General features: G+C 40.8%; 3 protein-coding genes across 10 annotated transcripts in view; all 3 read right to left on the bottom strand.

Annotated features, from left to right (window-relative positions):
• Window positions 1-21,936: 21,936 nt before the first annotated feature.
• Window positions 21,937-40,786, bottom strand: LOC111875365 (glutathione S-transferase C-terminal domain-containing protein homolog). Of its 7 annotated transcripts, none has more exons than XM_033755792.1 (4): window positions 40,721-40,786; window positions 40,326-40,421; window positions 38,985-39,125; window positions 21,937-24,549 (listed from the first exon to the last, which is right to left on the bottom strand). In XM_033755792.1, exon 4 carries the CDS (start codon window positions 24,222-24,224, stop codon window positions 22,452-22,454), a length of 1,773 nt encoding a protein of 590 aa, XP_033611683.1. In that variant the 5' UTR covers window positions 24,225-24,549; window positions 38,985-39,125; window positions 40,326-40,421; window positions 40,721-40,786; the 3' UTR covers window positions 21,937-22,451. The 7 variants fall into 7 exon arrangements, 6 of the variants coding, with proteins under 6 accessions (XP_033611683.1, XP_023727334.1, XP_023727336.1 ...); XR_002844714.1 differs by lacking the exon at window positions 21,937-24,549 and adding an exon at window positions 30,388-30,421; XM_023871566.2 differs by lacking the exons at window positions 38,985-39,125; window positions 40,326-40,421; window positions 40,721-40,786 and adding an exon at window positions 30,129-30,167.
• A 3,058-nt stretch (window positions 40,787-43,844) lies between these two features.
• On the bottom strand, window positions 43,845-57,397 carry LOC111875363 (probable cytochrome P450 6a14). 2 transcript variants are annotated; one of them, XM_023871562.2, is made up of 5 exons: window positions 55,759-57,397; window positions 53,745-54,715; window positions 52,247-52,468; window positions 45,999-46,250; window positions 43,845-44,256 (listed from the first exon to the last, which is right to left on the bottom strand). In XM_023871562.2, exons 2-5 carry the CDS (start codon window positions 54,673-54,675, stop codon window positions 44,084-44,086), a joined length of 1,578 nt encoding a protein of 525 aa, XP_023727330.1. In that variant the 5' UTR covers window positions 54,676-54,715; window positions 55,759-57,397; the 3' UTR covers window positions 43,845-44,083. The 2 variants fall into 2 exon arrangements, with proteins under 2 accessions (XP_023727330.1, XP_023727329.1); XM_023871561.2 differs by having other exon boundaries at window positions 55,805-57,397.
• A 2,709-nt stretch (window positions 57,398-60,106) lies between these two features.
• LOC111875364 (probable cytochrome P450 6a13) overlaps window positions 60,107-62,939 on the bottom strand; it is a 12,168-nt gene continuing 9,335 nt past the window's right edge. The window contains exons 5-6 of the mRNA XM_023871563.2: window positions 61,482-61,733; window positions 60,107-60,471 (exon numbers count right to left, since the gene is read on the bottom strand). Coding sequence (XP_023727331.1) covers window positions 60,299-60,471; window positions 61,482-61,733 — 425 coding nt within the window. The 3' untranslated portion in view covers window positions 60,107-60,298. The remainder of the gene's footprint in view (window positions 60,472-61,481; window positions 61,734-62,939) is intronic.

Raw genomic sequence — 62,939 nt, 5'->3', positions numbered from 1 at the left:
ACATGTAAAGACATGTTAAGAAAATTGAATTGTTAGTTTTATTTTTTTGAAACTCGCCTGAGAATTAACGGATTTTGGAAGGCATATTATAAATAGAATAGGGCAGTTTGTAGTTTATTTAATGGCGATATCCGTAACTCAGGCTGCAGACCATCGAATGTTGACAGTGGATAAGGAACTAGACAGGATTAAAGCATAATTGGTGATAATATCCCAGCAGTTTCCTGACTGAGGAAGATCACGGAACACCTCAGGCAGGGTAATCGGTGTCCTGGCCGAGATTCAAACTGGTCACCTCCAGAATAGAAGTCGGAAGGGTCACCGCTTTAATTTCTTAGGGTGGGGTGAGACTGAGTCCACTTGACACGTCGGGCACTAACTGGCCTTTGTGCCAGCCCCAGGTGATAGGTGATGAATGTAGAGCAGTCGGTGGAGTGAAGATTGACAGGGGGACCGAAGTGTTCGGAGGACACCTGCCCCAGTGCTACACTGTCCATCACAAATCCCACATGACCTGAACTAAGCTCGAACCCGGGGCGCAGCCGTGGGAACCCGGCGACTAACCGCCTGAGCTATGGCCAACTTTCTCGGTTTCTACGTAACAGTGCATCCAATGAAAGCACTCTGGTAGCTGTGTGTACCATCAGTTTTGAATTTTAAAACTGAAAGAAATGCATCAGTATTACACTGTAAGGCAAACAAAGACGTTGCTTGCCTAAGTTTCACGTAATGAAATCATTGAGACGGTGGAGATGGGGAAAGCATTTTCGACAAAAGTACAAGATGAAAGACAGGCAAACCTACCCTCACTAATCATTGGACCCTTACATATGCCTGCTTTTTCTTGGGCTACATAATGTCGTTTTACCAACTGTACGAATATCGCCGTTGAGTGGATGGCAGTCACGCTTCGATTTCGGGAGGTCCCAGGTTCAAATTTCGGCCATAAGGTAAGCTACTATGAATGAGGTCACTCGTGGTTCTCTTCAGTACTTCCAGGCAAATATAGGCATAATGGCTCGAACTGGGTCACTGCTGCTTCCTTCGAATCAGTACTATAAAAGATTCATGGCTAACCATGAATAACCGAAGCGCTTAAAGATCACAGCTTAAATCCTACACCTAAGCTCTCTGCAATACTGTCAAGAGAATGAGTATTCTTAGATATATCAGTATTTGTAAGCCCAAACATAAAAAGTGATGCCAGTTTATGCTGCGTGGGTTGAAACATTCGGTTAATGCGCTTGAGTTCACTGGTTATACGTAGTATATGGCTTGTATATAAAAACTTACGGTTTCAAAGTTTGAGACGCGTCATTAATTAAAACTGGAACTGTGTTTCCTATATATGCGCCCATAAAGCAAGATTTGTATAATTTGAGGGTTGCACTTAAATTCATGGCACATTTTAGTTCCGAATTGTATATACTTTAAATCTTCCTTCCCAGCAGTTTACGGCAGCCTCTTGAATCAGGTTCAGTATCTGAATGTAAACCTGGAAATATTATTCAACAGAAGAAATAATTCGTGATACAGACGGAGATAAAGGCACTTGAGAGTGTAATAAAAAAATAATGAACTGCTGAATTTTCGAAAGTTAGTGAAGTTTGGATTCTGTAAATATTATTCATATCAACGACACTAAACAAAAGAAAGAAATATGCGCGTTTGTTCGCATTGCCTCAATAAAAGTGAGCTAAATCCGTTCCACACACATTTTTTTATTTATTAATTAAAGACTGGGTAACCCAGAACTTGATTACAATGAGAACTAGTTGGATAACTGACGATTAATTTTCTTCTAAACCTAATATACTACATAAATTAAAACTAAGTCACTTCCACTGAATTACTTAGTACTTTAACATTTAACTAGTTCGAACGGTTTCCTCCGTTTGAGTCGTCTAATGATATTGTTCACGTTGAGAAGTCTGGACGCTTCAATGTTGACATGGTTTTGGAGTCTCTTTTCATGAGAGGTGGAGGACTTACCGATGATATCTGTAACCGTCTCGATCCGAAGGTCACGATGAAGGTCACTGTTACGAACGTACCCTGGTGCGCTGACAATACGCTTTAGCACTTTATTCTGATAGCGCTGAATCACTCGAATATTGGATTCACTGGCGCAGCCCCAGAGCTGGATACCATAACTCCAAACTGGACGTAGAGTTTGTTTGTATAATGTAAGTTTATTGTGGATTGGTAGCTCAGAATTGCGGTCAAGTAACCAGTACATTTTTCTGAACTTATTGTTGAGATCGTCACGTTTTTTTCTTGATGTGCTCTTTCCACCGTAACTTGGCGTCTAGAGTTATTCCAAGATATTTCACTGTGTTGGCGTATGGAACTTGAGTGCCATTGATGAAGATTGATTGTTGTGCAGTCCTCTTGTTTGTAAAGTCAATATGTACCGATTTGGATTCGTTGAGTTAAATTCGCCATTTTTTTTTGTCAAGAAGACGACTTTGATTACAGCTAATTGTAGATTTCTAGTTGAGCTTTGAACAGTCTCTCCTACTGCAATGACTGCTGTATCATCTGCAAACGTGGCTATAGTACTGTTCGATGTAGTTGGCACATCATTAATACGTAGGACTGGCCTCAGTACACTTCCCTGTGGGACACCAGCCTTGAGTTGAGCTTCCAACAGTCTCTCCTGCTGCCATGACTGCTGTATCATCTGCAAACGTGGCTATAGTACTGTTCGATGTAGTTGGCACATCATTAATATAAAGTAGGTATAGGACTGGCCCCAGTACACTTCCCTGTGGGACACCAGCCTTGATTATCTTCAGTTCTGCGTACGAGTCTTCGTGTTTGACGCAGAAATACCAATTGGTTAAATAAGATTTTAGGAATTGATAGAAATGATCGGGTAGAATTGATCTCAATTTGTGAAGTAGGCCTTTATGCCATACTCTATCAAAAGCTTGTTAAATGTCAAGAAAGACAGCAGAGCACACTCCTTTGTTTTCAAGCGTTTTTTCAATGACGTCAGTGATACGATGCACCTGGTCAATTGTCGAATGGGTTTTTCTAAAGCCAAACTGATGCGTTGGCACTAGGCGTTTCTCTTCAATGATGGGTTTAAGACGTTTAAGCATCAGTTTCTCAGATAGCTTAGACATAATCGGCAGTAATGAAACTGGTCGATATGATTCCACTTCACTTAGATTCTTACCAGGTTTAGGGATCATGATAACTTCAGCAGCTTTCCATGCATTTGGAACATGATTTAGTCGAATGCAAGCACTGATTAACGTGGTCAATTTGACCAAGGCTTTTCTTTTAATGTTCTTGAGAATTTCACCTGTGACAAGATCAAATCCAGGTGCTTTTTTCGGGTTGAGATCAGTTCTTATTTCTTCGGTAACTTCTTTAGGAGTAACCAGTGGAATCTTGTCCACATAATCATTCGAGTTGAGAACTGGTAATGTATCCGGTCCAAGATTTGGATGGAATCTTTTTTCAAGATGGTGTGCAAATATATTTGCTTTCTCAAAATTATTACGAGCCCATCTTCCATCCGTTTTCATGGGTGGTACTTGAGCTATTGGTCTTTTTTAAATATGTTGTAGCTTTCCAGAGTGAGTACTCAGTGCTACGATCTGGAGTGAGTTCTCTGAAGAACTTATTAATTGATGATTGTTTGATATTTTTTAATTCCTTGGATAATTGTTGGCTGGCTCTATTGAGAAGGATTTTATCATGTGGATTACTTGATTGTTGCCATTTCCTTCTGAGTCTGCGTTTTTCGGCTATGATGTTTTTGATTTCTTTCGGGAAGTTAAGACCTTTTAGTTTTGTTTTGATATCAGGTGTACTGTTCCATGCAGCTTCCTGAATGGCAGTCGTAAAAGCAATCAGTTCTTCTTCTAGTTACTACCANCTGTTTCGCTTACAAAGAAACAAAGCAAGTGCCTCCACTCACTAGGAGGGTCTCTTATTATGTTGCCTACTACTGGCTCGGCGACGCTAACGGACCTACGGGCCTTCCCAGCACCACACCCTAGATGACATCATTCCCCAAATCAATCCGGGGATCCACCACCCCTTCTCCATCTACAAAACTGCACATGTGAAATAATGCCGTGCTATTATCACGTAGGCACCTCCCCTCCAGGGTCTCACACATTCAAGTCCTCTAGTAAACGGTTACATAGTTGAGCGACAGTTTTAAGCGGTACTGATACATTAATATTACTCTCTAATAGGTAGTTATTTAGTCCCAGTCTGTGTGTTTGTTAGCTAGTACTGGGTTTTGATCTTTCATTATGATTTTATCGCTAATTGTCAGACATATTGGTGAGTGATCTGAATTCAGGTCAAAACCTTCCTCGATTCTAATATAGTTTGATGAGATACTTTTGACAACAAAGAAATCAATTAAATCTGGAGTTCTTTTTGGATCTGTGGGCCAATGCGTTGGTTTCCCAGTAGAGACAATCTCACATCCAGAGTTTGCAGCAGCCTTGTATAACTCACGGCCTTTGGTAGTTATGAGCCTTGAGCCCCAGTGGGTGTGTTTGGCATTGAAGTCACCTTCAGTAATGAAGCGACTAGTGTTTGGTACTCACTGGCGTAGATGTTATATCTTGGTGGGCAATAGATTGCACTTATTGGGAGTTTTTGTTTAATGTTTCGATTGTTACAATTGTGGCTTGGATGTCACGAGTTGCATACTCGTATTTCTCTTCTTCGTAATGTTTGATATTGTTTCTGATTATAATAGCGCTTCCTCCACGGGCCGTATTGGCAGGATGAGTAGTATGATAAGTTATGTAGTTTCTGAATCTAATAGAAGATTCTTTAATAAAATGAGTTTCTGATATAAGACATATGTCAATATTCTCTGTGCTCAGGATTACTTGTAGGTCGTGTTGGTGCTGTAGCAATCCGTTCGCATTCCATTCCATTATACGTAAGGAGTTAGCTATTAGTGAGTGGTGGTCATTTTAAGTCTACTCTCGATTTTATTGAGGCGCAGGTTTTGTTCTTTTAGCATTTGCATTATTTGTGCCAACACGTTACCTGTATCTGTGGCGTGTTTAGCTTCAGCAATGCTGTTAGATGCTACCTGACTATAGGTTTTCCCAACGTTGTTTTTTGGTTCATTGTTGGGAGCTATTCTTACTATTTGCTTATTTGTTTTAGTTTGTTGTTTGGGTTTATTCTTGTTATCTCTAAGTTTTTGGAGTTCTTTAATCACCTCACAACCTCGACAATTTGCTGGATGGTTCTTTCCGCAGTGACAGCATTTTGGTTATGCCAGTTGTGGTTTGTCACACTGTGATGTTAAGTGTGTTCCAGCGCATTTGACACATTTTGGTGCTTTATGACAATAATTGCGTGTATGACCAGGTGATTGGCATGTTTTACACTGTGGTATTAACTTAGTGCCTCTAATTGGCTCAACAGTAATAGCTGCCCTACAGATTCTTTTAATTTTGAATATTTTATTTATGTCTGTGTTCCGAAGAAATGAAATGATAAACATATCTAATGGCTCTTTAGTTTTCCACTTTAACTTTGGTGTGGCATTCAGTTCTTGAAAACCTTGTTCATTAAGGCTACACAGTATATTTACTGGTTGGTAAGAATGATGAAACCGAAGTGAAACGGAGTTCATGGAGGTAGGCCTAGGCTCACTGGGGCTGTAGTGCCAAGGAAAAAAAACAATCAGTAATCAATATTTGGTTATTTATAAGCAGGTTCTCGTAGTGGAACAAAATAAATTCATTTAGACTTCAAATCACTATACATATAATCCCACTGACTAACATAAGGATCAGGATGTCGTGACTGAATTAATCTGAAATCCATTTATTCAGTAATTGTGTTCATTAACTTTCGGTTACTACATGTTTGATATTGATACGAGAGAGGTCTAATTAAAAAACTTAAAACGTCAGAAGTAATTACCTCTCATTTACTTAATTGGTTAAGCGGTCTCCGTAGTCTAGAGGTAATGTTCCCACCTCATGACTCGTAGTACGCGGGTTCAAATACCCGGCGGAGGTCGTCGAATTTTTAAGGGCGGAAAAATTCAGGGAACAAGTCCTCCGGGAGGGACTTTAAGCCGTGGGTCCCGTGTCGTAGCTTTACGGCACGTAAAAGAACCTCATATCTCCAAAGGAGGTCACTGAGCCAAATTACGGACGTTTCCCGCCCAACAGCAGTCTCTAATACCTCTGGTAGATGGGGGAAGCATTATAGATACCTCTCAGCTAGTAGAGCCGGTCTCGCTGGCTGGGCGGGACTGATGGTAAGCACCAGTACCGGAGGATATAGAGACTGGTAGAAATCATAGAGGGAAGCACAATGGACCAATACAGGTCTAAGTGCATGGGGAAATCCACCCTCTCCAATAACTAACTAACTAACTAACTAACTACTTAATTGGTTTATCATGTCTTTACCATAATCTGCCTCCATTGTTCAACTACGTCTTTTCTCTTCACTATTTGCATCCTGTTGTGTTGAAGAATACCCATATGCGGACCGAAACATGCAGCAACTATCAAATAAAACCTATGTGAGCAGTTCGATTCATGTGTTTTCATTCTTGCTTTGACCGCCAAATACCATCAACCAAACACGTATGTCGTCCCAACAAAAAAGAGTCGTAGGCTATATAACGACGCTGTACCAACTGCAGTGGGATCATATTGAATGTTACAGAAGACAGACGTGTCTCTGCATTAAATTAATAAAATTATTGGAAATTATCTTCCGTTATGAATGCAAATTATCTATCTTCTGGGTCCATTGGTGAAAACAGCTACATCCTGAAACATCCAAATTGTGGTGCCCACATTAAGACATATAGCCTACAAACGGTATCAATGTCAGATCGAATATTAGCTTGGCATTATTTCGTCTTATTGGTCCAGCAATTTGTGACATTGGCAATGTTGTATTCCAGGCATGTCCACCTTCAAACAGGTTGTGATGACTTTTTAATGTCAAAACTGCCAGGGATCTACCAACCCCTCCTATCGTCGTACCTCGTTTTAAGCAAAAATATTCGTCAAAATAACACGACACATGATTTTTGTTGTAAAAGCAACTAGTAACTGGACTGTGTCTCTGATGTCTGTAGATTCATCCAGTTGGAAGGCGACAGCAACACAATTGGAAACATCTTTCAATAACTGTTCAGTTATGTTTCCACACATCATTTCTATTCGCCGCACAATGGTGTTTCTTGATAATTAAAGCTCTTGAATAGTAGCTATGATCTCCTTCTTATTTTACATTACAAGTGAATTTACATGCTTTTCACGTATAATTTCCATATAATCCTATGAGATCGACCAAAAATCGTCCCGCGATCGACGCGTTGCACATGCCTGTTGTATTCAGTTAAGTTAGGTTTGCGCAACGCACTACTGCGCATCCACTTACTCGTTCCTGAATTCCTGAAGGGTTGAGTCACATAACATTGGCTGGGTCAGGCACAGATACGTTACGTTAGGTCGACGTATCCATCAGGTCATGAAACAGAGCCTTGCAATTTTGAAGGCCTTACTGATCATTAATATTGTCCAAATTTATTTACATATCTACAAATATTTTCAAAGTTTTGAACAAATTCATGCTTTTCGCAGTTCAGAACTCTCAGATTTTCCGAGATTTCATCAATTGCGCAGACTTCGGAAGATTTATTTTTCAATAGGTCTCAAGTTATTAAAATTTAATAATTTCGTTATTCCAAACAAATATACTTCAACATCTCTTCAAATACGAGAGTTATTTAAATATTCTACAAGTTAAATGTATTCATAAGACATTTCGGTTTGTTTAAAAATTCGACATTCTGAAAAAGTTTCTTTTGTATTAATGAACATTCTGACACAGGTCGCTCGCCACATAAAAATGTAAAGCTATACTTATGACCGCCTGTGACAGACCGTGAAGGCCCATAGAGTTGTGAGACGTCGAGGCTCCCACATTTTTTAGACAATCGGCTCGCAGATGGCGGTGAGGTTGTCAGCTTTACGTGCCGGCCGGCCGCCCTTTAACCCCACGAAGATTCTTGGTACTCATTTCTGTTAGAGGCTGAGTCGACCCCAGGGCCATAGTGCGACTCGAAGTATTAGGTCAATTGAAAATATCCAATGACCTCATCGGGAATCGAACACGTGACCTCCGTCTTGTAGCATTGTGCCTCAACCAACTACGCTACCGCGTGCCCCCGCTTGCTGTGTAGCTCGCGAATATCACTTGGGTCGGGTCGTATCATCCGTACAATTTTGCTTGGCTAGGTTTGCTCTACGTAAGCCTGTATCAATTTCGGTTCAATTGCAGATATTCAGAACTGCTCACTATTGGACTGGTACACTCAAATTTCCCCCAGTCTTCATACAGTCCGAGTTTTCGAGATTCATCTATACGTCCAAATTTTAGATTTTTCGAAAGGTTTCTAACCCTGAAGAGATATTGTCGATTTTTTTTAATAATTCTTTAATCGAAATCAATTCTTAAATCCACTGACATGAGAAAATTTTAAGTTCACGCGACTGGGTCCTATTTCTCCTATAAATAATTTAAAATATTTAAATTCCCGTAATTTTCATAATCTTGTACAATTTACTGCAGTTCCAGAGAACATTCGCACGCGTTGTCACTTTACATGTAACGCGAGCACAGCGCTGGGACTCCGCCAAAACATTCCCCTGTTGCAGGTCTGGTCTTCATAACGAAGTTTTCGCTACAGCAATTCAGACTCGTTCACTGCTTGGCACAATAACACACATTTCGAACACTGTGCACATTCCTAGAGGCATGAGCAAGAGTTGCTGATGGTCGTCTGTACTTCTTATCACCTTCTCCCTCCCTTTCCATTTCCTAGAACAGTTTCATCATCATGAATAACAGTTCAACACCCACTATAAACCTCGTAGTTATAAATTAATACCTTCGTGTGGCGAAACATGGAATGCCTTGCACAACACAAATATGTTATTTATTAGAAATAATACACAGCCGTTGATATAGCATTGATTAAAACATTCGTTGTTCTCTTTCAAGCACAAACAGCATATATTTCAGGGAAAGTTATACCATAAGATTTGATTTCAGTTTAATGTGAACACGTCCTTCAATATACATTGTCTATCTATGACTCTGCAGTCCTTTGTTGGAATTTGGCCGATTATTCAGTTTCTTAATCCTATAGACTGTCGGTAGGACTCCTTGAACGGGAGATCAGCCCGTTTCAAGGCCGCTGTCTACACACAGAACAACACAAACGTAGAAGAACGCACACAGCCATCCACCCCTTAAGTGGGATTCGAAACCACAAGACCAACATTTGAGCAAGCGAAGACTGTTCATGCCTTAGACCGCGCGGCCACTGTGATCGGCATCTATTGCCAACATACACAAAATTAAGGTTATATCCCAGACTTTCAGTGAGGAAAATCAAGGAAAACCTCAGTCAGTATATCCTGTCCCCATCTGACATCCAGATCTCGGCGGAATTGCGAGTGAGGCAGTTTATCACTGTGATAACTCGAACATCGCTTAATATAATGAACTTTAAAGTCGTAGGTAAGCCGGTCACGGTAGCCGAGCGGTCTAAGGCATGTACTGTCTTCGCTCGCTTAGAAACCGGGATTGTGGGTTCGAATCCCAGTCAGGGCATGGATGTTTGTGTGCGTTTTTCTGTGTTTGTGTACAGGTAGAGGCTTTGCGTCGAGCTGATCTCCCGCACAAGGAGCCCTACCGAATGTGTAAGATCAAGAAATACCCAAGTTCACGGAGAAGTTCATGGAGGTAGGCCTAGCCCACTGGGGCTGTAGTGCCAAGGAAAAGAAATGTCGTAGGTAAATGTTGAAGATTTGAAAAGCTGAAGGTATATTTCACTTATTCAATCTTTTTTTGGTCAAAATAAACTTCTTGCATGCAAGAGGAGTGAGACGGTGTTCAGATCCACGAATGGGGTTTACTCCCCCGTGTTGTATGCAGTGGCTAATGAATGTCACTTAATTACATCTCATCAATTTCCTAGCTGTCCACAAGTCTTACGTGAGGGATGACAGCTGATGGATTTGCACTGTTGGTATTATGAAGAAGGGAGGACCGCCCGTAACGTGCAGAGTTGCGCGGTATCCCACGAACAATGTTAATTCACACTTAACACCTACCTCACTCCACGTAAGGGAACCTAATTAATGTCAAGTCACTAATTTGTCGACAACTTTTAGGAGAGTAAGGTGACTCAGGAAGAGACATAATTGTACTATTATTGTTATTGGCATTATTAGTCGCCACTATTACTGGAAGTATCATTATAGGCACCGTCATTATCATTATTTCCAAGGACTGAGAACGATTGCCTAATCCATCCTACTATTTTCTTCTTTTGTCAATCAATAGTTATTGCTGTTGTTATATTTTCTTATTTGTTTAGCTAGTACATTGCTGAGCATATATATTGACTTCATTAATTCGCTTAGTGGGGGGTGCAGTCCAGATGGGTCCACTCGGCACGGCGGCCACTGATTGGCCTATTATACCCAGCCCCGGGAGATTATGATGATGGAGAATTTGGTGGAATGAAGATTAGCAGGGGAAACCGAAGTATTCGGAGAACCCCCCCCCCAGGGCCACTGTCCACCACAAATCCCATTTGACCAGACCCAGGATTGAACCCGGGCGCCGCGGTGGGAAGCCAGCGACTAACTGCCTGAGCTATGGCGCGGCCTTATATAGTGACTTAGTCCAGAATTCATCGTGTTCTTCGGGATTTAGTTTTCGGTTGTTCCGGTGGCCTAGCCTTCTCGCTGTGTGGCAGGTATCAAACATGACAATTTTGTGAAATGGAGGCTGAATATTATCACTTTCACTTGCTTTCCTCTGTTCTCTTAAGTGTCTCTAAAAATACAAGTTGCTGAAATGAATATAGCGGCCTCGGTCTCCACATCTGCCTTAATGACTTAGCAAGGACAAAATTCTAGTTAAGTTGTTGGAATGTCCTAAGTGAGATTTCTGCTGAGTAGAACTGCTATATTAGTTAAGAGTAGTCTAACTTTCTCGGACTTGTAAGACAATAAAATTTGTTTTTCTATATAAGTATTTTCACCAAGCGAAGAAAAAGTATTTCAGTACTAGATGCAGGTGAGTAAGTAATTTCACCTTCGGCCACTTTGCCTCTAAGGGAAGAGCTCCCAGTACCCACTGGATTAAAGGCTGGTTGGTCCTAGAGCCAGTCTGAACATAGTAGAATAGCGAAATGTCTCTTGTCCTTCCCGGGAATTGAAACCTGATTCCTCATTCATCTAATTTATAGCCTGCTCCATATATCAACTACAACTAACCCAGATTCGCAATTCATTATTATTAACAAATCTAGAGTTGTCCCTGTGCTTAATTAACTAAGCATCACATCATGCACACGTTTGGGGAGCTGGGGTACAGCCCCACCATTCTGGGCCTTGCCATCAGATGGGGATGAGTGGTCAGCTTCACGCCCTGGCCGCTTTACCCCATGGGAAAGTTTCTCCTTACCCGTTGGATTAGAAACTTGGGAGACGCCAGAGTCGATCTGGATGCTGTGGAGTAGACAGAATTAACTTACCCCTTCGGTTATCGAATCCTGGCCATCCAACCCTTAGCCCGTCGCTATGCGGACTGAGCTATTCTGTCTCCAAAGATTGTGACGATATTGTTGTTATTTATTTGTTTGTTTGTTTTTGTCCGGTGTTTGTTTCGTTGTCTTTATATATTCGTGCTGACTCTGTAACTGGCTCCTGGATATTGACTTCGGCACTTAATTAAATAAAGAAATGGACTCTGTTTTTACTGGCTTGAAAGCGAGTTCTAGAGACTTGTGAGATATTGAAGACCTGAGACAGAACACAGGGCTCTAGACGGAGAATCAGTGCACCTGATGGTTTCTACTACCGCAGAAAAAACAGCGTTTGTGAGAATGATTTCCCTATGCGAAGATGATATTTTGTGGGTTATTTCGCGACGCTATCTGTAGCTAAACTATACAGCGTCGAATGGTAGGACGTTTGGCGAATGATTAAATTGGTAAGGGGTTGTAAGGCAAGCGGTAGCGTAGTTGGTTGAGGCACTATGTTACAAGCCGGAAGGTCGCAGATTCAAGTCTCGATGAGGTCATTGGATTTTTTTCAATTGACCTAATCCTTCCAGCAGCACTATGGCCCTGGGGTCGACTCAGCCTCTAACAGAAATGAGTACCAGGAATTAATTAAATAATTTTCCTGGGGAGTAAAGTGCGGCCGGCGCGCAAGGCTGACAACTTTACCTCCATCTTTGAGCCAATTGTCTAGATGGTCTAGATAATGTGAGACCCTCAACGTCTCACAACCCTATGGGCCTTCACGGCCTGTTTGTTACAGGGATAGCTTTACTTTTTTTTTTTAAGGACGCGGTCGTGGTCTAACCTGCGTGGCATCCAGGAATTCGCCTGGTTGGACTATGGAAAATCAAGAAATAACTCTGTCAGGACAGCCGTTGTCCCGGATAAGATTCTAATCAAGGACTGGCATTTATACAGAAGCGACTTGAAGCAGGGCGGACATTTTTGAAGCCCCGATCGCCGACTTTTCTTAACAACGTACTGCATCTGTCTTCAAGGTCCAATGACAAACAGATAAAACAAGCAGCGGAAAGGAGGCAACAAGCAGAGTTCTGTTTACTGTTGCTGCTTGCTAGCTATTAGGTTCCTTACTCTTCTATCCTGCTTCTTAAACATCGACGGACTTCAACTGGAATACAGAGTGTCATATACCAGAAAAGAGAGATGACAGAGTTGCTCATACCTACTTTTATTTTTTCAAAGTATTTCTCTGCAATAAAATTTTGCATGCTCACAGAAACTTTTCTGTGTGCCACTTGCGGCACGCGTGCCAATGTTTTACTGTGTCTGGGCTATGTATTGGGCATCCTAGCGTTTAGATTCGTCTCACCCTGCCCCTTATATACGCTTCCTAAACCCCCCCAGTAAGTTACTATTGATCTGCAGAAATAATTGATAAATTAAAATGGCTGCTGGGAGTAATTATAGAGGTATCGTGATAAAAGAGGCGAAAGTTGGGTTACAGTGATAATGTCTGGAGCAGCCATTTAATAATGAAATAATGTCTCAGGGGCACTGAAAATGATCTTCCAATGACCATTTTCTGTTATTGTAATGCTGAATTTAAGAGAATGAAATTTAAAGAAAACTTCGATCCACATCACTGCGCCGCTATTCTTGAAGCACCACCCTTGAACTGAACTGTTTGCATTGATATAGATGGAAAAACCATCGTCAGAGGGGGCGAGCGAAGCGTTATCTAAAATCAGCTATTAAAACTCCTATCCGTGTTCACATTCTGGGCGGCAAATAATATAAATTTGGAATACTCAGAAAGCTTTCAATTTCACTGTGGGTACGACAAATCCGCTCTGCAGGCGCTTATGTATTATATTATCTTAGGAGCTTGAGCCATTTGTTTGCAAAAAGAATAATATATTGTCCCGTGTTTGCTAGGCAATGCGACAAGAAATTGTGTGGGTTCTCGGATTTGAGCGAATATTCTTATTGGACAGTCACCTTTACACTCGGAAATACAATTATTCTCAACTTATAACATCGTCAGGCGTTTCCTTTTCAGTATTGCAGTTACCTGCACCGCTGATCTTGGTGAAGTGTCTTCTGCTCTGATCGGAGCTCAACTGTTCTTTGTCCTTTGTCAGATACGAACTCACTCCTGCTGAAGTCGGATAAGAATTCTGCTGGTTTCTTGCCGAAGTTGGACTGTTATAACTTGCACTAGGACTGAATAGGGAATACCTTGTCGAAGGGTTAATTTTTCCCGCTGCTATGCAAACGCTGCTTCAAACAATTCGTTGCTTGGATATTGCTAGCTGTTGTGTAGCAATGGATGCGTTCTGATTCCCAGCCGTTGTAGCAGGAACGTCGCTCGTTGCCAAGGAAATCAACTCTGATATCCTCAACAATTCGGGCTTTCTGGCGGCACGCCACAGTATTATGGACGGTCTGCATATGCTGCGCAGTCTATACAAATTAAATTACTTTGTAATAAATATATTTACATTTATTATTTTATTTATTTGTGCGAGAAAATTATATTTGTAGGCAGTGCTTGTATTACAATTATTTCTTTTGTTTATTTAATGATGCTGTCAGTCTGTCTCATTATATCGCGCCGAACGATAGGATGATCAAAGAAAAATGAAGTGAAAAGAATTTTGAAGGAAATGATCTTGGTCCAGTCGAAGTATTCTCTCTGTCCTTGTCTGGAGAAACTGAGGAGGACCATGAGAAACCTCAATCACCATAGCCAGTGTCCAGACCAAGATTCAAATCAAGAACCTCCAGAATGCAAGTCTAGAGTTTTGCCGCCGTTAAACCTGCTAGGTGGCGTAACCAAATTGTAGCCTTAAATTAATTAACATTAATACTATATTTATAAATAATTACCATTAGTAAGTATTGTGACGCGCGGCCTGAAAGCTGCAACCTGTCCATCTGCTGGAAGGAGCTTCGCGGAGCACCTTCGTGTAGTAACAAGAAATGCGCCGTTACTTTGAGTTTGGATGGAACCACTGAAGATGTTTCCATGGTAACGACTTCTAGACAGCCCTTTCCTGGACAACTGAAGTGTTGTTTTCGTGACAACGGATAGTTGAACATTTCGACTCACTGTCCCTTCTTCGGTATGCTAAGCAAATATAAAGCAGCAGAAGACCCTGCTCTCTAAGCGGTCCTTTCCATAGTAGCGTGGTGCAACAATAGAATTGTTGGAAGCGGTGTTTTCTATACACATACAGCGAGTGAGACTGTATTCTTAAAAGGGACCTGGCCCACATACAGCGAGTGAGACTGTATTCTTAAAAGGGACCTGGCCCACGTATTGCGAGTGAGACTTTATTCTTAAAAGGGACCCGGCCCACATACAGCGAGTGAGACTGTATTCTTAAAAGGGACCTGGCCCACGTATTGCGAGTGAGACTTTATTCTTAAAAGGGACCCGGCCCACATACAGCGAGTGAGACTGTATTCTTAAAAGGGAACCGGCCCACATACAGAGTGACTATTCTTAAAACGGACCCGGCCCACATACAGCGAGTGACTGTACTCTTAAAAGGGACCGGGCCCACATACAGCGAGTGAGACAGTATATGGTGTATGTTTTCAGCTTAGTTTAAAGCACCCTTATGCATAACATTGTCGGTATTTTGTTATATATGGCCATGATTGTGTATCTTCCATGTGCCGACTATGTCACTAGGCTCGACTTACGCTTCCTACGTTGACACAGGCAGCATCGGTTACCTGACTAATACGCTACTATGCAAAAAGCCGGAAGGCCGCGCGTTCGATTCCCGAAAACGTCAATGGATATTTCAATTGACCTAATCCTTCCAGCCGCACTGTGGCTTTGGAGTCGACTCAGCCTCAAACAGAAATGGGTACCACGAACCTTCCTGGGTGTAAAAGGCGGCCGGCGCGTAAGGCTGACAGCCTCGCGACCATCTATTAGAGGATTTTCTATAAAATGTGGGAGCCTCTACGTCCCACAAACCTATGGCCCTCCACGGCCTGTTAGAGGGATAGCTTTACCGTTTTACTACGTAAATCTGAGGTTACGTTAAACAAGAATATTGTGCGAATTGTGATGTCTTGGTGCTAGTTACTTCCAAGCATTGAAATAAGAAACTCTTGACTAGATACAGAAAGTCGGAACGATATTAGAACCAGCCTAAATTCAAAACTACAATTTTACCACCAAGCTAGTCTGCTCAATTTATACACAGGTCAGGTGTCTGATAAACAGCAAACGGCACGTTTCGCTTTTTGCGTGCGAAAGGTACAAATCTGTCAGTCATTCATCGTCAGATTATCTGTGTACCTGGACCGACTGTTTGTTTTAGATGTCAAAAGTTTGACAACGCACATTCATGACAACCAGAAAACGGAAGAGCGAAATGTTACTCGTAAAAATATAAATTATTCACAACACTGCAGTACGCAGCTTTGCGACACATGCAGAAACTGCATGCCATCGGAAACCAACTACACGTCTGACGAGAATAGACATCCTTGATTAAATCAAATGCAATATGTCTTAATGCATTTAAATTAACAGTTCTTAAATCTAACTTAGTGGCACAAGGTTTTCCTTAAAAACTTTGTGGTAGCTCAGCTTGTCATGAGATTCACAGACTTTATGGATTCCAGAAACCTATTACCTTTTTCACAAGATCCCGAAAGATCCCCCCCCGTCCAAAACCAGTTTCATTCAGTCCACTACTTCATACTATGTTTTTCTAAGACAAGATTTAATATTATTCTCCTATGGATTCTTAAGTCTTCCAAGAAGTTTCTTCCCTTAAGATCGTCCATACTGTACCTCCGTATTCCTAGATACAAAGCAGGCCTTTGATAAAGTCTGGCACAGAGGACTATTATATAAAATTAAACAGAATCTTCCCATCACTTATTTCAAAATGATGAAGTCCTACATCAACGACAGGGAATTCAGAGTAAGAATCAATCAAGCAATATCTACTATAAAATCTGGGGTACCGCAAGGCAGTGTAGTAGGACCACTATTATACCTTCTCTTATAGGATGATGATACAACCACAGGAACATTCGCAGATGATACAGTCATTCTTGAAACCCATACAGATCCATCAAAGGCCACCAGTATCCTACAAAACCATTTAAACCAAATACAAGCATGGCTACACAAATAGAAAATTAAAATAAACGAGACTAAAACTATCCAAGTCAACTTCACGCTAAGACGAGAGCACTGCCGACAAGTAAGACTGAATAATAACAATATCCCACAGTCTCCAAGCGTTAAATATCTCGGAATCCATATGGATAGTAGACTCACTTGGAAAGACCACGTAATCAAAAAACGCAAACAGATAGACTTTAATACCAAGGAGCTAAACTGGTTAATTGGAAGAAGATCCAACCTATCCATAGAAAACAAAGTCCTGCTTTATAAGACAATAATCAAACCAATCTGGGCTTACGGAATTGAGCTCTGGGGTTGTGTCAGCAAATCAAATATATCAATAATCCAGAGAAGCCAGACAAAAGTACTTCGAATTATAACAAATGTACCCTGGTATGTAAACAACCAAACGTTACATACAGATCTAAATATCCCATATATCAAAGACGTCATCAGAGAAAAAAGTACCACACACCACAACAAACTAGCAAATCACCCAAACGACATACTACAGACACTCGTTGAACCGCAGTACAATCGAAGACTCCGAAGATACTGGCCAGCTGACCTAAAAGAAAAGTAAGAGGAGCCTCCCACTGGGGAAGGGACTCATCACGTCATTAAAGAGCATCACAGCTCTTACTTAATAAATAAATAAAAAAAAAAAGATCGTTCGACTAAAATTTTGTAAGAACTCCTCATCTCCTCTATACGCGCTACTTTTCCTGTTCATTGCACCCTGACGGCATAGGGGTTGGACTTGGAGTTCCGGTAGGGTGAAGAACTTTCTCTTCTCTACGCCTGGGCACACCCAGCCTTGTATCCAATCGGTACCGGGGACTGTATCCAGGGGGGTAAAGCGGCCGGTGCGTGAAGCTGACCACTTACCTCCAACAAGTACCAAAATCAAGAAAATGTGGCTCTATACATCCACTCCCCCATACGTCTTCATGGCGTAGTGCTTAACCAGTTAAGAACAGGGACAATTTTTTTTGTTAACAATATTAAATGAAGAACAGAAATTACGTTACTTCCTGCGTAACACTGTTAGGTCCGTTGGTGCTACCGTCAGTTCCTCACTTGATAAGGGCGTGGCAGACATTCCCTAAGATAGAGCACTCATATCCCTTTTAAAGATTTGAGATCTCCTGATCCTACGTTTTTCTCCCTATGATTTTGTTTGACTGGCTGCTATGACCTAGTAGGGGATGCCAATATGTTGTTTTAAAGTAGTTATTGAGACTCTTTCTCTCTTTCAATTACTGTTCAATGGCGGACATTTGTGAATAGATTCGACGAAGGTAGGGAGGTACTGTGTACAGGACAGATTTTCCACCAGCAAGCCTTGTGTAAACAATTTAATTGGGAGACACCCTAGATATAGTCACTCATGAGCGTGAATAGGGTCTTTCAATTAATCTCTTGAAGCGAGGGAAGAATGTTCGCCAGTACATCATGAAATGGCATGATTTCACAGGAGAGCTAGTAAACACTTAGCAAAGATATCTTGCAAAGTTGAGCAGCATTCAGAAACAGCTGTATTGTCATTTCTGCGCCTTGAATCATGGGTACTGATAGTCATATACATAACATTGGAATATATAGAAACGTATTAAGTAAGCTGAAACATGAGAAGTTAATTGTTAAAATTGTGTTTTTGGTATTATGAATGCACACTCNTTATACTGCCAACACACGCAGTCACAGGAGCAAGACACAACACAAAGCACAATACACACCTGAAAGTAGAAAGAGTGCTCTGACAGAAGAGGATAGGTGTGACTCGCGTAGTGACATACGACATAGGGATGAAAAATCCTGAACAGTTTTAATATTTTTAACATTTAATATTTATCAATATATATGATAAATATATATTTTAGTTATTTTAACATGAAGACAGCAAGGCATGCAGTGAACTAGTTTGACGTAAATCGAATAAGCACCTGAAGATGGCACTTTTGTGCCGAAACATGTAGTGCGAGAGAGAGGAGTGAGATAGATGAGTGTATGCACTGGAAGACGGTTGAAATAAATCATGTCTGTTGGTATTCAACTTGTCACTGTGGAACTCAACAATTTCCATTGTAGGCGTTGCTCTGCGATGGACGACATGTAACACGTTACAATATTTTATGGGTCTTAGATAAATTACTAATATTCTTCATATCTGCTTAGTGAATAGGAGTAATTAGATGTTGGCAGACATAAGCAATGAATGCAGAAAACTCCCAATTTGCATCAAGACATGTAAAACGTTATGTTCATAAAAATCAAGTGAATATCCTGCGCATTAACAAATTCCTTAAAATGTGTCTTTTCTTAGCCAAGCTGATGAATAATACACCCAGATAAATTAGCATTTGAATGCAGATTAGTCCACATTGTAACAAGGAACAGTCAATTTAACTGATATATCCAGTGGACGAGTCACATACACATCCAAGCAGCAAAAGCCACACTCAAAGGACAGCAGATCCAAGATCATGAATCACTTGTTAAGCATTTAACACATGAAAGTTCAGTGACAGTTTCTGATTGCTCTGAAGTCAGATGAATCATATGTGCATATCGTATGTGCATCATGGACAAAAGGTGAAACTTATGACTCACCACGTGACAACCACAGCCGACTTACATCATGAATGGATTGGTTCAATATCCAAAGACAGCCTGACAAGGGTAATAATGCTACTTTGACCCAGCAATCACATAACTAAAATTACTTTTGGAGACCAGTGGTAGTACTTTTATAAAAAGTAATTCTGAATGACAGTAAACCTATAAAGGGAAAGTCCATCAAGACACTAAATTCAAATTTGACTCTTCCCAGACTGAGAAACAAATAAAGAACATGTACAACATGAGGTTCTCACAGTGGTGTTTTGAAGAGTTATATTTTCTGGGATATAACTTACAACAGATTACATTGCTTTATATCCCAAAAGACAGAACTCTTCAAGGAAGAGACGGATACTTGTATAGCTGAAGCAAATTCAAACTGTAAACAACACTTGCCAGTCTACTGTTTCAATCTTTGAAAATAAAGATATAGTAGGGAAGTTGGGTAACTTCAATCATGAATGTGGAACAATAAAACAAGAACTGAATGAAAAGGTAAGGAAAGAGAGACAGATACAGTTTTATAGAACTATAACTATCCTGACATTAACATAAAGCCCTGAAATACTGATACTAACAAAATATGGAGGGTGGGAGGAAATCATAGAAATGAAATTTCTTAACCATGTCACAGAACACCCATAAAATGATGAAATTAAAAATGCAGTGTTTAAACATGAATTAAATATATTCAATAACTAGAATTCAGAACAAGACACCTCAATAGAACGATCATAATGTATGAATGGAACCAGAATTTATTGTAAAATAACTGCATATCAAGACACAATCTGAACTGAAGATGGAAGTACCAACCTACTCAACAGAGGAATGGAACAAATCAAAAGTTCCAGATCATGATGATGATGATGAACACTTGCTTGTGCAAGTTCAGGGTCTTCATATACTCACTGAAGAGATTAAGTGTAGCTCATTTATGCCAAATTATATTCCATAATATTAAAGCCTATCAGACAGTGAAACATTTCTGAATATCCTACACCAGGGGACATCTTAATCAAATATGAATTCCTCACAAAGTCCCCAAATAATTCCCCTCAACTTGCTGCCACCATATAGGATGTCATATAATTCTCTGGGAGTTTCTGTGCATTACCAACTATTAAGCCAATTACCACAACATCCTTCCCTTAGAGAGGGTGACAAGGAAAAGACACACAAGGTTCCTTTCTTAGAGACTTTGTTCAATTAAATCACTGGGCTACTTCTGGCTCCACCCAGATTTCTTTGTACAAACAGCAGATCAGTCATCAATCCCATAACTACAAAGGACACTGAATGAAATTCATTCTCTGTAAACCTTGAGATGTGCAGTGAAAAGATTAGCATAAAGAGGGCACAGGCTGCCTGTCTAGCACCCTCCACCTCTAAGAAAAAACCCCTGGGTTCCATTCCTTAATTTATATCAGCAGTTCATCACAACTCTTGGCAATTTTGTCCTTCATCCATAGACACTTTCACTGGCTTGGGAAGGTTTCCATCAACCACCACTTTCAGCCTAGCCCCTGACCCCAAACTGTGACTAGACCACTGACTGGTACACACACGCAAACACATGCGAAACTTCCTTTTGATCCCTGGTCCCCTAAAGCCTCTCAACTTTTCCACAGAGGTTCTACTGTTAGGCCTGGGCCTCTTAAGGGTCCAAATCAGGGTTTTCCCCTTCTTGAGTGTACCTTGCTACCCAGTTCCTACAAGCCTCTGATTCCTCCTTGGTTTGCCCCAGCTTTAATTAGCTTTAGCCTCAAGCATCCCGATAATCTGTTTTTTGCTAGATGAAGCCTGCTTTCTGCTGAGGCTACGTGACTGCACGCATGCTTGAACTGCTAGCTGCATATGGTGTTTGCAGGCAGCTCTATTCCTGTATGTAAAACTGCAGCATAACCATTATGAGACAATCTGCTGCATGCCAAGCCAGACAGCAAACTGACTGCATTATTAACTAATTAACCAATATGCCATGAGGCCATAAGCAGGAGTGGATGTATAGATGACCTTTTCTTGACCTCAGCACTAGTTGGAGGTGAGTGGTCAGCTTCATACCCTGGCCGTTTCACCCCGGGGGGAAAAGCCCCTTGTACCCACTGCATAGGAGTTTGGGTGGGCCCCAAAGCCGGTCTGGACGACTTGGAGAAGAGAAAATTCTTGATCCCACTGGGACTTGAACTCTGACCCCTCAGTCATCCAGCCCATAGCCAATTGCTATACCGACTGAGCTATCTTGGCTCGGATGTCTAGCTATATAAAGCTGCCACAAATAATGGAATATCATTTCTGAGTGTAGGTGGGGCTGGAACAGTCATGGCCAGTCCTGTAGGGTGAAAAAAGGCTTGACCATACCAGACCATGGCTTTGTATGAACAAAATAATATTTTAACATTTCTTTCTGATATTCTATGATGGACTGGCAACAACCCTCCTGTGTATGCTTTTGAGAAGGAGAAACAAATGTTCTCCCTCTACTCCCCCTTCCCCCTGCTTGTAATGGGAGACACGAAATGAGAATGCTGTGTCAGACAAGTGCTCATATGACTTGACAAACAGAAATTAGAGGCTAAGCCATGTTATTTAATGTGTGTTTACATAATTCCAAAAAAGAGATGAGAGCACTCATTATAGTGAAACCCTTGTAAAAGTACTCTCTTAAAAAATTCTTAACATAATTAAATTAACAGTACTAACTAAAACAAAATACTTGTTACAGCTCATAATTTTTACATTGGATGTACTAAAAATAGAGTACCCTGAAATAGATGTTACTTTATTATAGTTCACAGAAGCAATTAACAAGCAAACATGCCACTTCTGGATTCAGAACCATCAGTACGAACACTGGCTTCACCTGGTCAAACTATACTATCGAACGTGTTATTATGCCATGAAAAGCAATTCACATGCCAGTTATATTATGTTTACAGAAAACATTCTGTAAAGCATGTTTTGGAATAAGTTCACAGGACTATAGGAATGTCACAAACCTCGGTCATGTTACTAAATTTCCATGCGCACAATAACTACTTTGAAGGGGACTGGCTAAATGACATATATTAAAATACATCTTCTAAATCATTGCCAGTTTTGTGGTATCCCAACCAGCAAATTATTTTTTGGTGTACAAGTTTCTGGAATTAATTTTGCTAGAGTTACTGCATAGCCAGCTTCTTTAGCCTGCAGGCATCGATCAGTGTCAATTATGCCCATACATGTTTTCCCCTGATCGGTTTTGGCATTATGTTCATCATGAGTTTGGTCAGCCGAGTGTCCCAATACCAAATACTCATGGAGAGACAATGCAGAATCTCGAAAAACCTTGCTACGTGGGTATGTTAAGATATGATTGTTTTGAACTGAACCATAGCAACAGGGGCAGCAAATGAACACTGCATTCTGACTGATACATCGTTGAATTACTAGATCTGTAGCCACTCCACAGGCATGTAATGATACACCTACATCAAATTCCCCACAGAAATAATCAAGATTACACTGGCAAAATGTAACATTAGTTAATTTTAACTTCACAACTCTATGACAGGCTCTTGCAAGGGACTCTTCTTTGTTTTCTAACAGTATTATCCGACAACGTGGCAACAGGTAAGCGAGTATGATACCAAGATGGCCACTTCCTGAACAAAAGTCTACTATGGTATGACCAGGCTTTGCTACTTTCAATACAGCTTTAACCAGATTTTCAAGTTGCTGGCCTTTCCTTTCCATGCGAAATGCTGGCAACTGTCCTCCTTCTGGGTGAGCATCATATGGAATTGCACCCCAATCAAATTCTAATTCACAGCCAAATGGATATTGCTGCCACTCCACAATTATACCTAGTTCTCCCACCACTTTTAGTGAGGATTCCACATCCTCCTGCCTTGTAAATATGCGATTCCTTGGCTTGTACCTTTTTGGATCACTTTTATACAAGCTCTGTTTGGGAACATCAGGTAATATATACTTAACATACAGATCATCTACAATCTTATTAGGAATATCTCTGATGATACCAATTGCTTCTTCTACACCATCTTGTACTTTTACGCGCTCATACCATTGCATTGTTAAAGGAATGTACGACTGCAAATACACATTACGAACAATCTGCAAGATTATGTGCATACAAGGGAAAATTATAATATCAGCCAGGGTCATCACTGGCCCCTCAGCAAAACAATGCTCCAACTCTATTTCCAGATTCTGTCCCCCCTCAATATGCTTTCCTTCTGTCATGTTCTGGGTCATATTTTTTGATTTTAAACAAGTCACACCTTTAGAATTAATGTAATCTTGGTTCCTCTTATGAACATTGTGAATACGTAATGGTTGGCCCATATGAATTTCAAAACGTGCCACATCTTCTGGAAGCGTCACTGAATTAGGAAGAAAATCTTTGCACATGAAATTTCTCACAGTATTTATAATGTCTACTTCACAGAACCGGGTCCATACTGAAAACTCAGCACATGCCATTAGACAGCCCTGTCGAAATCCCAGAAGAGAACGACATCTATGTCCTGATATCTGCATTACAGCACTTTTTACAACTCGCCGCAATACAGCACACAAACCCGCAACACAAGTAGTACCATCTCCTACAAGCATTATGGGCAACTGACATGTTCTGACAATATCTGCTATGTCTTTTTCCTTAATTAATTCAAAAGTAAAACCTCTAATCTTAACATTAAATGATGGCTTATGGCCAGGCTTCAGAACAAATATCAAATAATTTTCTGACTGTCTACAATATTTCAAAGTAAATAATGTAATCAGTGTATCCAATGGCACTGCAGCAAAACCCCCCACTGGTTCTGATAATATTTGCAGATATAATTCATCCATAGCTACTTCGGTTACAGGGAAGTCTTTCTCATAATAACCTATAATTTCAAATATTTTCTCTCTTTACAGTTCACTTGTACTAGTTCTTCCGTGACTACTGACAAAATTTGTAATTTTAAAACTCTAGTTCAAATCTGTACGATTTTTAATCAACTTCCAAGGACCAGCTTATACACCACGGGCTCTTTGAATTCTTCTCAACATCTGATGGTATAAAATTCTCTGGCATGTGAACACAGCAGTTGTTGAAATAACACCCACTATAAACACTGACCCTTCAAACAGCCAGAAATTGTGTTCTTCTAACTATGTCACTTCATCGCATCTGAAAATAAAATCTGTCATTAGAATAAAATAACTCTACAATAACACATTTCCTAACATGTTGCCATTAAAATTAAATAACAAGGCACAGAAAAAGAATTTGTGGCACATGGTCACCAACTTGCCAGTGGCAAAGAGAATATTCAGGAGGTGACTATCAATTTAACCCTTCAGTGCCTTAGTTTGTGCATGGCACGCTAACGACTTCTGTCACATGTTGCCGAAGACCATACCTGACATGCATAGTGTAGCGCTAAGTTTCAGCGTGTATTTTGAACCATTGTTTTTCATGTAAAGTAATTCTTTTGGTATGAAATTAAAGAGGAATTTCAGGCTATCATTTCATGTATTCATTTTCTCACTGTGAACTTCCCACGGTATTTGTAATACATTTGAATTCTTTGAAAAGGTTTTCTACTTCAACACTTGGTGCTCTTATTACCATACAAATCTATCTCTGCCCCTAGGGGAATTCTAATGAACTAAATATGCAACTATGCAATCTGTCTTCACTAGGCACTAGTGACTAGACAACACCACATGCTGCTAGAAGGAACAACATACAAGCAAGGGGCATATTGCAGATTGCAGGTGTAGCAAACAACAGGCTAACTAACATAAACACAAGCTGCTGAAATAAAACATCTGGAATAAATCACACAGCTCTAAACAAGTGGATGACGCCCCTTACGAGTGGACTGCAGTGTGTGGTTTTAGTGCACATCTGAGCAGTGTAGCAGTTTCAATACACTGAGACAGCTGCAGATGACGATATATGGCCAAATCACATAAAATTTCTTGGCCTGACTATCCAAATGATATAACTTGGGATAGACATATAGAGGAGATAATAAAGAAATTAAATACAGCTTCTTGTATGATAAGAAATGTAAAACCAATGGTGTCTGTAAAAACACTAAAAAGTGTTTATTATTCATACTTCCATTCTGTTATGACATATGGAGTAATGTTTTGGGGTAACTCAACACATGCAGAAAGAGTTTTTAAGATACAAAAGAGAGTTATAAGAATAATAAAAGGATGTGGCTACAGGGAGTCATGCAGAGAACAGTTTAGGAATATGAATATATTTCCTTTAAGATCACAGTATATACTCTCTGCTGATGTTTGTAGTAAAAAAGAGAGACATATTTGATACAAATAGGGATTGCTATGAAATAAATACTAGATATACTTGTAATATGGAAATACATATGAGCCAGGTAAATTTGGCAAAATATGGTAATGGGGTAATTCACATGGCCATAAGGATTTACAATGCACTACCTAATAACATTAAGGTAACTTCTAATGATATAAATAAGTTTAAATACAATTTAAAGGAATTTCTTTATTTAAATTCTTTTCATACACTGGATGAATTTTTTAAGAGATAATGATTATACAACTATATAAATATATAAGATGTTGAGTAGTACAGTAAATGGATAATCATTGTGAATGTACGATAACCATACTTATAATTGAATGTTTTTATATGTTGGATTTGTTGTATATGTTAAAGCTATATGACCAAAATATTCTGTTACTTTTGATGGAAACTTTTATCTTAAATTTTTATTTTAAATGATAATTTTGAGTGTACTGTGCTAGAGAGTAATTGTATTATGATGTAAACAAACATTGTCATATATTATAAGTCTTTTTGACAATTGCTTGATAGTATTAGCGAGATAAATTGATACAATTCTGTATCTAAGGCTTTATCCTACTATAGATGTAATGGAATAAGGAAGAAATAATAATAAAATAATAAGTGACATAAACCATACAACAACAATCTAAATTTTTACTGCCATGCAAACCCCAAATCTCAAACACTCTTACCAGATAAGCGAAACAATTTCATTATTGCATCTGCAGCAACTTCAATGTATATCTGACACCTCAATACATATTATATGTATTAAGTGAAATACATGGAAGTTTGCTCACTTCAGAGAAGACTAATAGATATTCTAGAGTCAAACTCTATCACAACACTACTTAAAAATATGAATCACATTGGACACAGCTTACTACAGAATGGTTTACGAATGTTTTATACACATACCTTAGGAAACGAAATGAATGTCACCATCCACAGGAGGAATCGACATAAAATTTACAGATATCGTAGAATCTTACTCAGACCTCATATACCCGTATATAAACTCAATCCAGTCACTTCTTCCCAAAAACATTAATGGCCTCTAACAGTAGCGCAGTGCAAAAGCAAAGATGTTACCTTGTATAATGTGTATAAATTAAAAGTTATTAACTCACTACTCTATGCTTATCACCAAAGTTGAACTACTTGACCTCCCATTTAATTCAGACGGGAATGATTTTAAAGTACATGTATATCTAAGTATATCTAAAGTACATGTACAGTAGATATAAAGTTCATAAATTTTCATAAATATCATAAATACATTGAAAATACGGCAGAATATGAAACACTGTGTTCAAGTGGAAAGTACTCCTGTTCTGTACTTGGTACATCTCAAATTCAAATCTTGCTCAGAACACCAGGTATTCATGATTCTCTACAGTCATGACCATGTCCTTCAACATCCTTTTCAATTCATTATTCACTAATCATCCTACCATCCCATGATAGGCTGAGCTAATGATAACATCATTAAATAAACCATAAATAAATAAATAAATATATAAATTAATACATAAATATGTTAATAAAATTATCAATTTTGCTTTCAAAAAATTTATAACTGTTGTGGTTGGTTAGCATCATGCTGTGACGACATTCAGGGGAGTGGAAGTTTACCTTGGGAGGCAGTGATAAGTGGTCAACTTTGTGCTCCAGCCCCGTGTTCATTGAACAGGATGCCGGTTAAGTGCCAGAACTGATCTGGACATGGTGGGTATGAGAAATATTCTCACACCTGGGAATTTAATCCAGTCTGTCTAGCTCATGAGCAGTCATTACTATACTAATGCATGTCAGCTGAAACTAAAAAAAGTTCACTTCACCCCCAAACATACACACCACCACCATGTTATGTTGGCAACTCTCTAATGTTAAAATATAATGCTAGAGTTGGCAACATCATAGTAAACAATTTTAACAACAGACTGCGCTACATGCGCTGTTCCTAATTTCTCTACTGTTATGTGTGTAAAAACAGAATCTCTCTATTGTTATGTGTTACCATGGTTATGTGTGTGAATATATATAAAACGCCCTTGTGTATCAGAAAGTCAGTCTTAATAAAGCAGGTTTAGACTGAACACTGATTCTTACTTATCATCTGATCCACATGGAAGTAACAAAAATAACACACCATGCAAATTATCATAAAACCATGCTGGTATCGAGTTGGGGCAGCGTAGTTGGTACAGCAACAGGTGAGAGGTTGGAGTTTGAATTCCAGTAGTGTCAAAAAATTTCTCTTCTGCATGTAGAGACAGGTTCTGGGGCCCACCCAGCCTCCTATCCAGTAGGTACCAGGGGCTCTTTCCGGGGGTAAAGCGGCAAGGTGTGAAGCTGACCACTCACCTCCAACTAGTGACGAGATCAAGAAAACATGGGATCTATATATTCACTTCCCCATACATCTTGAAGGCATAGTGCTTAATTAGCTAAGCACAGGGACAACTTTACCATTACCTTTTGTATGGTGGTATCAAATAAGCTTACAGGACACACGTCGTACAAAATGTGTACATACTTCTAATCTGGTACCACACATGTCTAACTACAATTGTCATCAAATTTATTTCAAGTGATCACCATCTTATTCTACTTACCCAATCAATCACTTCAAATGACAACTGCATATACACGCATTTAAGAGGTATGATACGATACAACCTTCAGGGTCCTAGTAGTGGTACCAATGCTCCCACCCCAAACATTTAGAGTTATTATGCTTGAAACATATGGTAAGGAACTTAAAAACATGATCCTGGGAACATACCTAGCGGCACTATTTTCTTATTGAAAGTGAGAGTAAATATACATCACATACTGCCCAATTAAGGCTGAAAATTTCCTTAAAAAAAAAAAAAAAAATTACTAATAGTTTCAATTTCCCTTACTAACTTATACTGAAGTTATAATCTACATGAGCTCACCTTGCTGGTTTCAGACAGGGAAAATTCCAAATACACATCATTTCTCCAAAAGATAGTGTTTTCTGGATTAAGTGCAAATGTTTCTAGGTAACTTCTACACTACTCCTTCCTTCTTAGGTAGATTTTGTTGTGCTAGGTCACAGTAGCTTAGCTTACAAGAAATCTCACCACAATATGCAATTCTAAACATTTGTAGTTTTTACAGCCACATTAATTGCAAAGGTTACTGTATCATATCACTCACACACTCGTGGAGCTGAGCCATTCCTGAAAAGCCGCCAATTGTGCAGCTACTCCTGAACTTCCCAGCATTTTATGGAACCCAAAGGTTCATTACTGTGTTTACAACAGCCCTTCACTGGTCCCTACTTTTTTTTTAATTGCTAGTCTGTGCTACAGGGCATGATTGATAGACTAATTGAAACTGGAAGGTGCTATGGCATGGAAATGAATGTGGAGAAAACAAAAGTAATGAAAATTTCAAGACAACCAACCCCAGTCACAATAAAGATAGACCAAAAACAACCGGAGAATGTGAAATGTTTTAAATATTTGGGTAGCTTGTTAACAGATGATGGAAGGTGTACGTGTGAAATTAGATCCAGGATTGCCATGGCAAAAGCTGCATTTAGCAAGAAGAAGAATCTTTTTACCAGCAAATTGGACTTAAATTTGAGGAAGAAACTAGTGAAATGCTACATTTGGAGCATAGCTCTGTATGGGGCTGAAACATGGACACTTAGGGCAGTAGATCAGAAACATCTGGAAAGTTTCGAAATGTGGTGTTGGAGAAGAATGGAGAAGATCAGTTGGACCGATTATGTGAGAAATGAAGAAGTGTTAATTAGAGTCAGTGAGCAGAGGAATATCCTACATGAAATAAGAAAACGGAAGGCTAATTGGATTGGTCATGTTTTACGCAGAAACTGCCTTCTAAAAGAAGCTATCGAAGGAAAGATAGATGGGCGGATAGAAGTGACAAGAAGACGAGGAAGAAGACGTAAGAAGATGCTGGATGACCTTGGGGACAGAAGAGGATACTGTCATTTGAAGGAGAAAGCTCTAGATCACATTAAGTGGAGGAATTGTTTTGGAAGAGACTGTGGACCTGTGGTCTTGACAGATTACTGATGATGATGATGAGTGGGGTGGGACTAAGTCCCTTGTACTGCGGCCACTTCTGGCCTATTGTACCAACCCCAGACGATAGGTGAGGGTGATTGTGGAGCAATTGGCAGAATAAAGACTGGCAGGGGAAACCGAAGTACTATGAGAAAACCCGCCCCAGTGCCACTCTGTTCACCACAAATCCCACTTGACCAGACCTGGGATCGAACCCAGGCCTCCGCGATAGGAAGCCAGTGACTAACCGCTTGAGCTATGGCACGGCTTCACTGGTCCCTATCCTGAGCCAAACCAATCTAGTCCATAACACCCCATCCTATCTCTGTAAGATCCATTTTAATATTGTCCACCCACCTACATCTTGGTCTTCCTAGTGGTCTCTTTCCTTTTGGCTTTCCCACCAATATCTTATATGTATTCCTCTTCTCCCCCATTCATTCTACATGCCATGCCCATTTCATCCTCCTTGACTTGGCCATTCTCATTACACTTGGCGAAGGGTACAAGTTATGAAGCTCTTCATTATGCAGTTTTCTTCATCCTCCCGTCACCTCTTCTCTCTTCGATCCAAATATTCTCCTCAGCACTCTGTTCTCAAACACCCTCAGTCTATGTTCCTCCTTAACGTCAGAGACCAAGTTTCACACCTATACAGAACCAGAGGAAAAATTATAGTTTTGTACATTTTATTTTTATGTTTTTAGACAGCAGAAGGGGAGACTAAAGGTTCTGGATTGAATAGTAGCAAGCCTTACAGTATCATATATGAAACAATAAGTTGAAGAAAGCAGTTTTCTGGGATTTGGCACCGTGCATATGTGGTGTTAACCGACGTTTCGGAGGAACGTATCGCCTCCATCTTCAGGGTAGAAGAAAAAGAAAAAAGACTGCTTTTACCGTTCTCACGGTCTTGACGCTTGCAGATTTCTTATACTTTTTCTTCTACCCTGAAGATGGAGGCGATACGTTCCTCCGAAACGTCGGTTAACACCACATATACACGGTGCCAAATCCCAGAAGACTGCTTTCTTCATAGTCACCGCCGTGAAAGCCTCAAATCTTACAAACAATAAGTTGATTACAGGTAAAGGCATGTACCTGTATAGTTGTATTTTGTGACATTGACACACCATCAGTCAGGAGCAGTGAAGACGTGTGTGATATCCTGCTTGGTGCCTCCATGAACTAGAATTTAGCCATTCAAACTCTCAGCTAGAAAACAAACTGGGATCAAAACCACCCTGGGCGCTGTTTCTGTGGGGGCAACCTAACCGTTCTCTACATTTTAACCTAATACCCACTGCATACACTTAAAAAAACACTACTTAATCTACCGTACACAACATGCTTCTGGCACGTATGTTTTATTGTAAGCTTTAAACACTCTAATGCTACAGAAGAAAAATAAAATTAATTTACTTGCCCTTCTAGAAATGTGATAGCCAAGATCATTCGCCTTTTTGTGCAAGATTCAATCATTTTGTATATAACAATTGCATAAATGTTGACGAACAAAACATTCAAAAGCAAGAGCACTTTCAAATTTCTTTAGATCACCAAAAAACACACGATTAGCATTATCTACAACCTCAACCCGATATGCCGTTATAAACAAAAACTGCTGCTATCGGCTGCTGTAATACCTACCATGGAACAGCAGAGTAACTCAATGCGCTCAATGCTATTGGAGGGCAACATAGCCACCGTGACATTATGAAAGCATCACTGCTGCCACAGTGCCTAGAGGCAAACCTATTGATACACAAGGCTGCAGCCAGTACCGAGACCTCGGTCGTTAAGAAGGTATGCTACTATACCACCAGAATTTGTGTACTGCTCCCTCCCAAAGAACCACTAGTTCACATGAATAGCTACAAAAATTTGCAACCCTGGCCTCTTGTACTGCTGTGGTTTCTACTTCATTGAGTGTTCTTTGTCTTCAAACTGAGTTTAATATGACTTCACTTAAAACCATCTGGAGGGGCATGAGCATGAGTATTTATCAGGAGAAAGTTTCTCATCAGTGCCTGTAAAGTATGAACATTTCATTTACATCAATTCAACACCCCCTTACTGAAATGCAATGGACATTTGAACTATAACATACATAGAATACTTCTGTTTAGGAAAGCTGATGGTGGGTAAACTTGAAAGAAAATTTTGTTTCCATCAGAGATACTTGTATTCAACTTCATAACTTTGCTTACAACTTAACACTTGAAAGCTACACAGAACATAGCTTTTCAGTTACATTAATGTGTATTTAATTATGTATAATTAATCATGTATTGGGAGCAATAATACTGGGGTTTCCATTTGTTATTAATTTCAGTAGTATAATGAAACTCAAGAATCTGATATACACTCTTGTTAACAAGATTAAGATTGCATTTAATAATATATGGAAAGCAATCAAATAATTGTAGAACTCTGACAAACCTCATGATCTGAAACATGCTCATATTTCCAAATTCAATACTAAACATAATAATGTGGCCAAACTAATAAAATAGCTGAACGAATATAATGAACGTTGAAAGTCTGATATATATATATATATGTCCATAAGTTCTATGCTGAACACAATAATATGGCCAACATAATGAAATTACAGAAGGAATATAATGAACCTTGAAAAACTTAAATATATACACGTTCACAAGTTCAATGCTGAACACAATAATATGGCGAACATAATAAAATAACTGATGGAATATAATGAACTTTGAAAATCTGATATATATATGTTAACAAGTTCAATGTTGAACACGATAACATGGCCAAAATAATGCAATGGCCAAAGGAATATATCCATAATGACAAATTAGATGAATAAAATATGTAAACACTATTAACCAAAACTTACTACCTAGGAAGTAGACAATAAACTTAATTACAAAATACACAGTGAATCCTGACATTGATTCTGCTCTTTGGTGTTTCATGCTGAATCAGGTAACCTGAAGACTGCAAGTCAATTATAAAGTAATGTCACTTCTTTCTTACCCACACATAAACAAGAACCATGTGTGTTGGAAAAAATTTGCCACACAATTCTTGATTGAAATATAATTACTTAAAGATACAGGGGAGAATGAACTCTGACCATCTTCTGACAATGATCTTTTAATATACTGAGAAGAAGGAAACGGGTCTGCAAAGCAAAGAAGAAATGGAGCTGAAGATCAGAATAGTTTCTTGTATTTAATCTGACTGTAGGTGACAGTGTTGTCAACAAATTACTCAGTACCAGAGGTTTGAGACAAGAGCATGTGAAGGCATGGTAGTTGCAGTTGCTTGTCACCAGGGTTACTTTCTCCAACTTATGAAATATCTATTGATGCTCATGTGAGCAGTTGGCATATATTATTCCAGTAATTCAATAACTGCCGATTTCTAGGGTTAGTATGGGTAGGATATTAGAAGGCAAAGATTACTTTCCTAATGACTTACTGATGTGTCAGTATCTTCAGCTTCCTCTCTGTGGCCCTCTGTCTGGCTGTCTGTTTGCTTATCCCACCAAGGAATGTAAATTCTTGTGAGACATCTCACAATACCATCTACTATTCATGGGTAGTGAAGTGAACAACTAGTACGCTTAATCAACTTGAAGTCAACGGTGCTCTTAATGGCAGCTGTGATATGCTGCTCCACAAATTGAAGTGGGCCACCTCTGCCATCATAGATACCATTAGAGTTACAGCAGTACCAACAGCCTCCACACCAACATCTCAGAAGTGTAACCGTTCTTTGGTGTTACTAGCTCCAGCAGAGAAATTCTACTCATCTCAGGTAGTATTGACTGGTCACGACTTGGGTGATTAGTGGGGCTTTAGGCGTAGGAAAGTCACACTCAAAACAAATTAGCAGTTTAAAGTCTTTATTCAAGCTGTACTATTCAATGACATCTCTACCATAGTGATCCACTTAACTGATTGGTGGATTGAGGCTCCTTTACTAGTTGCTAAGACACACAGGTCAATAGGCACTACAGAGTGTATATACGGGGACCAGAACATGTGTTCCCCCGGTGAATGTAAATTTCAGAGTTCTCCACCAAGCACGCTCTGAATGGTAAATATGTTACACAAAATTCAGGCAATGGATGTCCCACTTCAGATTTTGATTGGCTGGACCAGGCAGGCTGGGAGGTTGCTTAATCTATCTCCTCCAATTAGAAAAAGAAATACCCATGCGTGCAGAGTTTACGGGTGAACTTCGCCACCTGCTGCGTGGTTGTCAAACTGGAACTTGGGGTAGCATAAAACGACTTTGCTAAAATTATGACTTCACCTGTCAAAGTTCCAAATTTCTAAAGAACCTGGTCTCATGTTATGCTTAACTTGACTGATTTACTGATGGGCACGGTTAGTCACTGGCTTCCCACCACGGTGGCCCGGGTTCGATCACGGGTCTGATCAGGTGGGATTTGTGGTGGACAAAGTGGCGCTGGGGCGGGATTTATCCGAGTACTTCGGTTTCCCATGCCAATCTTCATCCCACCAAATTCTCCATCATCATAATCACCCGGGGCAGGCTACAATAGGCCAATCAGTGGCCGTCATGCCAAGTGGACCCAGTTGGACTCCACCCCCTCCCCTAAGCGAATTAAAAAAAATTACTGATGAGCAGCTGGCTTGACCTAAGTCACCTGCTGCGTGTCTCAGGGTGTAAATCTCCAACTGTGAGACGAAAGTGAGAAATTTCACAGAACCCTAACCACACACAAAACATCAATTGACCATCCCATAAATTCGACAGTTACAACCTTCAAAGCGAAATTATGACTATTCTGGCTCAGCCTGAATAAGTCAATATTTTGTCTTACTGCTGCTTCTCGTTCATTTCCACGCATAAATATTTCAACCTAAAAAAAAACTAAATGTAAATAGACAATACCTTAATTGACTGAATGTTCCACAGCCTGGGGTTCTGCCCCTGGCAGCAATAGCAAGAGGCTTAACAGTTTCAACACATATGAAAATTTATGAGGCCTTCGCCACCTCTCCTATGAACAGCACCATTCAGTGTGTTCTAAAATACACAAATGAAAGTTCACACAGTCAATGAGACAATACTTATATGGGCTGACAATACACAGTCCCTTGTTGTCTCTTTCTCTGACTCCACTACATTTTTCAGACTTTCAACCCTTACATCTTACAACTAAATTCATTTATTGGCTCACTTCCCGTTTCTACCAGTTCCTGTTTTATTCTTGCTCTCTTAACTACCGCTGTCCTGTCCATTTTCTTGAAGTTCACTTCTGGTTCACTCGCACACTGCCACATTTATGGGCCTCACTGGACAATACTTCACTCCCTAATTAGCTTTGTAACCTCAGCTTTACAGCTTGTTCCTCACTACCAGGTCTTACACTTAGCTGGAAACTCCTCTCCTACAATTCGGTTCATACAGGCTAACATTCTCATTGTCCTAACATACCCTCACAACTCCAAGTTATGGAATATTTTTCTGTGACATTCTGACCATAACTTTGGCCAGTTTCTACCATCAGGGAACCAACTGAAAGTTACATATTTACAAGCCTTGTCTGTCATCCCTTTTTGTAAATATTTCCATATAAAGGCGCACAAACCTACATAAGAAGTTGGTATTCACACAGCCATCACACCAGCGCGGCAATTACTGATCAACTCTTCCCATACGCAATTCCTCAAATTCTGGAGAATTCTACTGCCTGATCTCTTGATATCAATAAATTTAACAGAATTCATTCGCTTTCACTGCAAATTTTGTATCACTTCCCTCATGTCAGTCATGTGCTCTAAAATCTGATCTCCTCCTGATATGAATCGACATTTAGCTGTGTTCAAAGTAAAGCCTGCTCCCGCCAGTTTATTTAGCATGATATCCAAGTGCTTGAGAAGCTCCCTGAAACTTCTAGAAAACACCAAGGCATCGTCCACGTAAAACACAATGAACTCATCTGAAGGCCAACTTCAGGGCTGACAAAAGTGGATACAGAATTTCGGAATCCGTACTGCGTGTGCGCGTACCGATACACCATAGAATCGAACAAGAATGCAGTGTACTTCAGGTAGTCTCTGTGCAGAGGTTAAATCTAAGGTGGTCATAAACTGTTCTCCTTCGAACTTTTGCAATAATTCTTGTAAGGGTTGGGTGCGCTCTCTATCTGTGATGGTGTACTGGTTCACCTTCCTAGCGTCCACACAAATCCTAATTTTCTTGTTTCCGAAGGGTTAAGACAGGGTGAATTACTAATTTCTAAAATGTTATCCTGCAATATTTGTCTAATCTGGTCCCTAACGGTGGGGCGGACAGCAAAGTGGATTGGGCGAGAACACCCTACTATAGGTTTATCTTCATTTACCTGAAATTTATACTAAAAAATGTTACATCTGCCAGGTCTGGCAGTGAAACACTTCATATAGATACTCAATAAATCGATCAAGTATTCCTTCTGGGACTCATTCATATTGTTATTTGTGTTCGTCAGAGCAGACAATTCCGCCTTCTTCAACGAGCATGAGTCATGGAGGTTGAGTTCTGATGTTTGGATCGGGGTGGGGTGGAGCAGGTTACTCTCTGTTCTTCCTACATTAACTTCCTTAAGGAAAGCCGTTTCTTCTTCACATAATCTGTCAACCAGGCTGCCATAAATCTCCCTCGGACACTTTCCCTCATACACTTCTTCATCTACTAACACTTGGTCACTTGCAGTGCCATTTAACAGGGTACTCTGCCCTACATAATTACCATTCACAGTAGCACAATACAAAGCACAACTCTCTTCCTGAACAAGACATTTTTCCCCTTTTCGACCTGCTCCTGTCTGAGTTAATTCACAGCTGGGATGAACAGATTAGTGAAGGGTGGGAAGTTGGTCATTGTCAACAGTTGGGGGTGACACAAATACAGTTATGGGAATGATCTCTCTTCGACTCCCGCTCATCACTTCGAGTGTCCAATGGCCTGGAGCTTTGATCAAACGAATGTCCCCTTCCTACTTCTGTCTTTCGCGTTGCTTCCTGTGTCTAAAAGAGCACTAGCTGAAATACTGTTCCCGAATGAAATGTTTACTTATGAAGAATATCAATCCCCTTACAGCCTCTGGTTCGATTTCACCACCTAAAATTTCTGATACATTAACATTTACTGAAGTCTTGCCCTGAACACTTACTCTGTGAGGCAGACCTGTTGGTTCGTTGGTTTTATTGGCGAGAGTCCTTCGGTCCTCAACAACACCCTGCTCTAGTTTCCCAAGTTCCCAGCAGGACATTGACCACTGGCGCTGGCAAAGGTGGGGGTTCAAAGAGTTCCCTTCCGTGGGTCAGCTGTTGACCGGCTCAGTATTCCTTGCTGATGAGTCGAACTCCCCACGAGTCGGGGGCCCACGCCAGTTATCGTAGCGGCAGTAATTGTTCCGGCAGTTGTACTGTACTCGTCTCGCGTAATGCTGGTTGGGGCATGATCTTTCATATACCCCACAGCTAGACTGATCCCCCCTGGGAGTCGGATCGGGGTAATGGGTTACTGGGTTCGAACCTCGGTATGACCCGTCCCCTTCCATCATCTGTACCCTTTTCAACAGGTCCAGGGCCCCCCTTACCATACTCAGCTGGGAGCCTATCATAGCCCTCTGGACCACTACCAGAAAGTAGTGTCTGACTGCCTCAATGACTTCTGTGTCAGAGGGCCTGGGTTCCAAATAAGAGGCCATGGTTGCGTACTTTAGGACAGCAATAAACCGGACCTGGGACTAAATCTGTCTTGGTACAAACTGCACCGGACTATGATTTGTTTTGATTTGGACCAATAGTTACCAGAAGAAGCTGCCTTAAATTGGTCATAATCACTCAGGTTGCATGCTACAGTGGCTACCCACACTACAGATTTAAAGGCTAGTGCTAGTTGAAGGGGCTTAGGCACACTCCTAAGTCTCATGAATTCATCCAGCTGATTAAGATGAAATATCGGGTTAACCTTCAAGCTATCATCAAACTGAGGCAATGGGAAGTCAGCGTAACTGAAATAACTGTTCACTGAGTGATGGCGTACAGGATCTATAGCACACTCACCCACACATTACATGAATTCGAATTACAACTGCATGATATATTTTCTATTCTAGCCATATTAGCAGTGGGTGGTGGAGTGGGAGAGCCATGAACAGCGTCAATTACTTCCATACCACAAGTCATGGGAGTCCCTCTGGCAAGCTTGTCCTTTAACTTGTCGATCAAACTTGCATTTGTTCCCCGATTTTTCAGTTTCTGACGCTTTGTTCAGCTGTGCAATGCTCTCCCCCTGCCGCTTTTGTAAGTCCTCTGCACATTTTACCAGGTCGCCCTTTACTATTTCTATATCACTGGCCAGGTGAATTACCTGATTGCTAATTAAGTCTACCTCCGAACTGACTTCAAGAATTTTGCTGGGGAGTTCACAAGTCAGCTCCTCATTGCTCCAGGATTGCTCTTCCAGCAGGGCCTCAAACTCCGAACTGATTCCCTGAAGCTTCTCCTGCACCGTTGTTAATTCCCTTTCCGTGTCACCCTGAAGTTGCCTAACCTGGTGAGACAATTTAGAAGTTTCGGACTGAAATTTCTTGGTTGAGCTTCTGGTTTTCTCCCTCCGGATCTCCTCTCTCATCTGACCATTACTTTCCTTCATTTTCTGCTCTACGTGATTCTGCAATTCTTCCTTACTCTCCTTTAATTTCTTCTGTACTCTACTCTGCAGTTTCTTATTATTCTCCCTTAATTTCTCCTCTAACTTACTGGCCAGTTCTTCATTCCCAGCCTTCATCTATGCAATCATGCTGGTGACTAAGTCTTGTAAATAACTCGGTACAGCAGGAGGGTCAACTGCAATATTTTCACTTTGGGCTTGTATTGTCACTTCCACCTGTTTGGGTGGTTCTCAGATCCCTGGTCCATGTTGGTGATTTCCCCCATGTCCCTAATCTGGTCTCCTAATTCATCCTGACCTTCTACTGCTATAGTTGACCCCTCTATTCCAACATGATCCCCCTGATCAAATGACAGAGCTGCAGAAAATACCCCCAACATGTTCTCACTATCAACCTGCTCCACTTCTATAATCCGGTTCCGAAGTGTTGGGCTGGCCATGTGTGTCACTTGACTAACCTTGGTGGTGTGTGTTCAATGTTGTGTTGGGCACCCCTCCGTGCTCTGGAAGCTAGTTTGCAGCTCCGTCCGTACTTACTTTTGGCCCTTTCGGTGTGGTCCCTGACAGCTGCGGTGGCGGTCGTCTGCGCTGCTGTGACGGTCGTAGGTAGATCTGCTGCCCTTCCTTCACGCGTTCGCGCTGGCACTTAACTTCTGATCTGTTTCCGCTAAGTACGCTCTGTCAAAGTTTCGAATTTCTAAATAACCAAGTCTCATGTTATGCATTAACTTGACTGATTTACTGATGGGCAGCTGGCTTCAAGCTTGACCCAAGCCACCTGCTGCGTGTCTCAGGGGGCAAATCTCCAACTGTGAGATGGAAGTGAGAAATTTCACAGAACCCTAACCATACACAGAACATCAATTGACCATCCCATAAATTGGACAGTTACAGAAGGACAGGCGAGAGACTGTTCTGTATCACTGTACTCCTTGAAATATATGAAGACATTAGATGATAGCAGCACTTCCGATGTCAGGCATGTCTTGCATGCATCACAACTGACACCATGAAGCACCTGTCTGACAATGGAACCACTAACATAGGCTACTGAGATCAGTTTAAAATTTAAAACTTAAAAAGTTGCATATAAGACAGTAAAATAAGATTTATAATAAAATTGTATATTGATGTACAGTTTCATAAGTAATGAATGATGATGACAATGACGTTTGTTTGATCACAACTGGGTTCTGAAGACAATCACTTCAAAAATTAGCTCTCATTATTCTCTTTAGCCACTTCTTACATAACACAACATTATTCATAGTATAGAGTGCAGTGGTTACTACCTGTAGCCACTAGAGCACTGTGGCTTGCCGCAATGATTGATATGCCTGAGTTCCACATCAGAAGCATTTATATTTACAGGGCTTAGGGGAAACGAGGTTTCTTTCACTGCAAAAGTTGGTGGCTGCTGTTGGTAATGATTGCACTGCAAACATTTTAAAGGAAGAGGAAGGACCATGTGCATGAATAGGAATATGTGTCACAGGGGATGGCACCAGTGTCTTGTTGTAGGTGGTGGGAAATACAACATGAATATAGTCTTTGTGAGTTACAACTGAGGGCTAGGGATTCAAGGGACAGGAGGTTGTGGGAGTGACTGTGAAGCAGAATCTGAGCCACATGGGACTGCTACTCTGTTCAGGTGTACCCTTTCAGCTGTAGTGAAATAACTTTCCAGGAATTTAAAAGTAGAACAAATAGTCTCAAAACATAGAAATAATTCTTCAGTAAACATTACAAACTTGGTGCACATTCTAAATTTTGGGGTTATGTTGAATAAATTGAACACACATATGCTAAACTTAATTTCTTCGTTGGATTAACCAACACATAATAAAGTAATTACACCATGAATTAAAACACACATACCATTCTGGATCCTTGGGAAAGTTGAAGAATTTGACTCCTTGCCTGCTCGATGACAAGCACCCAGCAGCACTGCAACTTTTCGTTTTCACCTTTACACTGCAAGAAATTATAACACCATCACGGTAACCTTAGAACTCCTTAACATTCTAGAAATAATCTTTGGACTGAACAGAAAGTTGGAGAACATATCATAAAACAAATATTGTTTAGACAACAGTTCATCATAACCTCAAAAAATTTTGGGCTCGAAAGAATTCTATATATTTCTAATTTAATTTGTTGTAGTAGGCATAATATTCATAAACACAAATAATATGTTTAAAAAGGAGATGTAACTTCGTTCGTAAATGCCTACTTCCATTTCGCAACCACATCGAATCAAAATTCATACTTACCAACTTGCATATAATGAACCACCATCATCGCATATAATTGTGGGATTTCTAATTGGTTCATTTAGGCTCTCTGATTGGCCGACATCCCTGTGTAGCAGTGTGTAGTGTCTGCCTCCACATATAGAGGCAGTAGTTTCCACTTCTCCTGAGCCAGTTGCCGCCCTCCACGAATTCAACCAGTGATGCCAACCATTCAAATTTTATATTTAAATTTTCTAGGCACGCAAGGATGAACAGGATGAAGTCCTGCTAGTACTGACTGATTTCGGCATGTTTTCGAAATACGTATTTTCTTACACGTGCTGCCACGAAAGATGCATACTACGAGTATTTAACGTTTAATTTTTTTGTAATGTTTGTTAAAGCTGTGTAATTGCTTTAGTACCCAAGAGTTGGAAAGATTATATCCTTTAACAAAGAGGAGGCAAGGGAATTATGAACGTCCCACAGCGTTCCACAGTATCTCAGTATATACTGCATAAGCTGAAGCAATGGGCGTACTTTTCGAATGACCACCGATATAAACACTAACCGAAACAGATTCATCGATTTTAACTCTTTCACTGCTAGTATGGTAAGAAACTCTCAGTACCCTCTGTGCTGAATTATTTTTGAATAAATCCTTTATAAATAATTTAAGTGCAAAATATGAAAATGTGTGATAAAATGTAACTAATCTTACCTCAGACAGAACAGGCAGCAGAAGTTGCAAAAATGTTGAATTATTCAGTATTTTCCACAGGGGAAAAGTCCATACAAATCAGGGTTGTCCAAGATGGTCAAAAAAAGTACATAATTCACTATCCTAGAATCACTGCATTTATATCACAGTCTTATCACTATGTCACATGTTGAACAAAGTCCACAACTCTATTTAAAACTATTATAGATTTTAAACCAAAGTCAGGGCTGTCAAAAGTAATGCATTATGCACATAAAAACTGTAAATACTGTCAGGAAGTGAACGGAGAAGTTCATGGAGGTAGGCCTAGGCCCACTGGGGCTGTAGTGCCAAGGGGAAGGAAGTAGTTTCATTACAATATTAGCACATTCCATTATGAACCTTCAAAAATGTTGTAATGTATGATACTTTTTGAAATATGGGTGTACACAGAGGCCACTATTGCATTTGGCACACATGTACCGGCTCTCACGTCTTCTTCTCTCTCCAGTTGTGGTGTTTGAACACACATGACAATGCCTGTTAGGATACTTTTTCTTTGGTGTTGGTGGTACAGGAGATGGAAAATGTTCTCTAAGTCTGAGTGGTTGGTCACCATCTGAAGGACGTCCTCTTTTACTTGTTTGTCTAGGGATATGGTAGTTTTTGGATGATCTGTCAGAGTAGTTGAAGCTGGAAATCTGCTAGAGATATGTTCTTGCCGGTTTTTACATTGAAAAGTGCATGTGAATTCAAGATGGTGATGTCCAAGAGGTGCAGAAAAAATTTCTATAAGATTTCAGCGATTTTCTTACACTTTCGATAGAGGTGATCATCGTGTCTGTCCTGTCAACTGCTCCCATATTTTTGTTATAATCATTGACACAGTGTGGTTTCTCTGTTTGTTGTTTCGTGTGTCCATCCTGTTTCCTTGTCTGTCTCATTGTATCTGAGTGTTGTGTAGTCAGCATGCAAACTTCCCTGCGGTCCATCCACCTGACAGCTGTTATCTGTTTGTCCTCTATCTAATTTTGTTTCTGAAAATTTAGGCATTCCTTTACTGTTTTTCTTGACAGTGCCACATGTGTTTGTCTTGTTGGTGGGGAGATGGTCATACAATTGTGGATTCGAGCACTAGTTATCTGTCCACAATGTATGACCTTTCTGTAAATATTTCTCCATAAGTGTCATTACAACAGCACCTGATACTCCAAATTCGCAGTCAGGTACTATATCTGTAGTTGCCAATGTGTACCCCTGGTAAATTCTACTGAACTCCTTCAAATTCTGTCATGAACTTACTTTTTACTTTATTTTATAGGTCATTAATTTGTTATTCTTTTTAGCAATCTGTTATTTACTGAAAGAATGACATTCAATAGCCAGACAAGGGATCACATCAAGCCCCTTGCATGAAGTCCCACTTGTACAGAAGATTTACATTCTCCAGAATTTCTCAACATTCAATGAAACCCCATACATACATGCTTTCCCTTTGGACATACTGGAGGAAATCACAGTTTTGATATTATTAACTTGGAATCACTGAAATTGAACATCAAAAAAGTGAAATTATCCGAGGGCTTCATTAATTAACCACCACACCATGAAGATATATGGAGGAATGGAGGTATACCTCCACCATTCTCGACCTTGGCAACAGATGGGTGTGACTGACCTATCTGAGAAGAATGACTTTGGGAAGATGGGCCAAAATTTTGAGTCTTACTCATTTCACCATCTAAACAGCATGACCAACAGTGTATGGTGTCAATTTATGTAGAAGAATGATTACTGCGTCTCAAGAAAGACCTCATCCTCACAGGAACGTTAAACCACCAACGGATGGTACCGTAGACAAGGCTCGCTCTTCTGTAAACTATTCACATGTATCGCTTATTTACTGCTGCAGCCTGAGCTGGTTACAGATACCAGATTAAAAATACAAATTACTTAATAACATATTTTAACTTCCCATATTTAGAGTGTTATATATATATAGTTATATATAATATAATTGTGGAAACTTCCTTACGAATTAAGCAACAATCACTTGTCTAATACTGTTATATAAAAACATATAGGGAGCACAGAAGTGTTAGGAGGCTGTTCTAATCGCCATTATGTATAACAGCATAAAGGTAAACTTTTCTACAATAACGGATACTGTTTTAGGATTCAAATAAGGTGGTTGGTGTCTGCTAGTCATGCAGAAGTAGGAATTGTAACGTGTGGATTGAAACTTATCATTAATACATATATATAGTCATACGCCTGGCTTCACGACACTCGCCCACTGGCATGTTCAAGCCCTAGGTTAGTTGTAGGTTTTATTTATTTTTTTTTCAGTTGCTTCTGGTGAGGCGAGACTGAGTCCACTTGGTACGTCGGTCACTAACTGGCCTATAGTACCAGCCCCGGATGATACGAGTAGATGATGAGTGAGGAGCAGTTGGTGGAAGGAGAATTAGCAGGGGAAACCGAAGTACTCGGAGAAAACCTGCCCCAATGTCACTTTGTCCACCACAAATCCAACATGTCCTGACCTAAGCTTGAACCCGGCGACTGATCACCTGATAAAGTTATTTGGAACTCTTAACCATTTATACCATTTAGACTTTTGAATTGAGCACGATGAAGTGACTATGAATGTGGTGTGTCGTAAAGGCTTGTGTTGCTTGTACTCAGAGCAGGAGTTCATCTTATTCCATGCTTCTCTTTTTAATCTGCAGCCACATCCCACCAGCAGGAGCCAGTATGAATAACTTGGGATCGAACACCAGAGGAACAGGCGTTTTCTTGCTGACACTGAACTGGTATTTGGAGAGAAGAGAAACCAGTCCCACCTTGGTTTGCATCAATCCGAACCGCATCCCTGGAACCGATATTTATGCACTGGTTAATTAGTCATAAACAAAAGTTCGCCTACATGAGGTATGCTAAATATAGTTAAAACAGTTCATATGAACTTTATCATTATGTTTAGAAATTACTCATCAGACGAAAACTGGCAGACAGGTTACAGTCCTGATTTTGTTAAAAGCCGTGCCCTGTACACGAAATAATTTTCAATATGGCATGTATTTAATGAAATCATTTTAATTTTTTTATCAGAGTGACTTCCAAACTTTAGGAATATATAAAAAATACTGAATATCAGAATAAGGGATAAAAATGAAATTTTTATGGTGTTTGTATCCTAACGTTATGTACATATGTATTTACAGTAACGAATAACAAACATAAATACGCAAAGCGAATAATTTTTATGGTGTGCGTTCTCTATTTAAGTGTACCTTTCCACCATTCTTGCGCCTTATGTGGACACAGATGAATATGAAAAATATTACCAGGGCATAAGAATGGATATATATATATATATATAAAATACGTATTACAGGTAAGAACATGTACTTCAGCTCTAACGTGAATTAGGTGTGTACGTTAAGGTCACTGGGAAAATTACCAGCATATCCTTAGGAAAATTTGTTGGCACACATATAAAGCAATGATACACAATTCATTACGCATAAACTGAAACGCTTCTGTTAACATTCATTTGTAATGAAGTATTTTCCTCTGGATGAGTGTCAGACGTAAGTCAATTTGGAGCAAAAGAATTCGTAATTCAAAAGAGAAGTTACAAGCCAAGAAAGAGCATCAGGATGCTTATACACGTATATAATGTATATATATATAAGTTATTACAGGTAGAGTCAGGTATTTCAAATATAACGAGAGTTAGTGAGTTAGTTAATTAAGGAGGGTGGGTTTCCCCATGCACCGCGACCAGTTTGATCTATTGTGCTTCCCTCTATGATATTCTACCAGTCTCTTTACCCTACCGATAAATGGTGCGTACCATCAGTCCCGCCGAGGAAGCGAGTTCGGCCACATGCGTAGCGGTGTCTATAATTATAGACACCGCTACGCATGTGGCCGAACTCGCTTCCTCGGCGGGACTGATGGTACGCACCATTTATCGGTAGGGTAAAGAGACTGGTAGAATATCATAGAGGGAAGCACAATAGATCAAACTGNGATCTGTTTCCGTCCTCAGGCGAGGGAAAACACCTATTCTGTTGGGTCCCTTAGAAAGTGATTGAGGCTAGCTCTTTCTAAGGGACCAAACCGAATAGGTGTTTTCCCTAACCTGAGGACGGAAACAGATCCAGTTTCCGAAACGTCGTGTTTTTCTTATTTATCTTAAAACCAGGACGCTGGATAAAGACCGAAAACCCAATATCTCTGTATAACGAGAGTTAGCCATGCATGTAAATGTTACTAGGAAAATTAAGCATATTCTTCGGAAAACATCCTAAGAATAAATATCTTTTGGAGCGAACTGAAAGCTAAAGATCAATGAAAATGACAGTCGTCCGTTCGGAAATAAAAATACCGAATAAATGAACTCAGTAATCAGTTACTTTTTCTGGAATAACAATATCGTTCCTAAATGAAGGAAAGTCACTGGAATCAGCATTGGAAATGTAGAGACTAACATTCTGACGCAACAGGCTAAGAGCCAAATAAGAAGAGATGATGTTAATCATCTAATAAGATCCTTGTACATTCAATAACACTTTTATCAAATACTTGCTGATGGGTGGAACTTACCTATACAAATTCTGGGCCCCTCTCCGAAAGGAAGGTAGACATAATGGTGTCTCTTCTGCTTCTCTTCCTCACTGAACCGTTCGGGGTCAAACCTGTGAGGTTCGGGGTAATATTTAGGGTCGTGGTGAAGACCAATCACGGGTATGAGAACCCGCATTCGGGTGTCCAGAACAATGTCTGTTCCCGGAATTTTGTATGGCTTCGAACACTCCCGCATTAGCCCTGAAATCGGCGGATATTTTCGGAGAGTTTCTGAAACAGAAGCGTTTGTTTTATCTGAGACACGTGTTCGGGAACTTATATAGTTTGTATTATATAACGTTTTATATAATTTTATGACATGATTTTTCATGGGGCTATACTGTCACCTAAATACACTTCTTAATGGCATTAAAAGTATTCTGTGAATTCAATTTTCAGGGTCTTTTCATGCAATACAATGTTGTCTGTAAACAGAATGAAAATTTTGATTATTAGCTGAGTGATTTTTTTATACACAGATTCAAACCTTAGGGCCACGTGATTTTGTACATCTACTTTATGAAATTAGTGTTACACAACATGGCGAATTAGGGCAAACAATACGATAAATTTCACAGGTTTCATAAGTATTGTCCCATTTAGCCGCAGAAGACAGCTGAAGCCTGGAAGTGACTATCGCAGGAGAAGCAATCCGGACAATTAAATTGTGAACTGTGCAAGTCTGAGAGCGAATGTGCAATGAATTCGCTATATCCAAGACCGGTGCGAAGTTACTTGTCACGTTACACAGCCAACACGTGACAACTGGTGTTAGAATTGGTTACGAACTTAAACACGCCACAATTTAGAACAAATAATTGAGTTTACGAGTGCATTAAACTGCCGCATTATGGAGATGGATCAAATAATGAAACTCCTGCTGGTCATGCGAGAGGAAATGAGAGCTGGCCAAGTACAACTGCTAGAAGACATGAAAGCCTGACGAGGAGAGATGGCTGCCATGCGAGAAAAGACTGACGCCAGCCACAAGGAGATGGTGGCCGAAATCAAACAGAAGACAAAGGGACGATGGTTTGCCGAGAAACGACGGAGGCGCGTCTAGAAGAAAAAGAGCTGACCTCATTGGACAGGAATCCTGATGCGGCAGAGCATCAAGAAGTCCCCAAGGAAGATGCCCTTGTGAAAGCGGTCAAATGACGGAAGTAGTGGCAAAGGGGGGCAAGAAGCAAGCTGCAGGGCGACATGGAGAGCCTAAGGAACTGACCCGAGGAGATTGTGGACCTCCAAGGATAATGGCTGCTGCCTGCAGGAGGGCGTCCCGTCGCGCAACAGTGGCACGACGCAGGAGAGATGCTTTCAAGAAATAACAGACACAAAATCAGGATGGGTGCCGGAAGAAACTTGTCGCCGCCCTCTGAAGGATGACCTGCCGTGCAGGAGTGGCACGGTGCATGGGTCACATCAACGGGAAGAACCAGACTAGGAACAGCGCTGCAAGAGGTGCCCTCAGAGGGCAGAGACGTCAGGTGGAACCGGAGGACAGCACTGGAGTGAAGGATCAACACACAAGACGGCGGCTGCATCTTGCGAACGAGAGAACAGCCAGCCGAACCCTCAGGACGACACTAGGTCTGGATATCAGGAAACGAGCAGTAGAGATTTCCAGTGGATCACAGAAAATCAAGGACTGGCCACTATTGAGGGGTCGACCTCATCCAAAACGAAAGATAAACAGGGAACAGAGGAGGAGCCGGTAACGTAGAAGCACCGACCTCCACAGCGAGACTAAATGAATGAGAGAGAGAAAATGTTTGATGACTGTAATACAACTGGACCTCCTGGCACGTTAGCAGGAAACCGCTCCAGACGAGCTGGTCTTAACGAAGGAGCGGACGTATTGGTTGGAGAACGGACAAACGGAAGGAAAGAAACACCATGACATAGAAAAAAAACGATGAAAGCACAGCCCTTGCAACAAAAGGAACGGGGATGCACCGTTGGGCTATTCGGGACGAACAGCCTTAAGGAGGGTGCAATGTCGCGTATTGGCTCTATGCAGGAACTGATGAGCCACAGAGGCCTCGGGGCACGCGTGCAACGGGAGAGTTGTGGATTGTATCGGCTCGTTGCTAGGCGACAACTCCGTGAACGCTTGGCTAGCCCAACAGGAAGTGCTAGTGACGTCACATATCCCCACTAATCCCGTAACTACGCAACGCTCGGTAAACACCCCACTCCGCTAGGCTGTGACGTCACGCAACAGTGACAACTATCACGTAACTGGTTTCTATAGAGTTCGTTGCTGGGCAATAGGCTGATTTCTGTGTGGTCAGTGCAGAAGCTACATTACGAGAGTATTCGTCAGGGTTGAGCCGTCAGCGGCAGACACCTACCTCCTAAAATTGCAGCGCATGCCAAACAAGGTTTTGCGCACCACTGGAAATTTTCCAAGGTGCACATCAGTGCGCCACTTGCACACGGCTTTCAACTTTCCGTATGTATACGATTATATAACGAAATTGTGCAGACGACAAGATGGAGTCATACAAATTCATGATAATGAACGCGTTCCCGGTATAGGACAAGGTGTAGCCAGACACTAAATATAAGAGGTTTAAACTTGGCGGTGGTCAAGCTTATGACCGTTCAAATGACTAAGTTTTCATTGTAGCATAAGATCTGTAAGTTAGGCACGATCTGCTCTGTAAAGCCTGTAATGACAGAGGACTTGTGTGTAAAGCAAAAGGAAGAGTTTTCGATAACATATAATATGTGCGAAATATACACTGAGTGTATTCATGAGAGACAGACCCATCTTCTCGTCAGAGAGGATGTTACATAAGGATTATTTCCGCAAGAGTTCAATTGGGAAAAAATCTCTGGTCGTGTTCCTCAAGGAGCCTGACGCCAAGACGAACTGATTGGCAGTAAATCGCCAGTCGTAAAGTAACTCTGACTCTGACTGTTGAACCGTGAGAGACAGTAATAATGGTCGCGAGTCCCAAGGGACTCGGACGGGAGGAAGACTGCGCTGGCAAGGGCCAGCAGCATATACAAAAGACAGACCCGTTCTTTGTTATAAATGGCACCCCACAGAGAAAACAGTAATAAATATCTGGTCATGAGCTCCAGATAGGGCTCGACACCAAGACTTACTGACTTTGACTTTGACTTGTTGAGCTGTCCAGGTGAGTATTCATCAGTGTCGAGCCAGTGGCAACCCGTGTGGAAGCGGGGTCGAATGCCTCCACCGTGACCCTGCAAGTCGTAGAAGGCGACGAAAAGGAAGCTTCAAATCTGAGACAGTAAAATAAGGTCGCGGGTCCCAAGGGACGCGGACCCGAGAAAGATTGCGCTGGCAAATGCCAGCTGCATATACAAAAGACAGAGACCCGTCTTCTCGTCAGAGAGGGCTCCCAACAGAAACAAGACCGTAATTGTCAAACGGTAATAATAAATATCTGGTCATGATTACTCACTGACTGGACTGACTGACCGTCAGTCGCAACGTGACTTTGAATTGTTGAGCCGTATAGTACTATCGACTATGACTGACAAATGACAGACCCGACCTCTCGTCAGAGAGCCCCCCCCCCTTGGACAGGACAGTAACTTTCATTTAAAAAGTAACATCTGTTCATGAGCCCCAGCCGGGGATCGACACCAAGACATACAGACAGACTGACCGTCAGTCGTCATGTGACTTTGACTTGTTGAACCGTAGACACCCATCTAATGAATTGCAGCGCCTGCAAAACAAGGTTCTCCGCACCATTGACAATTTTCCAAGCCACACACCGGTCCGCGATTTACGCATGGCTTTCAAAATTCCGTACGTATAAGATTATATAACAAAATTATGAAGGCAAGAAGCAGACGTCACACAAAATCACGATAATGAAAATGTTCGCAACATCGGACAAGGCGAAGCCCGCCACAGAAAGTATAAAGGCTTAAACTTGGAGGTGGTCAGTCATAAGACCGTTCAAGTGACTAGACTGTCGTGGTAGCGATTACTACTAGAAATAGGGCATAATCTGCTGTACTGAGCCTGGACTGACAGAGGCCTTGTATATATTGTACACAGAAGTAGGAAGTAGGATTAAATTTGTAAATATATATATAAATACAGACAATGGACTTACTAATACAGGCTATGACTGACATTATGACAGAGCCGACCTCTCGTCACAGAGGGCGCCCAAAATGGACAGGACAGTAACTTTCATATAAGAAGAAACCTCTGATCATGAGCCCCAGCTGGCAGAATGATCGAACGTCAGTCGCAATGTGACTTTGACTTATGTCGTGTGGTGGCGGGGTCGAATACCTCCACCGTGACCATGCGAGTCGTAGGAGGCGACGAAAAGGGAAGTATCAGATCTGAGACAGTAAAATATGGTCGCGAGTCCGAAGGGACTTGGACCCGAGGAAGACTGTGCTGACCAGGCCCAGTAGCACATACAAAAAGCAGACCAGCCTTCTTGTCAGAGAGAGGGCTCCACAAAACTAAGAACGTAACTGTCAAACAGTAATAAACATCCTGTTATGAGCCTAAGATGGGACTCCATACCAAGACTTACTTACTGACTGACTGACTGACCGACCGTCCGTCGCAATATGACTTTAACGTTGACTTTGTTGAACCAATATGAATTGTTGAGCTGTATCAAGTGAATGGATTAAAGAAAGTTGAAGCCTGGAAGTGACTACAGCAGGAGAAGTAATTGGGATACTGAAGTTGTGAGTTATGTAACTGCGGATAAAGGTGTGCAATAAATTCGCTAGATCCAAGACCGGCGTGAAGTTATTTGTCGTGTCACACAACAGAAACACGTGACAACTGGTGGGCATGGGTTCGAATTCCACTTCTGACACCAGTTGTCACGTGTTTCTGTGTATGTGACGCGACAAATAACTTCACGCCGGCCTTGGATCTAGCGAATTTATTGCACACCTTTATCCGCAGTTACATAACTCACAACTTCAGTATCCCAATTACTTCTCCTGCTGTAGTAACTTCCAGGCTTCAACTGTCTTGATTCCTTTTCGCTCGATACAACTCAACAACTCATATTGGCTTAACAGGTGGAAGTCAAAGTCACATTGCGACTGACGGTCAGTCAATAAGTCTTGGTGTCATTAATTATTACCGTTTGATAGTTACGGTCTTGTGGGGAGCCCTGTCTGACGAGAGGACGGGTCTGTCTCTTACATATGCTGATGGCCTTTGTCAGCGCGGTCTTTCTCGGGTCCGAGTCCCTTGGGACTCGCGACCATATTTTACTGTCTCAGATATGAGACTCCCCTTTTCGTCGCCTCCTATGACTCGTGTGGTCACGGTGGAGGTATTTGACCCCGCCTCCACACGGGGGACTGGCTCAACACTGACGAATACTCTCGTTATGTAGCTTCCCCACTGACCACACAGAAAAAAGCCTATTGCCCACCAGCGCACTCAATAGAAACCAGTTAAGTGATAGTTGTCACTGTTGCGTTAGGTCACAGCCTAGCGGGATTGGGTGTTTACCGAGCGTTGCGTAGTTACGGGATGAGTGGGGATATGTGACGTCACTCGCCCTTCTGTTGCGCTATCCAAGAGTTCACGGAGTTGTCGTCTAGAAACGTGCCGATGCAATCAGCAACCCTCCCGTTGCGCGCGTCAGCATAGGCCTCTGTGGCTCAACAGTTACTGCATAGAGTCAATAGGTCATAGTATGTTTCCAACGATTTCTTTTCACTGTCATCATGGCGACTTTAGCTGTTGAATGAATAAACAGTCATTTCTGTAGGTACTTCTGCTCTCTAACAAGTTCAGGTGATTGGGGGGAGAGGGGGGCGCTTACAAAATTACATATTCATATAGTTTACAACCATTAACAATTTTAAATACTTTTGGAATTTTCGATAGAGATTGATTACATAAATAGCCGATTAATGAGTTTCAGTCTTATTCAGCAGACGAACAGTACATTCGTTGACAGGTCTACTTGCAAAGGTCAGATGTCGCTGTTTTGATTATGCAAACTGCTTCCCATGCCGACTGGATTTTTACGGAGTAAAGAACCTTCTGCCCTATATCCGTTAAACAGTAGGCTGAACGCGGTGATGCAGAGAACAATTTCAACTACCATCTCGGGGCTCGGTTCCTAGTAGTACAGTCCGTGGACATCACTTCAGTGTGGGAAAGGGCGACGCTTGTAAAACTAACTTAGAATACAGCACACAGACAAGAGTAGGAGAGAATGTCGTGCCGTTTGTCCTACCTGATACAACTTTGTCCAAGTAGCTCATCTCCTGGATGGCTTCGTATGATAGTTTCCCGTCGTGTTTCTCCAGCACCATGTCGATCTCTGTGCGCAGGCGCTCCTGTATGTCTGGGTTTACTGACAGCTCGTACAGGCAAAACGTCATGGTAGTCGAGGATGTCTCAAAACCCGCAAGGAAGAAGACAAAAGCTTGGGCAGCCAGGGAGTTCATTGACAGACCTGTAGAGTGGTACATACTTGTACACTTCATAAACTAACTAATCAAGAAACCGACTAAACCAGCTAACTGAGACATTATTGGAATATTAAAGCTGTCCAGTATAACAAACTTAACAGAAGAGATAAAATGACATGTATACACTTATATGTTTCGGTGTGAAATGAATGTTGGAGACATGGAACGGACGTGTTAAGGATTGGATGCATCCGGCTCTTTTGACCACGGTAATGGGACTTCGGGCTCAATAAAATTTTGGGATTTTTTTTTTGTTTCTGCCCAACTCTTGGCTTCTCAGGAAGAATTCGGCTCCATGGAGTTCGGTAAAATTAACCACTGCCGGGCAACCAAAATTAGGAGTTTGCTAACGACAGGAGCAGTAATTGAACCAATTAAAGTAAGCATGTTTCTGAGAATTCAGTTATATTCCCAAAATCTTGCAGAAAATTGCATTGTAAATGCGTCTTTCCTGCTATGTAGCCATTCTCTATATGCCGGTGACAAGTTTATATGAAATAAACAACTAGAAAATCTGTGCTCAAGGCGTCATTGCACCGTTTTATGTTACCATATTAATTAAATGAACACAGTGAACTTAGTAAAATAACTAACCGAACTAAGTAGTTAGTTAGTTATTAGAGAGGTCGGGTTTCCCCATGCACTTAGACCTGTAGTGGTCCATTGTGCTTCCCTCTGTGATTTCTACCAGCGTCTATATCCTGCCGGTACTGGTGCTTACCATCAGTCCCGCCCAGCCAGCGAGACCGGCTCTACTGGCTGAGTACCGAACTAAGTATGACAGTTATAAACTGAATAACAGAATTAAAATAGCAGAACTAACAGGACTTCGGAACTAAGTAAGTAAGTGTTACAGTGTATTCCTTGGCCACGCAACAATATTCAACTTGTCAATAAATACACTGTAATCAAGTTTGAAGCTGTATAATTGTGTTTGTTGTGTCTAACTAAATAATGAGCCAATTCAGTCCTCTTCACACCCTCGAAATGTATCTGTTTTTATTAGTTTCATTATACCTCGCAACCACGCATCAGTAGAAAGTTTCTTTCTCATCTTGATTTCGTTCGTAATAAAAGTAGCCCTTACTTAAGAAAAGTATTTGAAGCATATGTAGAAGGACCGACAAAAGTGAATTACGTTCTATCGTTTTGAGAGACAGATAAATTAAAAAATTCAGCATTAGTCCAGTGTCATGAAAGTTGATGCACATAGAAGCTAAATTTATCTAAGGGAAACTGCCGACATGAGTGTGTACATACCATCCGCTGTTTCACCAATTCCACTGAATTCTTCGTCACTTCGGTCCTCAGCTCCCTGTTCGGAGTCCAAGCTGCCCTTCTGCTTAAGCTGTATCAACAGTTGCATGAAATCATTGCGCTTCACGTTATTCATTTCGCGATATTCAACTGTTTCCTGCACCATTTTGCGGAAATATTTGGAAACGTTTGGATCAAAAGTAGACAACTTTAGCTTATCTAACACAATTGGTGCAGTATTTGATAAAATTGCCATAATTATTTGTCTGATTGATGGTTGGAAAATTTTTCTTCCCCACTGTCTAAATTCCGCGTTTTCATTCTTCAGGCAATTGCACTCGATACCAAAAGCACAGGACGAAATTACGTCCGTGCTGAACCTACCTAAAATATCCTTGACCTCAATAACCTCTCCCCTTCCCGCAATATTTTCCAAGCATAGTTTGAGTTCGTCTCCACATTCTACAAGTCTCTGGAACATCATTTTCATCTTCCCGGATGTGAAAGTTGGGCTCAACTTGACCCTAAGGTTTCTCCATCGCTTTCCGGGTAATGAAAATAAATTCCCTGTCAGAGGTTCTACTTCTTCATTCATATAGACACCACGATCATGGAAAGTAGAGAAATCCTTAACTAGAACATCCTTAATTAGATCAGGGTCTCGGAGTAATAATAGCGGACTGTTGAGCATATAAACTCCTCCATATCTGTGCCCTTCAAGCCTTGTGTAAATGTCTCTCATGAAATATCCGAAATGTTTCCGCACTAAAGCCACCTCCCCGAAATTTCCAAATGGGAAACACGGTTCGACGTACGGTACATTACGTTTCTTCCAGTAAGAGAATGACCACTTGGAATAGGCGTAAACCACTGAGAGGACACAAGCCACCAGGATCCCCACATCCAGAAAAAGTGACTCAAACAGCAACCCCATACTTGTCAGTAAGACTCTGCTGAACGTGTAAAGGTCCGGCCTGTTGAAAAATTCATTAGAATTCAGATTAGAAAAGTCGACTGTAAAATACTTTTCAACAAAACTGAGAAATATATATACAAGTGCAAGCAAAAACTTCATACGAGATTAAGAGAGACGTTAAGGAACTCATCAAAATAAAGTAAAACAGCACGAGCTACAAACCACGATATCTATATGTATTATTTCATACACTATACATTAGGTATGTTTAACGAAGAGAATTGAGAAGGAAATGCTCCTAGAAGGCAGTTTTATTGTATTTTCCCATTTTGTTCTCCTTTCCGATATTCTAAAGTACTCAATTACCTTCTTTCCCAGAAAACGTTTATGTCGCTCTCAGATACTACCAAACATTTTTACTACTATCCATTTATCCTTTAAAACGGCTCTCGAATAAATTATACCGGAATTGCAAGATATAAATAATACAAAGCTGCATTAAAACATATACATTTAAAATTCTTATACATATTTTGTCACGTGTATGAGAGACTACAGACGCGTTTCGACTTATGGTTGGATTTAGTGAAGGCCTGTAAGCACAAGTCGTAACTACAAGTAATTATCGCTAATGTCCACACTTTACAAATCACTTGAACACACGCTAAGCTTTATGAGTGTCTACAGTTTGTGATCATGATGATGACGTAATAATCTATAGTAATAACAAAGAACATGACCGTAAAGCAATAAAATAATTTATCTTTATATACATAACTTCAGAAAACCATACGTTTATATCGTTCAGTTTATATTTCAATGTCGGAGTTGTCAGACGTGACTTGTTCCTATGACCGGAAGGGGCGTGGGAGATGATTAAGAGCTTAAGATTTGAAGCAGTGTAACATTCTACTGAGTTTTCGTCACCAAAACGGCTTAAGACTCCATGCATTGTAATGTTGGCTGCGGTGATTAGCTTTATCAACAGTATGCTGTGACTGGAAGTAAACATGAAGGAACACTCAGGAATGCACAAGGAGTAGGAGCGCCACTGGCAACAGTTTACAGTTCTCACAACTGTCGGTTCTGCTTATTACTTACAATCATTTGTATTATTTGAGCAGTAATCTTAGGTACAACACGTAACTTGTACGCACAAGATTGTCTGCTGTGTTATACGTGGGGTCCAAGAATCTGCTGTCCTGAACGTCGCACTTCCAACACGCTTTCTGACGTACTAGCACAAATGTGGCCATAATTTCCGAGCAGAAAATTATGACGTCAGTTCTCGCCATATGATTGGTTGTTGCGTCATACTGCCTTCATATGGCAACGCCTATTTCGGCGTATCTGAAGTGGTAGCCTTCAAACACACACGAGGTCATTATCGCGCAAGTCATTGTTACACAGCTTCTATCGTTGATGTTTCAAGACGGAAATTTGGTGGGCGCGCCATAGCTCAGGCAGTTAGTCTCTGGTTTCCCACCGCGTCGGACCAGGTTCGAGCCCAGTTCTGGTCATGGGGGCAGGTTTCATCCGAGTACATCGATTTCTGCTGCCAATCGTTATTCCACCAATTGCTCCACAATCACCATTATCTATCACAGGGGGTTGGCATGAGTTCAGTAAGCCAGTAGAGGCCGCCGTACCATGTGGACTCAGTCTCACCCCACTAAAAATAATAATGAGATTACAACTTCATTGTGAACTGTGTTACCGCGAGATTATCGGCTTTATAACCATTCACGTGTCCTGTACGGTTCCTGCATAATTTGAATAAAATGAACGCATGATTTGGAAATAATTTTTATCCATCATTTGATATGTGTTATGTTCAAAATCAAATACACGACTTCTTATTGAGAGGTTTACACTTAAGCAATAAAGTAAATTTCGTCTTGTTTCTACCACCAAAGTTGTGACGAGTGGTTAGTTCCCCTCTTGCATGATGAGGAAGATTCGTCTTCAAATCTCTGTCCAGAGGCTGCCTATAGTGACAATATTATAGTGATATTCGTTGTCTTCAGTACATGCAGGATATTGCTGGGATAGAAAGTTTTACTTGAAACCTGCTCAAAGTTTCTTCCTTCCACATCTTATTCAAATATCTTAACCACTTTTCATCCTTGCGTTCGACAGCTACATAACCCGAGCTACTGAAAACGCTCCTGCGTGAATTAATTAAGGATGAATAATCTAATTCCCTTAGTCATAACTCAGTGCGCCGGACGATATTGTCTAGAACGTGCAATCTCAATGTATCTCGCTTCTTGGAAGAGATAAATTTCAAACTGTTGTAATTTATCTGATGCAATTTAACACGATGGGAAGGACACGCTTGTCTGTAAAGGTGAAATGTGGAACCTTTAGGTTACACCTGCACTCCGCGCCTTTATCAGCAGCATGGCTTCTCCTCAGAGCATTTCTGTTATTTATGTATTTATTTACTGTCTTTGCTGTCTCCTAGGATTTTTAAGAATCTGTAATGAGAATGACCAGTAAGAGTACAATTGAATGTGAATTTGGGTTGAGTTTTGGGATTAACTTTTGTTGGAGTATTTACAAATGTATTTCATCTGGGAATGTTATGTATTACCGAACGAGACCGAAAATTTTTCAGGAACACTGATTTGTATGAAACCCAATTAAGAATTCTTTTCCTTTGGCGTAACAGCTCCAATTTGGGCCTTGGACTACATCCATGCAACTCTCCGTTTCATTTCGCTTTACTAGATTTTAGACATTCGGTAGGACTCCTTGGCCGGGTGATTAGCTCGTCGCAAGGCCTCTACCTGTACACAAACAGGAAAACGCACGCACACGCACACACACACACACACACAGAGAACATTCATGCTCTGATTGGGATTCGAACCCACGATCCCGGCTTCCGAGAGAGCGAAGACCGTGCATGCCTTAGCCTGCTCGGCTACCGTGACCTACCCCAATTACGCATAGAGTAGTGAAAACAGATTTACATGTTTTCTGGCACATGACCTTGGCCAGGTCAGAGGAACTTGCTGCGTTCTTCTCTATAGTTATCTACACTGTAGAATGAGTCAGCACGTTCTTCTGAATCGTAGGGACATGTCTACCAAACAAAACGGCATCACTACCTAGAAGACCTTGACCTTCACATACGTTTGAAACTCAGACTTCACAATCAGATGAAGCGTACGTGAAAACAACAAAGGATTTGTAACTATTTAAAATGTTATCATTTATCATTTTACCTATTAACACTTACACCCGTCCACCGTGTATTCTACCATGTTGTATGAGCAATGTGTAATTTCACGTAATCTAGGGCATAGCATGAAGGTCATATTTTGACGCTGAAACGTGAGGGCCTAACAAATTGCTAAATATTTTACCGGTTTAAGTTGTGGGGACGGAGCAGCAGAAAGCACTCTCCGTAGTGTTGCAGTTTCACGAACTGATTAACAGAAAGCGACCTATGAGTAATTGCGTATTTCGTTCCCTTAATTTTCTTTCGTTTATTTGATAAGTTTTCTGAAGAGTTCTCCTTTATAAAGGCCATACGAAGCCTTTGTTCTATTGTAAAATCTGTAATAAATTATAATTAAAACGAGGCGAATATTACATTGGCCTCTTTCTAAACTCACCTGTGTTGTAAGTATCACATTATAATACAAGTTGATCTACTCGGTACTGTCTGAGCTTGAATTTCGTGTATGTTATAACGCGGAGCTTAATTATTAATAGAAAGTAACACAGTTCTATGCCGGTCAAGGTAGCCGAGCGGTCTAAGGCATGCACTGTCTTCGCTCGCTCGGAAGCCGGGATCGTGGGTTCGAATCCCAGTCAGGGCATGGGTGTTTGTGTGCGTTTTTCTGTGTTTGTCTACAGGTAGAGGCCTTGCGACGAGCTGATCACGCGCCCAAGGAGTCCTACCGTATGTGTAAGATCTAGTAAACAGAAGTGAAATGGAGAGTTTCATGGAGGTAGGCCTTGGCCCAAATTGGGGCTGTAGCGCCACAGGAAAAAGGAAGAACACTGTTCGATTCGCCTCTCCCACAAGACATCTTTGGTAATAGTTATTTCTACCTGAATATTTTATGCGCCTGTCACTCTTTTCGTCTATTATTGGCTTCTATGATATGTGTTCATTTAAGAAACTTTATTCTATCGGAACGAATATTGGTTATTGCTCAGCTGATCAGTGTGATAAGAATAACATCGATATATGTTAGGGAGTACTGCTACTTTTCATGAGGTTTCGAAGTCCTCTCTCTACTCCGCAAGCACCCACACATATACATACAAAAACTCAAGCACAAAAATGAGGACCCGTTTTCGATTCTCGACACGGAGGTCGGCTGTTTTGGCTGGTGCTTTTCATGAATTTTCGAAGTCCCTATAGGCAAATAGAGCGATTAACATAAAAGGACGCAATGACCGCTTGCTAGCTCCGCTCTCCTCTTCCTTTTGTGTTATGTTATTTTTTCTAAGATATTTCATACTAACTGAAATTATGGACACCGACAATACTAAATATTTACTAAATTCCTTCTAAAAATGAGTTATATGAAATCAAAATAAAGATGTCCCTGTACCTGAGTAATTAGAAACAACGAAAGGAAGGTGTATGGGGAATTGGATGTTTAGACCCATATATTGTTGACACTGGCACTAGTTGTAGATTAATGGCGAGCTTCACACCACGCTCGCTTTACTCACGGAGAAAGAGCTCCAGGTAACCTTTGGTTAGAAGATTGGAGGACTTCAAACTGGTTGGACGACATGGAGAATAGAACAATCTCGCACCTACTGGGGCTGGAACACTGATCCCTGGGCCGTCCAGCCCGTAGCCAGTAGCCATTCGCAATACCAACTGCGCTATCCCGGATTTGGTACATGATTTACCTTAATTTATAACTTCGTTGAAAAATTCTGACGGTTTTGTCCTCAGTAGAAGAAAATATTATTATAGGAATCTCGTGAAAATGAAACCAAGTAACTAATGCCTCCCGTGGAAACGAAATGTAACCTTCGGGTTCCAAAAAGGGTGGGGGGTGGGGTAATTTCTTGAGTAAATATAGAGTGAACGCGGAAGGGTTCGGAGGTGGTTCAAACTACCGTTATCTGTTCTAGGATTCAAATAAGATGGTTGGTGTCTGCTAGTCATGCAGAAGTGCGGATTGTCACGTGTGCATCGAAACTTATCAGTAGTACATAACTATAGCCATACGCCTTACTTTACGGACACTCCGTCACCGGCACGTTCAAACCTTAGGATAATTGTTTTTTTAATGTCTTCGGGTGGGGCGAGACTTAGTCCACTTGGTATGTTGGCAACTAACTGGCCTATTGTACCAGCCCCGGATGATAGATAATGAGTGAGTAGTAATCGGTGGAATGAGAATTGGCAGGGGAAACCGAAGTACTCGGAGAAATCCTGCCCCAGTGCAACTTTTTCCACCACAAATCACACATAACCTCACTTGGGTTCGAACCCGGGCTACCGTGGTGGGAAGCCGGCGATTAACCGCTTGAGAAAGTTAGTTATAACTAATAACAATTTATACCACTGAGACTTTTGGATTGAGGACGGTTTCGTGTCTACGAATGTGCTGTGTCGTAAGGCTTGTGTTGCTTGCATCCAGAGCAGGAGTTCAGCTTATTTCATTCTCCTATTTTCAATCTGCAGCCACATTCCTCCGGCAGGAGCCAATATGAATGACTTTGCGTCGAACATCAGAGGAACAGGAGTTTTCTTGCTGACACTGAACTGGTATTTGGACAGAAGAGAAACCAGCCCCACCTTGGTTTGCATCAATCCGAACCGCATTCCTGGAACCGATGTTTACACGTTGGTTACTAAGTAAGCAAACCAAAGTTCGCCTACATTTGGTATGTTAAATTATGTTAAAGTAGTTCATATGAACTTTATTGTTATGCTCAGAAGTTACTCATCACACAAAAACTGGCAGACAGTATACAAAAAGGGTTTCATTAAAAGCCGTGCCCTGTACCCGAAAGTATTTTCAATATGGAGTGCATTTAACTAACTAAATAGAACTAATTCCTTGTTCTTTTCAGCGTCACTAACGCACTGTACTTCCGCAACGTCAGAAGTGTATCCACAGTAGTGAATATAAATTATAAAGAATCAAAATAAAATAAAATTCTGTGGCGTATTCTTACGCCTTATGTGAACACAGATTGATATAAAAGAGGAATTACAAAGACATAAAATGTATATATATATTTAAAATATTACAGTTGTGAACAGGTACTTGAGATTCAACGGGAATTAGGCATGCACGTAAATGTCACTGGGAAAATTATTAGCATAAAAAGTAAAAAAGTAAAGCTATCCCTGTAACAGGCCGTGAAGGCCCATAGGGTTGTGAGACGTTAAGGGTCCCATATTACCTTGACAATCGGCTCAAAGATGGCGGTAAAGTTGTCAGCCTTACGCACCGACCCCGCTTTACTCCCCAGGAAAATTATTTAATTAATTCCTGGTACTCATTTCTGGTTGAGGCTGAGTAAACCCCAGGGCCTAGTGCGGCCGGAAGGATTAGGTCAATTGAAAAAAAATCCAATGACCTCATCGGGACTTCAGGCCGCGACCTTCCGGCTTGTAGCATAGTACCTCATTTGCATTGCTCTTTTGTTCTATGTTTGCTCTAAAATGAATTTATTCTTAGGATGTTTTCTGACGGAAATGGAGCGACTAATATCCTGAACAAAGCAGGCTAAGAGCCAAATGAGAAGAGATGATGTTTATCACCTAATAAAATCCTTCTACATTCAATAACACTTTTATCGAATACTTGCTGATGGGTGGAACTTACCTATACAAATTCTGGGCCCCTCTCCGAAAGGAAGATAGACATAATGGTGTCTCTTCTGCTTCTCTTCCTCACTGAACCGTTCGGGGTCAAACCTGTCAGGTTCGGGGTAAAATTTAGGGTCGAGGTGTAGACCAATCACGGGTATGACAACCCGAGTTCCTTTATCCAAAACAATGTCTGTTTCCGGAATTTTGTACGGCTTCGAACACTGGCGCATTAAAGATGAAAGTGGTGGATATTTTCTGAGAGTTTCTGAAACAGAAGCGTTTATTCAATCTAAGATACATATTTACAAATTTTGGTTCTATCGCCGACTTTCTTCAGTGCAGCAATGTGATGTAGGTCATAGGTGAAGTGACAATAAATATCACTCACACTCGATTAGACTTATTGCAGCCCCATGGGTATAACATCTGTAAGTCTTCTGTTCTTTTCCTTCTTTCTTCGTTTTTATTATCTCCTTTTTAGCATATTTTATCGGCGGCTTAGGCTCAAGCACTTTCCTATATCTTAGCAAGTGAATCTAAACTGCTAACTGCATGCTTTGAAATACTTTCTGAATTCAAGAGGCCTTACATAAGCTCATTTCGAAAATCTATGTTTACATGTCAAGTGATTGACGTTGCCTCAGGATTTCTGGAAAGCTGACATTGAACATGAACGTGAGCGTGGTATATTATACGTCATGGAATTTTAGGATATCTTTTTTTAATTATCATCCGACGCTTCTTCTCTCACTTGTGATTGGCATAAAGACGTACTTTCTATGACTGAACTGTTGCTACAGACGAACCAGTTGACACCAACAGTAAATTGGTAATGTTAACATAAAATCAGTTTTGCTGCTGACAATCAAATTCCAGAGGACTTTTGTTACCAGAAATGCGAATAGAACTTACAAAGAAATGTTTGAGAAAAAATTGTTAAGTCTATGAGATTTGTTACAGAGAACGGTGGGGTAAATGCTGCGTGCTAATTCAATACTGCCATTGGTGTTCCAGAACAACTTATAAATGAAAGGTGTGGAGATAACCTGTCGGTAATTGTTTCTATGGAGTGCATAAATAAATACTGAAATTCTAAGCCTCAAGGGTAATGATCAACATCAATAATGGCTTTAGGTTTATATTTAATAGGTCCATCAAAGAATAGGTTTTGGTGAAGATACTTTCCATTAACACGAAACTCACGCGACAGTGTATATATACAGGGTGTCCCAGGAGGAATGGACCAAACTTCGGGAGGTTGTTCCTTATGTTAAAGTATGCCGATATAACCCAAACCCAAGGCGTTTTCCCGATCGAAGGATTCCATCTCGACGTGTATTTACGCGAATTCACCAGACATTGCGTGAGACTGGTTCTCTTCCGAGTGTTTCTGTGCAGTCGGAAAGGGAGGATGTACAAATGAGAAACACATGAGAGAACATTCTTGGCATGATTGATAGAAGTCCGCGTC

The sequence above is a fragment of the Cryptotermes secundus genome, unplaced genomic scaffold (assembly GCF_002891405.2).
Source record: "Cryptotermes secundus unplaced genomic scaffold, Csec_1.0 scaffold2174, whole genome shotgun sequence".
NCBI lineage: Eukaryota > Metazoa > Arthropoda > Insecta > Blattodea > Kalotermitidae > Cryptotermes > Cryptotermes secundus.
This window is presented reverse-complemented; position numbering and strand designations above follow the sequence as displayed.

Excerpts from the sequence above, each read along its gene's own strand:
- LOC111875363 (XM_023871562.2), bottom strand. The coding sequence starts at position 54,675 with ATGGGGTTGCTGTTTGAGTCACTTTTTCTGGATGTGGGGATCCTGGTG. Across the intron at positions 52,469-53,744 it reads AATTGGTGAAACAGCGGATG|GTCTGTCAATGAACTCCCTG; the intron begins GTATGTACACAC and ends ACCACTCTACAG. Across the intron at positions 46,251-52,246 it reads CTTGGACAAAGTTGTATCAG|AAACTCTCCGAAAATATCCG; the intron begins GTAGGACAAACG and ends CTTCTGTTTCAG.
- LOC111875365 (XM_033755792.1), bottom strand. The coding sequence starts at position 24,224 with ATGGATGAATTATATCTGCAAATATTATCAGAACCAGTGGGGGGTTTT.